The 71,588-nt window shown below is 44.1% G+C and overlaps 2 protein-coding genes and 1 pseudogene across 4 annotated transcripts; all 3 read left to right on the top strand.

Moving 5' to 3' along the window:
• Positions 1–6,569: 6,569 nt before the first annotated feature.
• Positions 6,570–8,082, top strand: LOC144366760 (E3 ubiquitin-protein ligase TRIM35-like; annotated as a pseudogene).
• Positions 8,083–36,559: 28,477 nt separating this feature from the next.
• Positions 36,560–53,512, top strand: LOC101962471 (stathmin-4-like). 3 transcript variants are annotated; one of them, XM_078015402.1, is made up of 5 exons: positions 36,560–36,790; positions 48,980–49,069; positions 50,645–50,740; positions 51,305–51,385; positions 51,801–53,512. In XM_078015402.1, exons 2-5 carry the CDS (start codon positions 49,057–49,059, stop codon positions 51,875–51,877), a joined length of 267 nt encoding a protein of 88 aa, XP_077871528.1. In that variant the 5' UTR covers positions 36,560–36,790; positions 48,980–49,056; the 3' UTR covers positions 51,878–53,512. The 3 variants fall into 3 exon arrangements, 1 of the variants encoding a protein (XP_077871528.1); XR_013423194.1 differs by lacking the exon at positions 51,305–51,385 and having other exon boundaries at positions 36,575–36,790; positions 51,804–53,512; XR_013423193.1 differs by lacking the exon at positions 51,305–51,385 and having other exon boundaries at positions 36,580–36,790.
• Positions 53,513–53,571: 59 nt separating this feature from the next.
• Positions 53,572–62,343, top strand: LOC144364971 (uncharacterized). The gene is made up of 2 exons (XM_078015392.1): positions 53,572–54,218; positions 54,420–62,343. The coding sequence occupies exon 2, from the start codon at positions 56,878–56,880 to the stop codon at positions 59,242–59,244; it is 2,367 nt and encodes a 788-aa protein (XP_077871518.1). The 5' UTR covers positions 53,572–54,218; positions 54,420–56,877; the 3' UTR covers positions 59,245–62,343.
• Positions 62,344–71,588: the final 9,245 nt, after the last annotated feature.

The raw sequence follows: 71,588 nt of genomic DNA, 5'->3' as shown, positions 1-71,588 counted from the left end.
GGGGGGCCCTAGAGCAGGGAACATGGACAAGAGGCAGAGAAGATAGAAAGACAGGCTAGTGTCAAAGCAGCAGGACATTGAGAGACCTTATGAGAAGTTGCCCTCCCTGTTAAGAAACAAGGGTCCTTCCAATGAGTGACTTTGTTATAGGTAGACAGTATGAGTTTGATAGGGCTACTATAACAAAGTGACACCAATTGGAAAATTTGGACATTAGATATTTGTTTTCCCCCATTTCTGGAGACTAGAAACATTTAACATCAGAGTGTCAGTAGGGTTGGTTTCTTTTGCAGCCTTACCTTGGCTTGCTGATGGCTATCTTATCTCTGTGTATTTACAAGGTCTTTCCTCTGCAAATGTCTGTCCTAATCTCTTTTTCATACAGCCATATTGGATTAGAGTCTGCCCTAAACACCTCATTTAAACTTCATGAGCTCCATGTCCAAATACAGTCCCATTATATGATACTGGTAGAACTTCAACACGAAGATGTGGTGGGTTGACACAGTTCGGCCCGCAACATAATCTGTGAAAGAAACATTCTTACAGAAGATGGAAGAAAGACCAAGAAGGAGTCAATGATGTCAGGGAGACCAATAGAGGCTGGCACAATGGATCCAAGGATGATCAACTGTGGACAGGGAATGAAGAGATCAAAGATTTTGTGAAGACAGCTGGTTGGCACTCAGCCGCTGGTGGTGTTGTGGGTGTGAGATGGAAGGAACCAGAGCCAACTGCATGGTACTCCAAGAGCCAGCCTGAAACTAGCCTGCACCTTGGCATACTAATAGCTCATCAATAAACAGGAAGGGATTAATGGGTGAGTTGATCTGGGCAGGGTCCAGAGTGGAAAGCAAATTTGTGTTTCACAGAATTTTAGTATTGCTTGCAACTTTGTTGCAGAACTATGTGTTCCAATTCAAAAAATCAAAAAAAAAAAATAATCATGAGCTTCAAAGGGTTTTCCCTCTGGGCTGGTTTTCACATCACTTGACTCCCGAAGTTCTGAGCACCTATGCTAAAGACACAATCTAAGAAACCAACCCAGGTAGAAATCATGGTGGTGATAGGTGAGATTAACAACTAGAAGAAACAAAAAACAGGAATTCAACAGAAGCATAGCAAAACAGTTATTTATACAGAGAAGTTTGGTATAAGGAAGATTCACCTTGGACTCTACCAAGGACATTCAGTTACTAAACTTTCCTCTCTCCTCCCAGAACAAGAAAAGTCAATGACTTGGAGCTCCAGGCAGCTGAGAAGATTGAATGAGATGACAGCTCCACAGTGTCATCTTCCTGGACGTTACCTCCACACCAAGAGTAGACATAACTGCCCAACAAGTGTCAGCTATGGCAATGGCACTAATAGCATCTGTTATATATTGCATTTGGGGTGCCTCGTCTAAGAGTCATAAGGGCCAGAGGGATGTAGCTACCCTTATTATAATAAGCAGTTCTTCCCTTTTTTACCTGACAGCAGAATCCCAGCTGTGTTCAGGGATTGGAAGGCCTGTGTTTCCAGAGGCTGGCATCCCTCTCAAGTACCAGCATGGATCTTGATTAGTCTGACAGTCACTTGTGACTGATTTAGTCTTGTGTGATGGTTAATTTTATGCATCAACTTAAATAGGTCAAGGGGTGTCCAGATGTTTGGTTAATCATCATTTCTGGGTATGTCTTCAAGGGTGTTTCTGGGTAAGGTTAGCATCTGAATCTGTAGATTGAATGAAGCAGATAGCCCTTCCCAATGCACATGGGCCTCTTGCAATCTGCTGATGCCTAGCTAGAACAACAGGTTGAACAAGAGAGAGTATGTTTTTAAGCTGGGATAGTGGTCTTCCCTGCATAGAAATCACTTGCACTAGAAATCACACTATTATCTCTCCTAGATCATAGGCCTTAGAACTGCAGATCTTGGGACATCTCAGCCTCCATAATTGTGTGAGCCAATTCTTTGTGATATATATCCTGACTAATCCAGCTTAGGAAGAGATGCAATCGTGCATAAATACAAGGGGAGAAAATCCACTGTGGAACATCAGGGAAATCATCCCTTGATCTTAAAAGGGGATTGATGATGTTGTCATCTGCCTGGTATGCCTGGAATTGTAGCAGCCACCTATATAGGCTGTAGCCAGCCTAAAAGGATAAATCAAATCACCCACCCAGCACCACAGAAAGGGGAGACAGAATGGATTTGGACCTAGATGATTTTGTTAAACTGATGAATTAGCAATCCTAGTACTGCCTCAGGACTTCTCATAAGGTAATAATGAATGACCTCATCCTGAACAGTTCCTTGTTTGCTTGTCTGATACTTGCATCCCAAAGCATCCTAACTGCTAGAAATACTGGCTCACATGAAAATCCTGGGCTTCTCTTTGTCTGGTGTATTTCTTACTGTTTTCTTCACCCAGACTTGGGGTAGAGTTTTGGGGTCCTGTGCAGGGCCCTGTGAACTTTACACACCAGAGCATGTCACATAGTCCTGAAGCATCTTCCTTTTGGACACATGCTTTAGGGACAATCTTCTGTGCATGTGGCATGGAAAGCTACTGCCTTTTTAAATGATTATCATTGCTGTTCTAATTTGTGCTGTGTTGTGTTTCCACTAAAGCCTTCCAGAGAAAATTCCAAGGAACCAGCCAAAATCACCTTGTCACTCTGACTCACTCTCTTCAGGTGACCAAGAGTAAAGTTTGCTCTTTATAATACAAAACTCTCCACACAGCGTTGCTTCCACCCACCATTTATTTTTGAACATGTGATGAGTGACCTCCACTGAGCATGCTTATGACTGTGCCTGTCCTACAGGTGATGACGGGTTGTCCCACATAAATATGTATGACCTCCCCAGTCAAGAGTCTCTTGCTTCCTCTGATGGGCAGTAAGCCTACCTTCACTCTGGTCTCCTGGTTGTGCTTTCAGCCTTATGCTCATCAGAAGGGAACCTCATGCATTTGGTTATAGAAGAACTTTGGCAAATAAGAGCAACCTCCTGGGAGCCAGACACATATTTCATGCTGACTCCTTTGTGAGTGGGACCTTATGCTCTGGAGGGACTGCTGCTCCTCCCTGGACTCTATCCAATGTTGTCAGCCTCCTGGTACTCATGTTTCTAAACCCCAGTCCAAAATTCCAACTGTGGGCTCATCGGCTTTCTCCAATTTTTTTTTTTTAATGTTTGCCAGGCTTCTTTTTCTGGTATGAGTCAGAGTGTGTTTCCCACTGATAAGCAAACAAGTCAGCCTCCTGCCCCACAACCCAGAGCCATCTGCCATTTTTCCCAGGTTCAGTCTCCCACTGTGGGCTTGAAATTGTAGCAATCCTCACAGTGCTTTACGTTGCCTCACAAGGTTCTTCAGAGTGTACAAGCATTTTCACACGTGCCATCTATTTTAATCCTTGCAATGATGTATGAGGTAAGAAGAGCACATGATTATTCCTATTTCACAGAAGAAGAAACACATTCAGAGGGGAGGACTGAGGGGGGCAAGGTCCAACAGCAGGGAGCTCGCATGCATAGGAAGCAAGTCCAGAATTAGCAGAAGCATCTCCTCTTTTAATCCGGCTTCATTCCACACACATTTAGCCTGTGCTCCCCTGTGCTCGGCACTTCAGGGCTTTCCTGGGACAATTGTGAGGATGAGGACTCATGTTCATGACACACAGGGTTCCTGGGTGGAGTCATCTCTCACATTGTGTCTGCTGTGTGGGGTTGGTGTGGCTCTGGGAAATTGCTATGTTCCATTCTTTCTTCCACTAGGAAGACTCTCCTAGGATTTTTTTTTTCTGTATTGGTAATGAAGAGTAAAAAGCAGATGATGTTTGGTGCTTATGAAGCCATCAATGCCCTTGCTAAGCAGAGAGCAGGGTCCAGCAGGGACTAGAGAGGACAGTCACACAGGAAGGGACAGGGATGCACACTGGAGAAGCCCAGCCTTCCTTGGAGAGCTGAATAGAAGATTCAACAGAGTATTAGCTACATTTACCAAATGTGTATTGTATCAATTAGTTGTTGATAACAAAATGCCCCAAATCTAGCACCTTAACAACACACCATTTGCGAGTTGTTAGGCGTGTGGTACTCTGATGGGCCAGGCCCGGTGTTCTCCCTTTGGATGGTTCAGGAGCCTGCAGTCCGCTGGCAGGGTGGCTGGGGAAGGGCAGTCTTGGCTGGCCTGGGCTGGGACAGTTCGGCTCCAGTGCACATGGTCTCTCACCTGCAACAAGCTCTCCTGGTCCTGGCCCCATGGTGAAGTGGGGGAGCATGAGTGACAGACATCTGCTGGTCTCTGCAGGCCCAGGCCCAGGCCTGCTGCACCACACACCTGCTGTGCTCTTAGAGCCTGTGCAAGTCACAAGCCAGGCCACACCCAGGATCAAGGAAACCAGATACCACTTTCTGATAAGCAGAGCTGCCGATTCTTGAAGGGAAAGAAGGAAGGGTAGAGAATGGCTACCCATTGCCTGTGTGGAATTTTGAGCCCTGAGAGAAAACTGTGTGTAAGATTGCCCTGGTCTGATTGTGAGAAATAACTATAGGTCCTCCTACAGCCTGTTAGTATGCACTGAGTAGGACCTCTAGAAGCTGGCCTTGAACTTTTGATCCTATCTCAGCCTCCCAAGTCACTGGGATGACAGGCACACACCACCACACCCAACTAATGTACCAGTTATATGTACATGTTTTCATTTCTCTTGGATGTTGCTAGCTTTTTTGGTAACTCTGACACTTTGAAGAGCTGCCAGATTCTTTTGCAAGGCAAATGCACTGTTTTATATTGTCATCAGTGGTGAATAATGATTCTACTTTCTCTACATCCTTTCCATCTTTCTCTCTCTCTCTCTCTCTCTCTCTCTATATATATATATATATATATATATATATATATATATTTAAGTAGCCATCCCATTGAGTTTGAAGTCGTATCTCATTATTTTGATTTGCATTTCATGATGGCTAACAATATTTAGCATCTTTTCATGTGCTTATTGGTCATTTGTAGATCTTTGGAAAAGTATCAATTCTACTGTTTTATCCATTTTTAATTAGGTTGTTTCTTTGTCAGTTGTAAAAATTCTTTCTGTTCTAGGCACAAGTTCTTTCTCAGTTTTAGCTCTATATTTAGGCCTTTGATGTATTTTATGTCAGTTTTTAAAATATGGCATCAAGTTAGGGTCCACCTTTAACAATTTAGTGTGTACTTTAATAATTTTTACAATTTGTTGGAAAGACCATTCCTCTCTTAAATGATTTTGCTGTCCTCATAGATAATTGGCTGGCAGTGAATGTGAGGGTTTACTTCTGGACTTTCAGTTCTGTTCCTTCCATTGATCTCCCTGTCTGCCCACATGTTAGTCCTGCACTCTCTTGACTATTGTTGCTCTGTAATAAGCTGTGAAATTGGGGAGTGTGAGTCCTCCAACTTTACTCTTCTTTTTAAAGATTATTTGGCTCTTTGGGGTTCCTTGAATTTCCATATGAAATTTAGAATTAGTTTCTACAAAGAAAGTACCTGGGATTTTGAAAGGAATTCTGCTGAATACCTAGATCAGCTTGGGGAGAATGGACATCTTAACAATATTAAGTCTTCTGATCCATGAACATGGGGTGCATGGCTCCTCTTGAGGTCAGAAACTTACCATGCTTTCTCCGTGTCTGTGTCTCTGTCTTTTCTTTCAGAAACACAAGCACCGAAAGCGCCAGTAATTTGACAAGTCTGGTGGAGGGGAGGGGAAGAGCAGGCAGAAACACCAAAGGTGCAAAATCCAGTGGCTCCAGGGCCAGGCAGGTTATGCAGCCAGCTGGTGGGATCCACAGAGAGTGGTGGGGACTGCCAGATGGAGAGACCTTTCTTTGAGGCTCTCCAATTCTGACTGGCATGGAGCGTCTCCAGCCACTTTGAGGAGTGGGAGAGCAGCATGCATCTGCTCATGCTTCTCAGTGGCCATCTAACATTTAGACATCTTTCTTGACCAGCCTCCTCCCTCTGAGAGCTCAGGACAGGCCCTTGTCCTGCACACTCCTGTGCCTTGATGGCTTTGGGTTCTCTGGGATGAATAATTAAGAATTATGTCCCTGTCTGAGCCGTCCAAAGATAAAAGAGTGGGCTTTGGGAATTAGGGGAAGTAGTGAGTTTCTTGTCACCAGAGGTGCTCAAGCAAAGGACTGTGACCTCTTGGTTTTGTTGGAGTAGAGCACTGTTAAGGTCCCTTCCAATATGTTACACATGCCAGAAGCAGATGTGTAAGTGTGATTTCTGTCCATAAGGATGGCATCCGTGTTGGAGAACCTCCTATTTCTATTTTTCCCAGCTGGGGCAGGATGAGCCGTCCTACTGAATCCTGAAGGGTGTGGCAGCTCAGTCGGTTCCTGTACCAATCAGGTTTGTCTTGGGGAAGGCGGCCAGGAAACCTAGGCCTAAGGCAAGGGAGCAAGTCCTGTTGCCCATTTCCAGTGAACCCAGTTCAGCCCAGGTGCTTTGCCCCAACTGCACCCACCATGCCCAGTCCTCCTTTTACAGGCTTTTCTTCATGGTGGAGCTGGAGCCCATCTAGACCAGCATGCTCATCAACCCCTGCTGGTACCTGGATTCCCTGCAGTACCGTGTGTGGAAGAAGATGATAAGTTCCATCAAATCTGGTAAGGGGTTCTGGGAAGTGCTCGCGCCCAGGGAAGGTACTTCATGCTAGCACAGAGCTGCCAAGCTCCACTCTGTCAGGCTCTACCTATTCTCTCCACTGACCTCCCAGCAGGCCCTTGACCCTGGTCATCTCCCTCCTGCCTGATGGCTGCAGCCCCTCCTGGCAGACCACCTTCCTATACAGGCCCTGACCCTCTGTCCTCTTCAGAAAGAGAAATATTTCCTCTGTTCAGAAATGTAATGTGTTTAATGAAAGGCTTTCTTCATCCAAGGTCACCAAAGGACCACACATGGGGTGCTTTAAATGACAGAAACCCATTCTCTCATGGTTGTGAAGGCTAGAAGCTCATGCTCAGTTGACAGCAGGGCTGTGGTCCTCTGAAACCTGTGGCAGGGTCCCTCTGTGTCTCTTCTAGCTTCTGGTGTTGGCTGGCAGGCCTGGCTGCCCTTGGCCTGCAGCTGCAGCACCTCACCCTCTGCCCTCTGCCACATGGCTTTTCCCCTCATGTGTTGTCTCCATTTCCCTTTTTATAAGGGCACAGTCAAGGTGGGTTCAAGTTCCACCCTGCTCCAGTCTGACTTCGTCTTAACTGTACTTATAGTAATAAATAGAGTTAAGTATTTATTACTATAACTGTATTTATAGTAATGCCCATTTCCAAATAAAGGCACATTCTGGGCCACTGGGTGGGGGCTAGGATTTTCACATATATTTTGGCCTTTACATTTGAACCCATGATTTCCATCAACCCATGGCAACTAGAACTGAGGTGGTCATTTTGGGGCCCTGGGGACATCACCTGGTGTGACAGGTGGGAGAGTATCAGGTTTGCTAACTGTCCCCCTTCTGCCCTCAGTGCCCTTCAGCTTCTATCCCAACATTGCAGCAGGCTGGCTCTCGGTGTCTGATGACCTCACCAGCGTCACCAACCATGGCTAGCGCCTACAGATGGAAAACCAGAGTGCTTCTCCTCAGCACCCTGCCTGCTGGGATCCTTCACCTTCTCTCAAGGATCTCATGCTTGGGAGGTGGCCCTGGGTGACCTGCAGAGCTGGCGGGTGGGTGTGGTGGGGTGCAGCCAGATACAGGTGCAGAAGGCCACTCTCACAGCTGCCACCATGACACATGCTCTGGCTTCTGGTACATGTGCCACACGCAGGGTGTGAAGGGGGACCACTGTGTGACCTCAGACCCGGCCACCTTGCCCCTGGTCCTGACCATCCCGCGCTGCCTACGTGTGGAGCTGGAGTGCGAAGAGGGTGAGCTGTCCTTCTATGATGCTGAACATAACTGCCACCTATATACCTTCCATGCACGCTTCTGGGAGGTGCGGCCCTACTTTTACCTTGGGGGTGTGCGGGGTGATGGGCCTCCTGAGCCCTTGAGCATCTGCCCCTTGCGCATCACTATAAAGGAAGAACTGGACATCTGAACTGACCCAGGCCTGCTGGATGCTGTGCCGTGGGCCTGCTTTATTTCTACCTCTTCCTGAAGCCCATCCCTGGCCATGGCACCTCTGCCCACTACCTTGTGAGGTGCCAGCATTCTCTGCCATTCTGTCTTGCCTTTTTCTGTGACTCTAGGCCCTATGCCTCTTCTTTATTTTTGGTCCCTTCTCTGTTCAGTTAAAAGCCATCCAGGAAATATCTCACTGGGTCCAGGCTCTACCCAGAGTGTGAATTTTTAAGTCCTCATTTGAGAATTTCTGGAGAAAATGTTTATTTCTAGAACAGGCCTGTTTTTAAATGTAGATTTTATTATTTTCCAGGTATGGTTAAACCAATTAATCAGGAGATGACTGCTACTGGAAAGAGTCTGTCACTCATTTCCCAGCCATGCCACATGGAGCCACACAGGGAAGCACTAGGGTCAGTCAAGATACAAAGGGAAAGAGGGGAAAGTGCTGGCAAAGCCTTTGTTGTGGTTTTTTGGGGAAGGAATGGGTGGGGCAGCGTAGACCAGGTGGACGCTTGCCAGTCTTGAGTAGTTGCAGTGGGTTCTGGCATGTGAGGACTGCTCCTCGTTTCTTGTACCTGCCTTAGGATGATTAGGACAGGAGATGTTGACTTGGCAGAGAGCCTGCTATAGGAATTGGTGTGATTCCATGGTCTAGGTTGACTGGACTCACGAGACAGGCAGCCTTCAGGCCTATTGGCTGCCTAGGCATTGACTAGCTTAAGAGCTGCAGTCACTCCAGTGCCAGAACATCAGGAATTCAGCAAAGAAGCAAACAGTTAGTGCAGGGCTCAGCTTAGCTACTACTTTATCTTACTAATTTAAAACTTGCACAGATCTTCCTGGGGGTCCTGTAAGGTAGGATGCAAAGCTGCCCATCTGTAACCATCAACTCCAGTTTATCTGGTTGAGCATCAAGAGCTAATCTCCTGAACTAAGAGCTCCAGAGCACTTAACAAACTTAAAATCATGCTGTGCACCTGTTCCCTCACTGGGACTCACTTTCCTCATCTGTACAATAGACAGTGGGACTAGAAGACCATGTCCTTCTATAATTCTGTGCGGTGTGTTCTTCTGGTAAAAGTATGAGAAGGGAAGGAAAGAGGTGCCCCCTCCAATTACGAAGAAAGGAAGGGTGTGATCTGAGGGAGGCTGTTCCGAAGACAGGTGCTGTGCAGTGGGAAGGAAAGCAGTGTCCCTCGTCCTCACTGCCATGTGTCACTGACCTCAGCCAGCTTGCTCCCTGTTGGGTTCCATCCTGTTTCTCCTCTCCACTGTAAACCTCCACCTTTCCTTTCTCATGCCTGCAAATGCTTTCTAATTTCCAGCTCACTGTGTGTGTCCTGGGAACTGGCAACATGAAAGGAGATACTGTCCCGTGGGTACCATGTTATAGTTAGGGGCACATTCCAGCCTGGATTCCCCACTTTATAACAGCTGATGTTCTAAACAGAAATTAGGAGTCCTAGTTATAAGTGTGTTGTGCACATTGGTTATTTAACTAGTGGGGAGGGACCAAGTGTGACATGCCACTGGGGCCAGCTTGGCAGTTGGCAAATGAGCTCACATGTGTCAGATTCTCAGCCCCCACCACCCCCACCCCCCAAAAAAGGGCTCTAGGCACTTTGGGAACCAAGCAGTTGTGAGTGTGTGTGCTCTGCTGGGGTTTAACCTGTTAAGTACAGATTCTGTATGATCAGCCTGACTTGTTGGTTAGAATAAATGTTTAAAACTATTTTCACCCAAGCTGTAACGAGTTTTTTTGTTTTGTTTGTTTTAAGATATAGGATATTTTGGATAGCCCAGACCTTCTTTTCAAATAAATAAAAATGATGTGCTTTTTCTTTTGACATTATTTCTTTCAGTGTTCTTGTAAGCCAGAGTTTTTCCATGTTGTAGTGTGTATTCTTATTGTAATATTCCATTGTATGAAATGATGTACTGTGTTTTATTGTTCGCCAGTTGATGGGTATTTGGCCTGTTTCCACATTTTGTTGGTTTTGAGTAGTGCTTCTGGGAACATCTGTGTACAGATTTTTGTGTGGACCTGTCTCTCTTTCTCTTTGGGTCCACCCAGGCATAGACATGCTCTGTCTTATGGTGACTCTTCTAAACCTTTTGAGAAACCACCAAGCTGCTTTTCAATGCAGCCGTACCCCTTTGACTCCCACCAGAAGTGTGTGTGGATTCTGGGTGCACAGCAACCTTGTCAGCACTGTGATCTGTGTTCTGACTTAGCCCTCCTGTGATGGTGAAGTGGTAAGGCTTTGGCTTTGATGTGCATTTCCTTGATGCTCATACCGAATAGCTTTTTCATGTGCTTATTGGCCATTTATATATCTGTTTGGGGGAACTGTCTTGAGCCTTTCCCCATTTTACCTGGGTTGTCTTTATTGTTAAGTTTAAGGGTTCTCTATGTATTCTAGAGACTAGTCCCTTTGTCATATATAGAACTTATAAACTTTCCTCTTCATTCTAGGTGTGTCCATTCACTTTCTTGGTGACATCCTTTGAAACCCCCAGTTTTTTAATTTGGATAATGTCTAGTCTGGTATTTTTTTTTTCGGTTGCTTACAGATCTTAGGAATCCTCCTTTTGACACTGCCCTTAAGACCATCTAGCCTTGATTCTGGATATGCTCAGGGTAAGGTGGTTATCCTGTTGGCAGCGAGCCCCTCTCCAAGGGTCTTCCTTGAATACTCTCCCACCTGTGCCTCTTTCTTCCCATTCCAGCGTCCACCCTGGAGGCACCAGCCCACTGTACACTGCCTGTCTTATTCTCCTTTTGAATCCATCTATGTGCTGCCACCAGATGCACCATCTTTGGTCTCCAGTGGCCACCCAGAGTGGCCCCCACTCCTGACATGCTCATGTGCATTTCTGCAATGCAGCTTTCCGAGCTCAATGTGGCTGGACTCTGTTCTACTGGGTGTCCTGGCTCCATCTCACATGTCTCCAGGCACACCTGGCTGTTACACACACTGCCTGGTACTCACAGGGCCATTTGTATCACAGTGACCTGCTTTTGGTTACTTGGACTGTTCTGGTTATATTTGCTGCACCACCTGTGTGCACACTCCTTACCTGCCTGGGCTTATGTCCTCAACTGCAGATCTTCTCTAACCCCTAACTGTGTGCCCTTTAGATGGGAGCCTGGGAAGCAGACTTGTGAGTGCCAAGGCAAATAGGAGGAGAGTCCTCCCTGGCTCCTTGAACTTGCACATTGGCACCAGTGATCACTTGGTCATAACTCAGTGTGTAATAGCCATTTTCTTCCTTTCTTTTTGCTTCTGAAGGGTGAAGTTTTGGCAGAATGAGATTATTGTTGGTTAACTATCAAAATGGCAGTCTGGTGAGCCCCATGGTTATTAATGGTGCCAGGCTGGAGTGTTCCCAACACCTTAGAAAGATATTAACAGAACTCGGCCCAGTAGGCTTCTGCCTCCGTTGTTGTAGATCCTTCTCAGGGTTCCTGAGGCTGCTATTGCATGTTGCCCCTCCTTTGGAAGGCACCTGCCTGTCTTCTCTGCTTGAGTGCATTTTCACCTTTGCTGTCCTAGGTCCAGGGATGTCCTGGGCCACAGTGGGCGGTTCTTGTGTGGATGCATCATGTCAATGATGGGTCATAAATACAAAGTAGGGGCAAGATAATAATGGGGCTGAAAAATTCTGACTAGCATCTTTCTGTGCCATCTCTGTGTTTAGATATATACAGTGTAACGGTGGCCGTCAGTGCCACTGCAGTAGCATGCACACAGTTTTGCAGCCTTGGAGCAGGGGGCTGTACTACACAGCCCAGGTGTGTAGTAGACTATGCCGTCGAGGTTTGGTAAGCATACTCAGTGTTCACAGTGACAAAGTTGCTGAAGAGTGCACGTCACAGAACATATCTCTGTCACTAATCAACATGCGACCTTTTGGAGGTATGAACTGCAGGTCAGGCAAGCTGTCCTCAACCACACCACAAAACTACCAGCAGCATTTGGTAAGGCACAAGGGTCAGGATCCTGGACCCAGATTCCAACTCTGTGATGGAGTAGTTATCTGAGGTTTTTGGACATCTGTTGCAAGTAGAAAGAGGATGTTAGTACCTGCCTCAGGCTTCTCAGGGATCCAGTGAGGCAGACTTTGGAAAAATGCTGAGTATTCCACCGTAAACCTAGTATAGGCTTATTACTGTTGGCTAATTCTTCAGCAAATGGGATGTTCTGCATGTTGAAATTCTGATTCACAGTCACGATGAATTCCAAAAAAAAGTGAGAAGCTGAGATTTGGAAGTTATGTTGGGAACTCTTACTTTCCTTCAGATTTTTGACAAGAGTATGTCTATACAACTTAACATTTGTGAAAAAGATTCAATAACGTGGAAAAGTGGTTGTAGTATCCAAGAAAAATAGGTTTCAGAGTTAAACATACAGACCTGGAATGCTCTTTAAAAAAAAAGGCAAGCAGTAATTTGCCTTTAATTCGTGTGTGTGTGTGTGTGTGTGTGTGTGCATGGTGTGTGCTCTCGTACATGTGTGCTTGTGTACATTTGATAATCTGTTTACATGGCAATAAACCCAAAGGTACAAAATGTACTAGAACAATCTCACACCTCTGCACATTCAGCTCTCCTAGTAGGCAGTCCCTCCTATCAGTGTTTTTTCTCTTTACAGAGAGATTTTGTGTATGGCACATAGCCTATAAGAGTATTCTGCCCCTCCCTGCCCAGCACACTATAATTAAAATGCAGATTGCCCCATACTCTATCTCTAAGCAACCCAGCCACGAGGAGAAAACTTCAAGCATGTTATTAAAATATTTTTCTTTCCTCAAGGGGGGGGTTTGTCTGGGATGTTTTCATGCACTCAGTTCGATTGGTGGATTTTACTTTAGGTTTTTGTTTAAATATTGCATTATAATTGGTGTTTAAAACCAAGAAGAGAAAAGCTAAATGGAAACCTTAAACCTAATACTTCAACATAAATTTTTTAAAATCTCTATCCTCCCAAATATGTCCATTGGTTAAGAGGCTGGATATGGGATTGGACGCCCAGAGTTTAAACTGACCACCACTGTGACCCTGGGGAGAGACAACCCCTCTACCTCTTGGTGTCATGATGTGGAAAAGACCTAATAGTTCCTGTCTCTTAAGGTGGTTATAGACTTTAAGGGAGCAAGTGTATAAACTCTGGAAGTTGGGCAAACACTAGTAGCCAGGTTCTCTATCGTTACTCCTGGCCCTGCTCCTTACATAGCTGCGAAGCTTTGGTAGAGCATTGAACTTCTGTAAACAGGGCAACTTGTACACTTGCATGATTTTCCTCAGGTCAACCCATGTCATTGGCAAGAGCTGTGTGTCCCACAGAAGAGAAGACAGCTGCTTACCAGTATTCAAAAATCTGGGTGTGGTACCAGAGGCTTTGCCTCATGTTTTCAGCCTGGAAAAAAAGAGTCATAATGTTTTAGGCATAGCAGAAAATTCTAGAGAGGAACAGATCTTTATTACTCATCGTATCATACACAATGAAATTGTGTTGTCAAGTTTCAAAATGGTTCATGTAGCTGTATGCATGAGATTAAATATGATGCCAAATACTGACTCATGCCCAGAGAAGGTGATCTTAATGATAGTGATTTGGATTGGACAAGACAATCATTAGTGATGAGAGAAGCTGAGCTTATTAATATCTCCCTTCAGGTTTTAAGAAAGAAGAGAACTTTGTACCCTGGCCTGTCCCACCTACTCCTTCCAACAGTAACCAGAGGGTGGGAAGACAGGTCAGTAAGGACTGAGTCTGATGGCAAGGGAAACCTTCCTGCTCTGGGGTGTTTGTCCTTGTTTGTGGTTGTTGCTCTGGTGGGTTTCCTTTGCCAGGGAGCAGGCTGAGGAGGATAGGAGATTTGGTTTCTATGGATACTGGCTGGCTGGGATTTGCATAATGTAGTGCAGAGAACAGACAGTCTGGGAACACTGTAGACCAGGGAGGAACACAGAGGCACGTGGAAATGAGTTAGAGAGCCAGGGTAGCCAGGCTCCATTCAGTCTTCTTCTAGGGAAGGGAGTCTGTCCCTCCCTGCTCCCTGAACAGCAGCAGCATGGAGCCTGAGGATGGAGGGAGGCATGACACACCCTGGGCTCAACCAATCCAGGGATTTTCTGCTTCCTCCCCTAAACTCCACTACTGGCAAAGGCTGCTCTTCCATTACCACCTGCTGTGCGGACCTCCAGTTTACTCAGAAGGCATTCCAAGTATGTTCTATTTTAATCCTTGCTTCCAGCCAACCACCATTTGAGACAGGTGCAGGAAGCTTATCAAAGCCCCATGAGTGATCTCTCATAAAGCCAGACCTTAAATACATCTCCTGGAGTTAATATCCCCAGATCCCAGCACACCTTCTAGGCTGTATGCCAGTAAATGTGACCTAACTGGGATAATTCAGTTTGAGGGTCTGAGGGAGTGTGGGATAAAGAGGAGAGATGCTATTGGAAATACTGAAGGAGGGTGGGATTGCCAGGCTGTGTCATGGACAGAGTGCTCTAGGTGATGAAAGTTGGAAGTCTGGTGGCTGTCAGGCTTCTGGTTTGAGTGACTGGTGGTGGCTACTGAGGTAGGGACTAGAGGAAAGCAGGTAAGTTTGTGTTGTCCTTGTGGAACTTTCAGGTGGAAGCCTGGAGAAGGCCATTGGTCACAAGAGCACTGTAACTCAGGGTCTGGATGTGAGGGAAAAGGGTCAGGAGCCATTGGTACGTGGTCTTGTTGAGGTCACAGGAGTCTGGGCTCTCACATGGGAAGTTAAATAAGGAGATGGACAAAAACCTAGGGAGCAATTACCCTTTAAGAAGTATGCCAAGGGTTTGGTTAGAGAAATAAATTGAAGGCAGTGCTGGAACCCAAAGAAAGTGATGTGATAAGGAAAACAAAATGACAGTAATGACAAAAACCATGTTGAAGGTAGAAGGGAGTGAGCTGCTGGAGAGCCACATGAGACAGAGCTGGGAGATACTTCACTGACTCCACTGTAAGGTGGTGTGTGTGGTGGACGGCCCTGGGGCAGCTTTTCCCAATTCCAATGAAGACAGATGAAAACCCTTGTCCCCCACAAAAGTGGTAGATTTCCAACATATTGGCAGAAATTGGGAGGAATCCCCTAACTATAAAGCCATGGGAGATGGAGTTTTAGCGCCCACCGGGAAACAGACCCATGCCCACTTCTGCATCCTGAGGAGTGGGTGCTACTGAGGTTCTGACATTAGATTTTGGGATTCCAGCAAGGTGGTGGTTTTTGTGTTGCAGAATTGAATCTATAGGTTAGTCTTTGGAGTCTTCCCTATGGTTCTCAGAGGGCCTGGTCTCAGCAGTGGGAATGAACAGGAAAGGACATCGACACTAGGTGACAGAGAAGCTTGCTGAGATTTATGTCTGTTGAGTGTAAACAAAGGAAGCAACCCCTCAGGTTGAAAGTGAATTTGGGAAACAAAAATTTAGGTTGTGGAAGCCAGCCATTCTGCTCACTAGAAAGTGACCTCCTGGTGGTTGAGGTTAGGGTCACGGCATCATTTTAATTGGGGGAGTTTCCGTATGTGTCTTAACTCTACTGATCCCATGCTATCTTTTTTAAAATTATGTTTTCACTTTATCTGATACATAAAAGTTGTACCTATTTCTGGGGTGCCAGGTGATGTTCAATAGATGCATACATTGTATTATTTCAAATCAAGGTAAGAATCTCTCTCTTCAAACATTTATCATTTCTTTGTGGGGAAAACATTCAAACTCCTTTCTTCTAGCTTTTTGAAATGGACATTATACATCATTGTTATCTATGGCCACCCTACTACACATGGCACAGCAAAGCTTCTTGCTCCTGTCTAAATGTGACTTAGTCTCCCTTGGCCAGCCTCTCCCCATCCCCTGCCCCCACTCTCCACAGCCTCTGATAACCACCTTTCTACTCTCCACTTGTATGAGATCAACTTTTTGTCTGAACTGCTTTTTTAAGTGGTCAGGGATACTGTTTCCTTCTGTTTGTCTTGCTGTACCCATTCAGTTACTGCAAGCCCCAAAAAACGGTGGTCAGAGGAGAGAGAACCAACAATCACATCTTGTATCCTGGGAGGTATAATTCCTTCAAAGCAGTAGAACAAAGATAGGAAGAACCCTTACCAGTATGCATGCAGGTCTGTAGCTTACAGCTGGCTATTTAAGTTTTATTTATTTATTTTTTTAGTTTTAGGTGGGTACAACATCTTTATTTTATTTTTATGTGGTGCTAAGAATTGAACCCAGTGCCTCACACATGCTAGGTGAGCACTCTACCACTGAGCCACAACCCAGCTCCTTAAGTTTTATTCTCATCAGTCTGCTTTTCATAGTTGTGAGAGCTGTAGACACAGAAGATCCCACCTCCAGACAGATCACACTACTTGATGCTGAGCGGAGCTGGGAAGGTACTGAGCATCCACCTGCCCTCAGCCCTATGCATATCCTCATCCGATGGGTCCTACTGATGGCCAGTGGGTTTATCTTTTGGTAAACCAAACTCATTTTTATTCTTTTGCAAATAACTAAATTTTTGTTGTGTTGTTTGTGCCATCCTGGTTAGGAAAGTTTACTTTGTAAATTTATTTTTAAGATAGAAGGGAGTGAGCTGCTGAACATTCCAGACCCAAATCATAGAAAGGAAGTAAGAAATTCACTTACTTCACTTTTACAAAGTAAAAAAGAACTTTGTGCTATCCCTGAAGGCTGGTGGAGAGAGCACCTAAAGAACTGTAACAAGCCAGAAACTGGGAAAAAAACGTGGAGGCAAATTCAGGCAGAATTGCCAGAAGTTGGGAGAGGGGCTTTTCTTTCCTTTTTAAGAAAGAAAAAAGATGGAAGGCAGAAAATAAAAATCAATTTCAAAAATCCGAACAGTGTGGAACTAAAATAATGGGTACAATTAGATTCAAATTCATGGGACATATTTCAAATTACAGGATACAAAGTAAATTCTAACATCCAGGATGGCACAAACAAAAAACAAAAATTTAGTTATTTGCAAAAGAATAAAAATGAGTTTGGTTTACCAAAAAATAAATAAATGGGGAAGAAGGCATAGAATCTTGAGCAAAGATTGTGAATCATTGGAATTTTATACCTAGACGAGTTTTGTGAAGACAAAAAGAAAAAAAAAAGATTTCAAATATGTAAAGGTTCACAAAATAAAAATGCCAATGAACTGTACTTGGAATAATTTAACTTTGTCAAAAAATATTTCTTGGGAGAAATGATGTATACTGTTAAGTATAATTTAATAACAATGATCTGATTAGATAACTTCAGGTCATATTAACCAGACCCTGAATATTTGGAGGCAAGGAAATTATAGAGTTTCTAAATTACTTCACAAAGAGGAAAAATATTTTGTTTTATTCTGTACTCTGATGCTGAAACAAGTATTCACTGAACATTTATTTTAAGGGAATATTAAAATACTGAGAGACTTTTAAAATAGCACAGTTTATTCTAAAACAGGAAAAATATAAAAGAAAAAAGAGTACATGCATTAAGACTGACTTCAAGTAAATAAAGAACCACAAAATAAAGTCATTGCTGCTATGCCAACAAATAAACAATTTAAAAATGTTCTTATTTAAAAACTAAGGTTCTCAAATTAGAGTTTTAAGACAAATTATAATCAAGTGTTTACAAAAATACTTCAAACTAAATGACCAAATGAACCACAGTAGCAAGAAATTTGGTTCTGAACTATACAGAGCCAAATACAAAGAAAACAGGATTGACAATAATTTCAGATAGGAATTCAAAGTGGGATATAAAAGGATTTTCTTATTTAAAAAAATACCAAAACATTTATTTTAATATATATTAAATATATATTTTATATAAAATATAAATATTTGTATGAAATATATTTATTTTATATATTTATTTTTATGTATTTGTATACATATTTGTATATAAATATGTATTTATATGATGTGAATCATTGGAATTTTATATATATATATATAATTAGAAATATATATATATATATATATATATATATATATATTTATAATTGTCACATATGCACTGCAAACTTGCTGGTGTAATTATTGCCAAGAAACTGAAGAGATCCATTTGAAAACATTAGAACTACCAAAAAAACTGGTAAAGTGAAGTCTAAATCATGTTTATTTATAAATTAATACTTTTTTTTCTGAGCCCAATTTTTTATTTGGTCTCTTCTTACATTTGAAATACTCTTTGATGACACATTTGTCCTCCCAACAAGCCCCACAGGCTGGTGACCAGGCCTTCAGCATATGGTGGACATTCACAATCCAATCCAGAACAAGGCATAACTCTACCTATAATTTTGTTTCTATAATTAGGTTAAGTGACTTTCAATTTAATTTGGAGTAACAAGAAAAGAAAGCTATCCAAAATATTTTAGGTAAAATGACAATTTCACTAAACTTGTATTTAAGAAGATAATTTATACACTGGCACAAGAAAAATGCCCAAAGAGCCTTCCTTGTTCGTGACAAACCTAAAATAGGAGTGGAAAATAACCCAAATAACCACCAGTAGGGGAAGACTTAAGTGAATTATTACATATGACGGAACACTATGAAGCCACTTTAAGAAAACAAAAATTTAAGACATGAAGAAATGTTTTCTAGACTAAAGCCAAACATAAAACTAGCCGGTGCAATTCCACTTTGTACAATCTATCATATTTTTGAAGGGAGGGAGTAGTCAATATTGTTTTCCATGGATGTTTGGGGAAAGTTTGCTTGTACACCAGTTTTGTTTTCCTCTTCTTCCTCCTGGCCCCCCAACTTCTTCCTTAGTCTTGTAAAGGAGAAAGCAAAGCTTCACACTGGCAGCCAGAAAAAGGTAACCTGAAGAAAATGTTAGTCACATTCAGCAAGGAGGTGCCTTTTGGTGCCCTGCCACAGGATTTTGTTTTGACAACTGTGAGGCCAAGAGGGGAAACCTGAACACAAAAGCCAGGGACAGAACCGCTGGGCTGCATCCCAATAGAGGATGCCAAGCACCAGGCAACAAAAGACAGCAGTAACCTTCACTGATTAGGAGCCAGGGTTTTGTCAGCAGGAGCCAGGGTCACCCGCTGGAAAACAAGCAACAAGCAACAGCTGTGGCCTGAAAGCAACTGGTGAAGCTGCAACAGAGGGGCTGGGAGAGGACCGGAGGCCTAGACAGGAGCCAGGTGGAGTCTGTGCGCACAACCCACATGCCCAAGCCCCAAAGGTCCAGGTAAGCGGGACGCTGGAGCACCTAGCACAGGGGGACTCCCTTCTCCAGAGCCAAGCCACAGTGCCTCCCCATACCGAGGCATCTGGGACTTCCTAGGTAGCAACGCCACGATTGGCTGCTGCCACTGGCATGATATCACCATCAGCCAATCTAAAGTCAGAGCTCCGCTTAAGCTAAGGAGGTAATAAGGGGTTAATTAACTCTTCCTAAACCCTGGAAGCCAGAAAAAAAAAGATGTCCCTCCTTTCCGACTTCTCTTTCCCTAGATAGAGAAGTGAGGAGTTAGAGATGGAACTAAAGCAAATAAGAACAAATGGTGCCAAGGTGTTGTAGATATAGGTATAGACATGGAGACTCACACTCACACTTGGTGGGTAAATGTAATGGATGTCCATTTAAAAATTTGTAAAAAGGTTGATACAGAATTCCACTTTATAGGGTAGTATTTTAAAACCTTTTGATGCAGTTTCTTCCTATATTTTTCAACTTAAAAGCGTAAGATTTTTAGGTAAACTCGATCACATTTTATTTCTTGTAGCCTTCTTTATTCATTTACTATTAGAATTTTCCTTTGACATTTAATCGTCTTCAACTGTAGGAGGCTTGGGGTCTCATGCCTGCAATCTCAGTGGCTGGGGAGGGTGAGGTAGGACGATGGCAAGTTCAAAGGCATTCTTGGAAATTAAAGGAGACCCTGTCTCAAAAATAAAAGAATGAGAAGGGCTAGGGATGTAGATCAGTGGTAGGGCACCTCTGGATTCAATCCTCAGTACCAGAGGGAAGGAAGACTTCAAGTATTTAGTGGCTGCAGAATTTTCAACCAAATGGAGAGTTCCTAAGTGCATCATTATCCAGCATATAAATACATGTCCTCAGTTTTACTGGCAAATAATTGTAGAGGGAATACCATATATTTTTTAAATGCCCAGGGCACTATCATAAACAAAGCAGTAATGAATGCAATTGTATTGTAAGAACTCCTGTCCAATCAATTCCTTAGGGAAACTCTTATGTCAAAGATGAAAATACACATCACCCGGGGCTGGGATGTGGCTCACTAGGAAGATGCTTGACTAGTATGAGTAAAGCCCTGGGTTAGATCCAAGACACTGCAAACAAAATAAAGCAAACAACAGCAACAACAACAAAAAAACAACATTGCCCAATTGCCCTTCAGAAATATGGTAGACTGTCTCTTAGAACATTCAGTTCTTCATACCCTAGGGGACTCATTTTCCATCTTTGATGATCTAGTACAGGATGGTAGCCATGAATCTATTTTTTCTCATTTCCTGCATTACTGGGATTTTGATTGTGTTTTCATGTACCCAATGGCCTCTTTTATTTCCTTCTGGATTGGTTCTTTACCCATTTTTAACAAAATCAGGGCAATTATCTTTTTCTAATCCATTTGTAAGACCTATGTTTTTAGCCCAGAAGCATTCTGGACTCTTTCCTTGATGCACATACTGTTTTCTTCTACTATGCATCTTATCCTCAGGATTTTGCTCCAGTCTTCTGTTACTTTTGCTCCTGTTTCCTCTTTGCTGTGGCACAATTTATGTGGCATGTTCTTTGGACATTTAAAGAACCAGAGCCGTCACTAGTGGTAATTCTTTGATCACTTTTAAAGCATTATGCATAATTTCTAGTCAATCCAATTCAATTAGTCAATTTTTTATTAAAATGTTTAATTTTAATTATTTTAAGTTAAATGATTAAAGTTTTAATCAAAAGTTTATCAAAAATTTCTTCATTAAATTTTTAAAAAATTAGTAATAGTCACTTGGGTACAAATGCAATATTCAAAAGGAGGATAGTGAAAAGCATTTCTCCTCTGTTTCCATCCACTTATTTCCTCTTCCCATGAGCAACCCCAAGTGCTGGTTTATTGTGGACCTTTCTAGAGATATCCTAAAAAATAAACACATTCCTTTAAAAAAATCCACAAAATAATCACAGGTTACAAATACTTTCATTTTGCTTTTTAAAAACATGATACATACTGGAGAGCATGTCTTATTTAGCACATATAGAGTTAATTCACTCTTTTGAAGAGCTGTATGATGTCCCACTTTATGGAACTTATTACTTGGTCACTTGATTTTTCAAAGGAAATCAGGATTACTTCTAATATTTAGTATTACAAATAATGCTATGATAACTAAAATTACACGTATCAATCAAATATGTTAGTGGTTTCTTTTTTTAAGCAAGTTTAGCCTATTTATAAGAAATAGCCTGACAGATAAGCTTGGTGACTTAATTTTATGCCAACTTTGTGAGTTCTGCTTTTATTACTTGAAATTTTTTTAGATTTTATTGTATGTCTGTTTGCTTTGTTCCTGAGCATGTAGTTGTCTCTTCTGAGGATTCAGAAGATTGTACTTTTTGCTTTAGTGGTTATCTTTAGTTAACTCTAGTCAAATTATTTTTTTCATTGAAGTCAAAGAATACAGTCTATAATGTCTCATATTTGTAATTGTTGATGCTTTGTGGTTTTGTATATAACCAAATTTCAAAAAGTGTCCTATACCCCATGTAGTGGGTTTTTGAGTTTTTGTTTGTTTGTTTTGGTGGGGTATTCATAAATTCTTTGATGCTCCTCCTTGGAAGGAAGGGATCCATTGAATGTGATTAAGGAGGTTCAAGGTGTGATCAGGAACAGTTTTCTTTTTTCTGTTCTCCTGGCTCCCAGCCCAGTGAAGTCATTCTTTGTATGAGGACAGGCTGTGGTAATCTGACTTCTGCAGCCATGAACTCATTACTTAAAGACCTGTAGCTCCCTTGAGTCCATGGAGTTTGTGTCCAGCAGCATCCCTTAGAATCTGAGAGCATCATTAGAGTCCTTAGAGGCTCAGTAAGCCAGGGTGATGTCATGCCCAATGTGAGCTGCATCCTTCTGCCTCAAGGACAGCACTCTTTGTGCCTGTGTCTGGTGAACTCTCTCTAGGCAGGGAGAGTGTGCCCTCAGGCTGGGAAGGCCAGGTGGTTGGTGGCTTTGGTTCATTTCACTTTCCAGACCAGCTCTGGTCTGAGGTGGTGAGTTATCACTATGGTATTAGGCCCTTCTGGTCCAAGAGAGTGAACTGAGCCCAGTTCAGTGAGGACACTATAAAAAATGACAACCAAGTAATAAACTAACTAACTCTCACTCTCTCTCTCTCTCTCTCTCTCTCTCTCTCTCTCACACACACACACACACACACACACACACATATACAGCTTGTCTTCTGTATCCGTGGATTCCACATCCCTAGACTTAACCAACTATGAATCAAAATATTTGAAAAAGAAATTCCAGAAAGTTCCAAAAAACAAAGCTTGAATTTTCCCATGGGCTGGATACTACAATGAATCCATACAAATGAAATGCTATGTAGGCATTGATTAGGTATTACAAGTAATGTAAAAATGATTTAAAATATATGGAAAATGGGCGTAGGTTATAGCAAATTACACACCATCTGTATCAGGAGCTTGAGAATTGTGAATTTTGGTATCTGTACAGGTCCTGGAGCTGATCCTCTATGGATGCTGAGGGATGGCTGGAAATAGCACTACAATGGGAAAGATAATTGACAATCTCTTTTCCTAGTTCTGGTGCACTCTGAAGTCAGTTTTCACAATATAAACCAGAAGCAGAGGCTCATTTTCCATAGATTTCCTTATACCCTCCCTCAGAGTCTGTGGACCTTAAATTATAATGGATTGGGACCAAGAGCTAATTTGGGGAGTGGTTGTGCAAAATTAGAAACCCATCACCATGAAGCAGTACATGTGCTTCTGTTGCCTTGGAGTGAATTCTTCCTCAGCTCTGTCTTCTGGAGTCCTCATCTTCTTTGTTTCCCTCTTCTTGGGATGCTTCCTTCAAGCTGGGCTCAGAGCTGATTCTTCTGGGCTGATTCCCAATGACTGCCCTTGGGTTTCTACTGAAATGTACCAGAGTCCAAGGAGAGAAGGGTCAGAGGTAGGTACCCTCATCCTTCTGCCTTCTGCTTCCTAGGCTCCTTGAGAGCTGCTGTAACAACCTGGAAAGGGGCCTTAGAGATGACCCAGCTCAATGCCCTCTCAACCCACTTGCTCTATTCCAGAGAACACCTAAGACATCCTGCATATCTATCAGGGTTTTTAGCCCCCTGTTCCTCCTGACCTGCGGGAGAGATTGGGAGAGCACGCCCCAATCAGGAGGAACAAAGAAAGGTAAAGGTCGACTGGCCACCCACACCCAGCCCTCCCTCGCAGGAGAACAATCAGACGCGCCAGGGAGAACAGTCAAAGCAGGATCTCGTTTAATGAGAAAACACACATAGCTAATATAATGTACAGGAGCCAATCAGGGTAAAGGTCAGCAGGGTGGGGAGAATTTACATCTATACCTATCCTACAGGCCGTAATTAGAGACACCAGCTGTCCATGAGGGCAGAAGGGTTCTGAGCCTATCCTAGAGGTGGTCCGATTCTTCATCACAACCCATGGCAATGCCTTCTGGCTAATTGCTAGGTGCTCTCTTAGCCACATGTGGCCCCAGGACTAGGAAATGGGTAGCAGCCAGCAAGTTAAGTTTCCTGTCTTCTGATGCAACATGCCCCATGTTACATCATGCCCTACACATATCAAGTTCTGTAGCCATATTTTTTATTTAAAATCTTTTTCATTAGTTATGCATGACAGTGGAATGTATTTTGACATATCATATGTACATGGAGTATAACTTCCCATTCTTGTGGTTGTACATGATGAGGAGTCACACTGATTGTGTATTCATGTATGCACACATAAAAGTGATGTCAAATTCATTCTACTATCTTTCCTATTTCCATCCCCCTCCCTTTCCTTTATTCCTGTTTTTCTAATCCATAGTACTTCTATTGTCCCCCACCCCCTACTGTGTGTTAGCATCCTCATATCAGAGAGATCATTTGGCCTTTGGTGTTTTGGGATTGGCTTGTTTCACCTAGTATGATAGTCTCCAGTTCCATCCATTTACCAAAAAATGTCATAATTTCATTCTTCTTTATGGTGGTGTAATATTCCATTGTGTATATATGCCAAATTTTCTTTATCCATTCATCTGTTGAAGGGCACTTCAGTTTGTTCCATAGCTTAACTGATGTGAATTGAGCTTCTATGAATATTGATGTAACCATGTCACTATATGCTGATTTTAAGTCCTTAGGGTATATATTGAGGAGTAGGATAACTGGGTCAAACGGTGGTTCCATTCCAAGTTTTCTGAGGAATTTCCATATGCTTTCCAGAGTGGTTGCAGCAATTTATGAGTGTATGTTTTCCCCCATATCCTCACCAACATTTATTGTTGCTTGTATTCTTGTCAAATTTATTGTTGCTTGTATTCTTGTCAAATTGCCAATTTGACTGGAGTGAGATGAAATCTCAGTGTAGTTTTAATTTGCATTTCTCTAATTGCTAGAGATGTTGAACATTTTTTCAGATTTTTGTTAACCTATCATATTTCTTCTGTGAAGTGTCTGTTCACTTCCTTTGCCCATTTGTTGATTGGGTTATGTTTTTTGTGTATGCGTGAATGTATTTAAAATTATTTATATATCCTGGAGATTAATGCTCTGAGTTGAAGGTGGCAAAAATATCTCCCATTCTTTAGGTTCTCTCTTCACATTCTTGATTGTTTCCTTTGCTGTGTATAAGCTTTTTAGTTTGATAACATCCCATTTATTGATTTTTTTTAAAATTTTACTTCTTGTGCTTTAGGAATCTTTTTGAGGAATTGAGTTCCTTAGCCAACATGATGAAGAGTGGGGCCTACATTTTCTTCTAGTAGGTACAGAGTCTCTGGTCTAATACCTAGGTCCTTGATCCACTTTGAGTTTCGTTTTGTGCAGGTTGAGAGGTAGGGGTTTAATTCCATTTTGCTACATATGGATTTCCAGTTTTTCTAGCACCATTTGTGAAGTGGCTATCTTTTCTCCAATATATATCTAAGGTTCCTTTGTCTAGTGTGAGATAACTGTATTTATGTAGGTTTGTCTTTGTATCTTCTACTATAACCATATTGAGACCAGGTTGAGGTATCAATGGCCAGTTTACTCCCGTTTTTTTCATTCTGTCCTTAATTCCAGTTTATGAGCCCCTACCAGACACTGAGATTCATGAAGAGAGGATGTTCGGTTACAAAGCCACAGTCCTTACCCTCAAAGACCTCATTTTCAAATGAGAGAGACAAATAAATAAAATACACAGTGAAAGTACAGTGTCAACATTGTGTTCAAGCCCTGAGAGGAGGAGTGGGGTGGGGTGGGGTGCTATAAGGAGGAGGCACAGAAATGTAGAAGAGAAGGAGAAGGCAATAACATATGTCCTCTCTGAGTTTTACACTCCTTGAAGGCTGGTGCACAACCCCAGTTTCCTTTCACAGCATCCACCTACACAGAATAACACTCCTGTGTCTACTGACCACTTCTGCCACATGGCAGTGTGACCTTGGCCAAGTTGGTTAATGTTCCTGAGACTCAGTGTCCTCATCTTTAGGATGGTGATAGTCATTCTCACCAGGTTGGTTTGCCGTAAAAATTAAATATGGTGATCTATGTCAAGAACTTAGCAGAGGACCTGATTTGTGTAGGAGTCATTATGTCCGAGCTCTTAGTGGTGTCATTTCAGGATGAGATTCTAAGAAAATAAGTCCAACAACTTTCCTATTTTAAAGAAAGGAGCAGGACCCTGAAGGATAGTGTGGAAGGGAAGAAACAAGTGGAGAAACTAAAGGGGAGAGCAGAGGTCAGAGGGAGTGTTTCTTGAAGGAGCCTTGTTGGTGTGCTGTGGATCCATGTTACTCCCAAGCCACCAACCCCAACTTCTTCCCACCTTGAGCATGAACAGCCTTGGAGAATGAAGGACTTGTTTCTCTTCAGCTCCATGACTAATTAACTACATGGAACACCTATGGCGCGATTTCAGGAGCTGGGAGGTTACAGTGGACTGGTGTGACCAAGTCTTGAAGAATCACACCAGAGGGCTGGTGTTTGACTGGCAGTGCCCATGTCAGAGTCTAGGAAGGCCACCGCAAATGGGTTGTACCTTGCTGGGTTGCACCTGTAAGCTCTGTTAGAGCAACATGGATGCTAGTATCCCCACGGGAATCAGAAGTGGCCTGTGAGTCATGATACTTAGATTCTGCCCTGGGGGGCTGCCCCAAGAGGAGAGGAACCTCACATAAAGAAGCTGAGGTGTACCCCCACCCCAACTCACAGGGACTGCTAGAGATCCTGGCAATTAGCTAGAGGAGATGTACTCACCCCTGTGATTTAGATTTTTTTTTTGGTCACTCTGACCAGATGACTTGGCAAGAACAACATAGAGGAAGAGGAAAAGTTTACTTGGGCTGAAGATTTCAGAGGTTCCTTTCATGGTTGCTGACTCCATTGTTCTGTGACCAAGTGGGGCAGAACATCATTGCAAAAGGGTGCTGTGGAGGGAAGCACCTCAGAGGGGAGAGAGAAAGACGTGGGAGGGTGGAGATCTGCTCTCCAGGGATAAAATGTAAACCTCAAAGGCATGTCCTCATTGACCTGCTTCCTCTGTCCCTCCCCACCTGCCTACAGTTACCTGTTCATCCCTGTCAGGGGACTCATGCACTGTTTACGTCAAGGCCTTAGGACCCCATCATTTTACCTCTGAACTTTCTGGTGTTATCTTACACACGAGCTTTGAGGGGACACCACACATCTAAACCGTAACACCCCCCTCCACCCTGCAACGGACCTGCAAGGGAAGAAAGGTCAGGACATGGGGGAGGACTCTTTGCTCCAAGAAAAATAGTACCTTTAGACACATGCAAGGCCCAGAGGGTGACAAAGAGTGACAAATTCATTCCCACGAGTGAATCCTTAGATGACCAATACTTTACCGCTCACCCCCTACACTGCCCCCATCCTGGTACAGAGAGTAGGAGCAGCAGAGGCCAAGGCAAAGGGCAGAGAGGGAAGTGCCCCAACCCCAAATGCTCCTGGGTCATAGTGGTTGGGACTGGTAACTTCAAAGCTGCAAATCTGGTGGGATGTGTGGGTTGTTGAGCCCCAGTTGATTGGTGCCCTATTATTTGAGCACAACCCCCAGGCACAAAGGTGAGCCCCCATTGCAGTCTGCCCTGTCGACCTCCAGGCCAGGCCCAGACTGGTCTCGGGGCTTGAATCGCCTCCTTCCCCACCACTGAGAAAGACCCTGCCCCTTAGTCTACCTGCAAGCCTTGTCCACATGGTCTGCTTTGGAGAGTCTTTCATTTTTTTTTCTTAATTGAGATATTATTGGCAAATAAAATCATATATATTTAAAGTGTAATATGTGAATTGCTATACAAGTCCATTGTCCAATGAGTTCCAAAATCAAGTTAATTATCATGTCCATCACCTGATGTGCATACCCCAATCCCCCAACACTTAACATCTACTTTCTCATGCTAAGTGTTTTAAATATTAACTATAATCACTGTGCTGTATCACAGACCCTCAGAGCTCATGCATCTTATAACTGACCAAACATCCCATACCCACCTGCAGCCCCAGGCCACCATGTGGAGTCTTGTGCCCTGGCTCTGCTGCTGTCCTCAATGGATAGAGGGAAGGCACAGTCTTCCGTTTCAGGATGATGGTGCCCACAGTGCTCCTGGGGCAGCATTTCTTTTCTCATCATAGATCTAGGTCTAGATACAGACACTAGATATTGCATTACTGCACAGCGTTTTGTTGTTTTCAAATTAGTTTTATTGAGATATATTCCACCACCACCAACAACAAAAATATTCATTTTAAATTGGAGTTTTGACAAATACAGAAACCCATGTAGTCACTATCACAGTCAAGATGTGGCATATTTCCATTTCCCCCAAATCCCTTCCTGTTCCACCCTCACCAAAGCTCAACCCTGACCTAGCCCCAAGCAACCCCAAGCAGCTCCTGATGGCTTTTCCATCCCTTCCAATGGGATTTATCACTTCCAAAAGAGCCTCACAGAAGTGGATCACACGTGCAAATTCCACGTTAATCAAGAACAATCTGTCCAGATAGTAAAACACTGATATTTTTCTAGAAAATCACCTGAAAACGTGAGCTTCTTTCCTCCTAATGAGAAAACTGATAACCATTCTCTCTGGAAAGCACAATATGAAGCACAGACTTTTTGACCATATTCCAGTGACCTCCAAATCTACCAGCCTCCTCCCTCGTCACACTTCCTTTAATTTACCTGTTTCTATTTTTCCTCTAATGCCCTACTTATTTGGCTGGAGTACAAGAATGCCACTTGTGTTCTGCTTATGATCATTTCTAATTTTCTTGCATTTTTGTTATGAACTGATTTTTCATGGGCAAATATATTTTCAAGATTACTGTGCTTAAATTCACCTATCAACTAAACTGAATTTGGATCCATTGAACAGAAAGGGTCATATCCTAAACTACACCAGAAGATGAGTGAAAGTCACAGTGGCTTTTGTTAACTTTGTGTGTGTGTGTGTGTGTGTGCGTGCGTGAGAGTGTGTGTGTGTGTGTGTGTGTGTGTTTCTATCCTTCTCTTTTTGAAGCCTGCTTTCATGATCTTCCAATTCTCCGAAGTCCTTAAAACTTTATAAGAGAGGATTCCAAGTTGGCCCTTTCCCCATGTCTTCTGTGTGCTTCTGAGTAGGGCAGGAAGGGAATGAGTCAGGATGACCCTAGTACTGATTCCAGCACCTTGATTTTAGCACCCTGTGCATAGAGAAATGTGTAAACAGGCAGAATTGACTGGCTGGGGAGGTGGCCACCTCATGTCCCAGGGCCTGACCCTCTACTGAAGAGTCACTTGTGGGCTGTCTGCTCTGCATTCTTGGAATGTTCATCCCTTGGAATTTTTGTGTGGGGATAGAGGCAACTCTAGAACTACAAATGAGGGCACAGGTACTGCAAACATTCTTCCCATTTCCAGTTTTCTCAGTCCAACCTAATTTAAGTGTTCTGTAGTGACCTTGTGTTCAAAAACATTTAGATGATATGCACAACATTCCTGTCTCATTGGTGGTTGCTAATCCTGAGGCAGTGCACCTACTGGCCCTCCACTACCCACTTGGCCTCACCCAGAGCAGGACTCCCATTCCATCCAGATTTGCACTAGGATACCAACCCACTGGCCCAAATCCCAGGCACCACACACATCTGTCCTGAGCTGAGCCAGAGAGATTCTGGGGCTCAGATAAAGAGAAGACTGGTCTCTCTTTCCAAGCCAGGAAACACAGAATGGTCAGGGCTGGGGAGTCATTCTTTAATGAGGTAGGAGGAAAAATAGCCTTTTAGATACAGAAAGAAAGTGTGTGGGGAGCATGAGTACTGGAGACAGAGCTCGAGACTTCCAGGTTCTGTTAGCTTTCAATTCCTGGCTCCAACCCAGCTCTCCTTTGTGTTTTGGTTTCTATGTGATATTTCTTTAAACTTGAATAAATTTTCTGATTTTGCTCATGGTAATTTGGAGTAGTTTCCTGTTCATTTATAGCCAAATGAACTTGGAATAAGGTGCAACCAGGAAATGAAGCTTCACATGACCACATAGCTGACCCATTTCAGGGGTGGGGACACTTGGATTCCATGATGCTTGAACAGAAAGCTGGCCATCAAAGTGACCTGCAGACTGAAACCACTAGGTAAATGATGGGTGGTTTTTGGAACTTGGAGAAATTTTCTAATGAGATTGAGGCATTAGGGGCTCAGAAGGTCAGGTTGAAGGATGTCAGGTTGTGCTGCGATGCCCTGGGGCTTCAGCAAGGTGCGCAGGGAAGTGTCAAATCTGAGACTGTTGCTGCAAGTGGATATCAACAATCAGGTCAGTTATGCAACCCTGATCCTGAAGGCCTCTCTGCTCATGGTATAGGATCGGAGACCACAGAGAGTCCATCCTAGAAGGTAATCACACAACCAACTGAGCTGCAGCTGTTACACTCTTCAGCAACCTACATCCAGAACTAAATTTGGCACACCTATTATGAAACAGGGGAAGCTCACAGAGCCAACCAGGCAGAGGCAGAATTTCTTTGCTGGTGTCCTCCACATCCAAAGGCATAATTCATTAGGCAGAAAACTTGGGCACAGTCTTCCAGCCTCCTTCTAAGAACTGAAGCCCACAGGCACAGCCTAGTTCTGGCTGTCCTGCTTAGCAAGTTGTTTGGAGACGGCTTTGAGCAAACGCAGAATCCCAAAATTAAATCAACAGGCTGCCAGTTAAGATTTTACAGGTTTTTGTTGCCAAGAAAACCGTAGCCTGGACAACAGGGTCTTTAGATGGACACAACTGCACTGCCAGGCATCTTGGGCCTTCAGAAGAGGACAGGCCCAATCCTGGAGACTGCCAGCTCCCTGCAGAAGGCTTCAGGAAACCACAGCCAGTTAATTCTGACCCAAAGTTGCCCCAGAGTGGCTGTGAAGGACCCTGGAAAAGGGCAATATCTTTATGGACAGAAGATGGACTGGTACCACTGGCTAGCCAAGGGACCCGCTCCAGGTGCCAGCAGTGGTCAACATGCAGATGGCCATGAGCTTTGTCAGGTGTCCTGCCGGAGCTAATTTGCACCTCATGCTGGTGACCAATGCGTGACTGTGGGCCTGGAGCTGCCCCTTGTTTTTAAGTGGGAAAGCAATATGGCTGTGTCCAGCCTTCCTCCCAGGGTTCCCATCAGGTGGGACTCCAGGGTGGATGGTTATCATTTCCTCTACAGGCTGAATGAGTTTCTCCTGGAGGAGAAAGGGGCCTTGCCTGTGACCCAAGAGCCTCACCTCTGTGTGCAACAGGAGCTGAGGGGGAGCAGGTGTCGGCAGGTAGAAATGCACATGGGCTCCCCCTGCCGTGGACGTTGGTATGGAAACCTGGCCCACACAGGGCTAGAAGATTTTATTTTTCTGGGAATTTTGAATCGGATATAGGAGACAGCAAATGGATTTCTCTGTGTGGCCTGACTACAAAGGTGCCAGTGCCTCTACTTAGCAGTGGCAGCCATGGGCACAAACAGCAGAAAGGGGGTCTGCAGAGAAGAAGCAGGCGTCTCTGCAAAGCAGGCCGGGGTGGGCTGGGGAGGCAAGAGAGATGCAGAGCTGCTTCGTGATTGCTTATCTGACTCATTTCTGGGATGGATCCATCATTGGGTTCCATGAAATAGTCTCCACTCCTTTTTTTTACTTTTTTGGTAACTGTCTGTATTGAAGTAATCATAGATTCAGAAGGATTTGCAAAGATAGTAGAGAGAGGCCCCATGTTCCCTACTTTCAGTTTCCCCTAGGGTTGCAATTTAGGTAACTATAGTACCACGTCAGGACCAGGAGCCCACAGTGGTAGAGTGTGTCCTGGGCCATTTCATGCCCCTCATAGATTTGTGTAGACACTGCCACCCTCAAGATGCAAAACTGCTCCATCACCGGAGGATTCCTTTCTCTGATACCTCTTTAGTCACCCTCCACCCCCATTCCTGAGCCCTGATAATTACCAATCTGTTTCTCACCTCTGTCATTCAAGTCACTGCATCAGGAGTCTATTCCTTTTTAACACCCAACAGTAAGTATGCGTGGTGTGGATATACCGGTTTGTGTAGCTGTTCACCTCTTGAGGGCCTTCTTGACTATTTCCTGTTTGGGACTATTATGAATAAAACTGCTCTAATATTTGTACACAGATTTATGTGTGAATATGAGTTTTCATTTCCCCGGGAACAATGCTGAGGAGAGCAATTGCCTGGCCCCTGGTGTTGTAGTTTGGATCTGGGATGTCCTCTAAAGCTTCCTGTGTGGAAGGCTTGGTTCCCAGCTGGTGGCATTATTAGAAGGTAGTGGAAATGTTGGGAGGTGGGGCCTAACTGGAAGAGGCAGGTCACCGGGGGCTGCTCTTGAAGTGTATATTTTGTCCCTGGACCTTACCGCTCATCCCCACTCTGTTTGCTTCCCAGCTGCTGTGGGGAAGTAAGCAGCTCTGCTCCACCCTGGCCCTGCACCATGATGATCCACTTCACCATATGCCCAGAGACAATGAGGCCAGCCAACTATGGATTGAACCTTTTGAAACCATGAGCCAAAGTAAACCTTTCATTCTTTTAAGTTATCTCAGGTATTTTGTCGCTGCAATGAAAAGCTGACAAACACATCTGGTAAGTGTGTGTTAAATCTTTTAAGAAACTGCCAAACTGTTTTCTGGAGTACCATTTTTCATTCCTTCCAGCAACATCTCACTAATCTAGTTTCTCTGCATGCTCAGTAGCATTTGGTGTTGCAACTACTTGTATTTTACTTTTTTAATAAGTGTGTCGTGATTGCTCACAGAGACTTACACTTGTATTTCCCTTATGGCTAGTATTGTTGAATACCTTCTCATGTGTGTATATGCTATTTGTATATTCTCATTGATAAAACATCTCTTCATATCCACTGTCCATTTTCTAATAGGATTGTTTATTTTTAAATGTTTTACTGTTAAATTTTAATATAAACTTTTCTTATAAAAACAAGTTTGAAATGGGCCTCTGCCACTTGCACAACTGAGACTTATGGGTTGTCTGTGTTGCACTTAATGACAATCACGATAATGGCTGACATTTATTAAGCCTGTACTTGTGCCAGACACTGTTCTCTAGTGACATCCAGGTCTTAGCTTACTTGATAAATGTTTTGTTTTTCTAAACAGAGTATATTTTGTTATAAACATTAACTGCCAATACAATTTAGTTTACAAATCTAATCATTGGCATAAACAAACAGCACAGACAATACACGATGCTTAAATTCTAATTGACTGCATTTATTTGTGTCTCAATTTACTAAGAGAAATGCAAGCCACTGCTCTGAGTCAGTTAAATAAGCATTTACATTTTAAAAAGTGATGTCATGCATGCAAGTTTTTCATTAGTGTTAAGTAAATTCCTGACAATTGTCAGTTCAACTAATTCCACTTAAATCTCCCAAACCTTTGTCTCCTCCTAAAGTAAAAGCAGAAAATAAACACCCATTTATGTTTTTACAAATCACATTGGTGCAAGTAATACGGACACATATGTGTTGATCACGGCTTCTGAAGTGAGGCAAGCACCCCATTTTCTGAGGTTTAGAAAGAGGTCAGAGGCTCTGTGAACGTCCCCAGGGAGACTATCTAATTGGTCTTCAGTAGAACTACCTGGGTCAAAGGCAGGGGTCCCTTTGGGGACAGAGGTGCTCCTTGTGCCCCAGTGGCTGCAAGTGTGTGATTACAGGGTGATCAGGTCATTGGGCAGCGGCTGCCCTTGGATTCTTAGTTAGAGATAAATGAATCGGGTCCCCACGGTGCAGCCTGGCAGTGTGTGGAGATTCAGGGTCTTAATGCTGTTGCCATAGTGCAGCCTGAGCTGTGAGGAGCTGTGAGAGTCTGCACAGAGGCAGGGGTATGGATCTGCATGTCGTGGGGGGCCACGCACCTTGACTGAGGTCCAGAGGCAGCACCTAGGGAACCAAACCCCACCCACCCACCCCACCCAACACTGACCATTAAACACCTACCTGCCCCACCCAACAATGACTCAGCAGGTACAGAGACAGTCTCTGGTCTTGTCTTCTTTAGCAAGACTCCTGGGAACTTTGAGCACCAAGCTGAGACTAGCTCAGCCCCTGCCCAGCCTCTCCTCCATCTTCTCCCTGGTCTCAGTGCCACCCTTCCAAGCTTCCTAGCTTTGACCTCGCTGATTCCTTTGGTCTCTCCCCACCCCTTCTCCTTTGGACTAGATGTCTGTCCCGTTTCCTACTAACTGTGCGCTTTTCTTTTCATCACTGCTGCAGGTGACTTTGCCTCACCCCAGGAAGCCCCGGGACTCTCCCACTGGGAAGATGTCCAGGCAGTAGCTCTGCCCAACCCTCACTCCCTCTCTTTCCAATATTATTTTCCCTTCTCTGCCCCAACATTCAAATTGAGGCCTTACCACTGAACAGGTGAGGTTGTTTGCAGAGTGTCTATTTGTTATAAATGGGGTAGATGCTCCCTGTACAGATTTTGTGTATGTGTGTGTGTGTGTGTGTGTGTTGCCCACAACAACCTAGCACTCAAACAGCAGCCAGATAGAAATGGAGCAGCCCTCTCCACTTCTCCTCTTTCCCCTTTGGTCTCTGCTCTCAGGTAGTGATGTCCTGCTCCCCCTCAACCCCACTGTCCCCACCCCACCCTCCTTCCCAGTGAACATGGGGGACTCCACCAGGTGCTTCCCTCCCTTGGCAGCAGAGGATCCCTTATTGGCTGTCATCACCATGGCAACCCCCTGTCTCCACTCCCCCTCCCTCACTTTTCAGAGCCAGCAGATCTGTGGAGTTCAACTCCTCAGGGCCGGGATGTAAGGCGGGTGGAGAAGGAGAGAGGGATCCTGACAGCCAGGGCATCCGTACATTTGAGGTTTGCTTGGATTCCAGATCCTAGCTTGGCATGCAGTGCGGCCTCTATTGCCTCCATGCACTGAAGGAAATGCTTCTGCTATCCTCAGGCACTTCAGTTCCCTCTGACATGGGCCATCTTGGCCTGAGGGTCCTGGGTGGTGGCCTGGGACACTCATGGAGAGTGTGTTGTTCAAAGGCACTCACTGGATGTGAAGCAGAATGATGTCTCTCCTGCTGTCCCTGCAGCCCTGTGGGGGGAGTTCAGGAGAGGACAGCTGCATAAGCTGCAAACCCCAAAGTCAGGTAGGGCTGTTGGTCATTCTGACACCCCCAGGCACCCTGACAAGCATCCTTGAGTCCTGATGAGGAGTCATCTTGGGAGATATATGTCCATGTGAGCCCCCCTGCAGAAGCTCGCAGGGCCTGGGCCCCAGCTGTGGGAAGCAGGCCGGGGTCTCCACAGAGCAAACATTCCACTCATCCTCTACATTCAGCAGGCCACCTTCAGATCCTTGACAATGCTGTTTTAGTTAGTAAAAGGATTTCAAAGCATGGGCTGAGTTCAAGGTAACCTTTAATCATTATGTGTAGTCTCAGTGACCAGAGGTGTGGTGGTCGAGGGTGAGGATGATGACATTGATGGGAGGTGATGTCATTTTGAAACATACTGCACAGAGATGATCCTCAAAGTCATCAAGTCATGTGCAAGAATCCCAAAACAAAAGGACAAATACTACATGATGTTGCTTATATGATATACTTAGAATCAGGCAAATTAATAGAGTTGGAAAGTTGATTAGAGGTTAGGGAGAAAAGGACGGTTTTAATGGTTACAGATGAATGTTGTCGAGATGAAAAACTTCAGGAGATGGTTGGTGACAGTCACACAACGCTGATTGTATAGAGTGCCACTGAATGGGATACTTAACGTTGTCAGTGGGCTGGGATGTGGCTCAGTGGTACAGGGCTTGCCTAGCATGTGCAGGGCCCTGGGTTTGATTCCCCACACTGGAAAGGGGAAAACTTACATTTTGAATGTTTTGCCACCATTAAAAGTGAGTCCTTCCCAAGAAAACTGAGTGAGGAAGGTTGGGTAGTAGAAAGTGAGGATGGTCACATGGAGGTGCCCCCAGGAGGAGTCCTGCTCTGCAGGGCACCTCAATCCTCCTGCTGCACCTGCCCTCTCCTGTCTACAGGCTGACAGTGAGCAGCTAAGCCCTGCATCAGGGGCTCCCTGGGTTCCCTGAGGGCACAGAAGGCACTATAGATGACCCATCCTCTCCCCCCAGGATCCCACCACATTTATGAACCTCCAGGGTAAAAATTAGTCTGGGATCCTACCTGTGGCTCCCTCTGGTAGACCCAGGCTGGTCATGTGGGCTGTGAGGACTCACTGGTCCTGAGCAAATACCACAACACAGATGTGGCTGACACCTCCTGAGGGCCGCCAGGGGAAACCCTGCTCTCCTGGGACCCCTGCATGAAGCCCTTGTCAGCTCCAGGCCTGGGATTCCTGCAGCCCCTTCCCACCTTGTGAGTCACTGTCCTAACCCACCAGCCTTCTCACAGAGCTGGAAACAGGCATAGAGCCTTTTGGGAAGCTATTTTTAGGGTTCATCTGTTCTATCTTCTTGCTTCTCTAGATTCCATATTCTCTCACCCCCAGATTTGAAGGAGCTAAATATTCTCAAAAATCATTCATGGTTCCCCCAATGTGCAGGCTGTGCCTCACCATCACCTTCTCCCTACCACTCCCTCCCTTCCCTCTCGCCACCCTCACTCTTTGCCTCCCCAGCTCCATGGGCAGTGAGGAAAGCAGCTCTTTGTCTGAAATCATCTCCCACTCCCTGGCCTGCTAAGAGTTACTTGCTCAGGCAATCCCGGTTCCACCCGAGGAGACTGTCCAATTGCCATGCAACCTACTGCTGGCAATCAGAGAGCTCGGAGGTGATGTCATGGTGAGAGAGGAGCAGTGGTGCTGATGTTGAGAGAAGCCCAGGGTACCACTAATTGAGGGAGTGAGGAGAGAGTAGCTCGCTTGCTTCGAACTGGGCTGCAGGTAAGAAGACATGAGATGCAAAGGGTCAGAGGTTTTCAAACAAAAGAAAGAAACAAAATAGCAGCCACCAAGAGGAGAGGTGGAGGGTCTGGGCCCTTTGTGTTGCCTTTGGTTTCATTCAGTCATTTAAACTTTGTCAAGCCTTGGGGAAAGCACGGCCAGGCAGGAGATGGTACTTGGTGAGGGGCGAGGGGCCAGGGTGGGACCCTCACTTTTTTTCCAGAGCTCAGGAGAGAGGAAGTGTGGAAGGAGGTCCCTGGTGAGTTATTTTTGCATTAAAATGTTTTGTTGCTGAGGGAGAAAGGGTTGGCTTGGAACCTGGTTTCCCCTGGAACTGCTTCTGACCTGAAGACTCCTTTCAAGCCTGAAGCTGCCCTGTGTTTGACAGTTTCAGCTTTCCTGGTCTTTCTTTCCCATTTTCTTTTTTTTTCCCTCTGGAGGCAACTTTTTTTATTAAAGTATAATTGGCAAAAAAAGTATATTTTTTTTATATCTGTATACATTATGGTATGATTAATTTAAGCTCATTAACGTATCCTTTAACTTGTATACTTAGAATTTTTTGTTGTGAGAACATGAAGTACTCTGTTAGCAGTTTTCAAGTATACAATATCATATTAACTACAGGCTGAACAATAGATCTCTTTAACTTATTTATCCTGTCCAACTGAATTTTCACCCTTTGACAAACATATCTCTGGCAACCACCATTCTACCCTGTGCTTCTACAAGTTAGATTTTTCAGATTCCACATGTCAGTGAAATCCTGAAGCATTTTTCTTTCTGTGCCTGGCTTATTTCACCTGACATAAGGATGTGTTCTGTAGATATATCTGTATGGTTGCAAAAGACAGGATTTCCTTTTTTTTCCTAGTCAGAGTAGAATTCCATTCTCTTTGTGTATGTGCATGTGTTGGGGGGGGGTCTTTTTCAATTCATCCATTGATGGGTACTTACATTGGCTCCATATTTGGGGTATTTTGAAAATGTTGCAGTTAACATGGAATTGTAGATATGTATGTTTGATATAATGATTTCATTTTTTTTGGATATTTACCCAGAAGTAGAATTGCTTGTTCATATGGTCCTTCTATTTTTAATTTTTTTGAGAGAATTCCACACTGTTTTCCATAATGGAAATTTCTACCAACAGTGAACAGGTTTCTTCATATGTCCATCAATCCTTATTGCTATAGCTTGGATCTTGAATATCCCATGTGTTGAAGGTATAGGTCTCAGCCTGAGGTGCTACTGGGAGATGGTTTTCTTTCCCATTTTCATCCTTCTCCTTTGTCTCTCCATCACCTTACTTTCTCCTCTTGGTCCTAAGGATTCAATGAGAGCATCCCCTCTGCCTCACCCCGCCCCACCGTGAGGTCAGCTTGATCCTACCTGGTGGGCCCAGTGGGAATGGATAAAAAAAAAATGTGGTATTTATACACAATGGAGTATTACTCTGCATTAAAAAAATGACAAAATCAGAATTTGGAGGGAAATGGATGGCAATAGAACAGATTATGCTAAGTGAAGCTAGCCAATCCCTAAAAAACAAATGCCAAATGTCTTCTTTGATATAAGGAGAGTAACTAAGAACAGAGTAGGGACGAAGAGCATGAGAAGAAGATTAAACAGGGATGAGAGGTGGGAGGGAAAGGGAGAGAGAAGGGAAATTGCATGGAAATGGAAGGAGACTCTCAGGGTTATACAAAATTACATACAAGAGGAAGTGAGGGGAAAGGGAAAAATAATACAAGGGAGAGAAATGAATTACAGTAGAGGGGGTAGAGAGAGAAGAGGGGAGGGGAGGGGAGGGGGGCATAGTAGAGGATAGGAAAGACAGCAAAAAAAAAAAAAAAACTCTGAGGCTGCAGGAGCACAGGCCTGCCACGCCCTGGTCCTCCCTCTTCACTCTGATCCCCACCCTTCCAGGAGTTTAGGCATTTTCCTTTTCTCATACCTGGGACCCGGGACCTGGAACTTTGATGTCCAGTGGCTGGCTCTGTCTCATGTGGTGGTGCTGACTTTGTTTTATTTCTCCCAGGAAGATGTGATCAGGTATGGAGGAGCCTTATTGTCCTGAAGCTGGGCAGGTCTTCAGGATATCATAGGCGGGTAGGTCAGACATGTTCAGGGTGCCCTTGTCTGAATACCCCAGGCAGGAATGCCCCTGTGTCTCAGAGACAAGAGAACACTAATGGGGTTTGCTGGAAGTGGCCTGCTGGAGCCCTGGGGGGTGAGAAGATCGAAGGGAATGTGGGAGAATCTGTTTCCATGGAAGCTGAGGCCCATTCTAGGGGTTGGAGAGCTCTCCCATGGGTGGGTGCCAGGGGGAATGAGATCATATATCAGATGAGAAAATGATCAAAGTGCTGGAGTGGAAGGAAGGCAGAAGGGGCAGTTCTGATCTGTGGCTCCACAGAAGTGAACCAGAGCCTCCCAGAGCCCTGTTCTCTCCTGTAGCTCACTGAGCCCCTGCCTTGCTGTTAGGAACAGTGCTTCTAGCCCTCTCCGAGGCTGCCTAGTTCCTGCCAGCTTGTCCCAGACCTCTTTTTATGTCCAGCTCCGCCCAGCCACACCTGCAGCTTTGGAGTGAGCAAGGATCTTTAACTGCTAGATGGGTTCACCACAGAGCATGCTTCCTTGTGGGAAGTGAGTTTCCCTCACTGAAGCCATTCAAGAAGAAGGGGGATGACCACCAGCAGAGAGGCATTAGAGGAGACTTCTGTGTTGCACTGGAGATAGGTTTAGTGTTCCTCACTAAGACCTGTTTAGTAGATTATGAAATGAATTTTGTGGATTATAAGCAGTATTTCTTGTAATAATATGAGATAAGGTAGAATTGAAAAAATTAGAACACAGCCAATATAATGGGTAAATTAGGTTTTCTGTGCCTTTTTACTTAGTAATGTATTTTCAGTTATGTGTGTATTTGTGAGTATGTGTCTATATCAGGATGTACACTGTATATTGTACACTATATGTGCTCATTGGCAGATACAAAATGAAAGCCTGAAAGTTACAGTTCATTCCAAGTGTTATTTTAAATGGGAGACTGTTTCTTTCGTGAGATACTGTGTTCTAGAGGTTTGGTCTAGCATGTTCCCCCAGAGTCCAGTGTTTAGTAGACATACAGTAGTCCCCTCTTATCCATGGTTCTATTTTTCTCTTTTTCAGTTACTTGTGGGCAACTAAGTCCAAAAATATTAAGTGGGAAATTCCAGAAATAAGCCATTTGCAAGTTTTAAATTACTTTTATCAGTATATAATGATAAATACTCTATTTTATTACTAGCTATTGTTGTTTATCTCTTGCTGTGACTTATTTATAAATGAAGTCTTATCATAGGTATGCATGTAGAGGAGAAAGCAGTATATCCTAGATTCCAGGCACCTGTGGGATATCTTGGAATGTGTCTCCATGGGTGAGTAGGACTCCAGGTTATACTGTTGGTGGATGGGTAGGGGTGTTCCTCACATTTTTGCTTGGATGAGTGGTTCATATCTAGATTCCATCTTGGCTCCATGAAAGGGATCTGAGCACCAGGTGAGACTGGTCACCTTCCCTCCTTTGACCAGGCAGTTTAAACCACGTGCCTTCTCTAGGAGGAAAGAGGGTTGATTGACAGTATTTAAAACAGAGCAACACAGATTGACAAATGGGGATATAATAAGATAGTGGAACAGGAAAGGACACAGGGCAAAGAAAACAGGACAGGTGAGGAAGGGAGGGGTCAGAGTCCACCTTCAATTGACACGCATAAAGAACAGGAATGTTCAGATCTGTTTTTCTTGATTTTACATATAGGATTTCAAATTATCAAGATCATAATCAAAGAAAAGACTAATTTTTCCAGAACACTTAAGATCCTGCATTCTATGTCCCTTTTACAGTTTTATATTATTTCCTGCTTACCCAAGGACTTTCATTTGGAGACAGAATTCCTAGAAAGTTTGAAGTCATGGATGGAAAGAAATGAATTTTTTTTTTTTGGAAGAGGCATAGAAATTTGGGTGGAATTTGTAATGAGGAAAAATGCATTTTTTTAATATTGCTTATTAGAGGACCGAACTCTTTGTTATCTTGAGAAATGAACATGCATCATGCATTACCTGGTTTGCTTATTAAATTAGCATTTGCTATATTTAGAAATGTAACAGTGTGGTTTCCTACACTGTTGGTTGCTTTTTCTGTTTTTTTCTGTTTTTGTTTGAGAATGAGCAAAAACCTCCCCCCCCATCCAAATAATCACCCTTCCCATTTATAGTCCCAATAGGAAGGTAGGAGGATTCAGATACATGTACCCCACACATCTTACTCTCCCACCTGCCCCCACTCACATGTACATACCTACCTTTCTCCCCCACCAAAGCCCAAAGCTTTTTGCTCCTTTCTGTTAGAGCTGTGTGCCCTGCCTGCTTTGGGTCCTGCTGTCAGAGATGAGAGGCAGAAGAATAAGACAGATCAAAAGGGGAGGGAGCCTGCAGTGGCTGGCCTGGTTTATGACAGACACTGGCAAATCTAGAGTTCATAGAACAAGCTGGAGAATGTGAATCTGGGGGAAGGAGGACAGGAAGTGTGCTGGGAGTCGCTGGGTCTCTGGACGGGGGTCTGTGCCTGAAATCCAGACCAGAAAAGGGAGCAAAGTGTAAAGTGCAGAGTGCATATGTGAGAACAAGCGGACAGACAGCACCCAAAGCTAACTGCTCCCTGCACATGCAAGGGACTGTTGACCCAGGGTCAGGGCTGCCTGCCACTTTCATTCGGCATCTCAGACACAGCTGTCTCAAGAAGCATACCATGAGGGCTTTCTGGAGAAAATTATTCCAAGAAGTACTGTAGATAGTAAAAAATGATCAAATTTAAAAACTTGAATACGAAAAGGACATATAATGGTTATGAACAACCAGAACAATAGCGTTTAGAGCCATCTAATTATAGTAAATGTATTAACAAAGCTGAATGCAAATGTCAAGTATCTTAGGCTAGGGATATGTTGAGTAAGGTGATCATGTAGTCTTTCTTACTACTCTGCATAGTTCATACAGTAGGTTTTCAAAAAAATATTTGTTGAGTGAATAACATTAAAAAAAGAAATTGATAATGATAATCCAAAACTGAAAAATCCAGATCATTTTGATAGAACCAGGTTTGTAGAGAGTGGAAGCAAATTTTGTAAAATCTCTTATCTCATGCAAAGAAAATCAGTGGACACTATTTTATACTTAACTTATACTTAACTTGTATACGTATAGTTGTAAGTGATATCCATTTAAAGTTAAAATTAAAGTAATGCAAAAAATAAGCTCTGGAGAAGAATGAAAGAACAAAGAAATAAAAATGATGTTACAAAAGATAAGGGGTCTCTTTCAGTATAGTTAAATTTGGGTTGGAATTAGAACTCTGATCCTTGGGCTTCAGACAGGCACTAGATTTCCTAGACCCTTTGTCTCTTCATCTGAGAAGAGATGGGAAATAAAAATCTAGAGATTCCCTTGACTCCTTCAATCTGTGGGACTGCAGAATGGGCAAAGAACTTGACCCTCTGGGGATGTTGACAAGTTCTCTTGCTTTTTCTGTCCAGATGTGAAAGGGACTCCATTTATTATGCTTGATAGGTTAGGTGTAGGCTATCAAATGGGGACTGTCTGAGGCCATAGCTAAAACCAAGGACAGCTTAATGGTAAGAATTTAAAGCATGAGGTCACCCAGGATAGGTAGGCAATTTGGAGATAGTCAACTTCAACCATGTGCCATGGGCATCTCTTCTTGCTCCCATGTAGGGGCAGGGCTGGGTTTGAGAACAGTATGGGGCTTTGTCAGGAACAGCATGAAATTTGATGTAAAAAGAATCTGGTTCAAATTATGCCTATCCCTTCCTCCTTGTCCCACTTCAGGGAAACAAAATTGCTAAACTGACCATCTGGAAAATGGGTCTAATCATATTCATTTCATAGGTTTCAGGGAAAGTGAATGGTAAAATGTATACACATGGATTACAATAATGCAAACATAATAGACACAGGAAAAAACAAGAAAATGCTGAGAGTGTAAACTCACTAGAGTGCAAATACTTATTTTCTTTTCTCTGTCAATAGATTTTTCTGACATTCAGGGCTAGTATGTTTGCAATTGAAGCAGTTTGTGTAAGATGCATAAGCACACATGCACCGAGAAGCTCCTGGTCAACCATGGTGCACTGTCAAACATCCATGTCATTGTCAGGAGTGAAATTACAGAGCTTGCTTCAGATGCTAGTGCCTGATACTGCTCCTGACTCTGGGACCCCACCCAGAGCCTGACTCACAAACCCAGTTCTCTGCCTATCCTGAATAAAATTTCACACCCTGAACTTGACTTCTGCCATGCTGAATCTCTTGTATGTATTGAATAGGAGATTAAAAAATAGCCTGGGAAGTCCCATCACTGTGGATTATGTGGGGTTGTCTAATGGCTTCCTCTAGGCATAGCCATTAGAACCTTGAGAGCCTCCTCAGACCTAGGCCTCCAGAGTTCTGCTGTCACCAGCAGGTCATTCCTAGAAGCACAATTGTGCTGCATTCTGAAGCTCTCGACCATTTGCCGTCTCCTCTTGAAGCCCTGAAAAGCAAACCTAAGAGGAGCTTTGAAACTACCAGTCCCCAAAGCCAGTGAATCGCACACCATTCTGTCTGCCAGCCCCCTCTATGACTCACTCATCCATAAATGGTCTTTACTCTAATCCCCCTTTCTTACTTGATGACATGGTCCACAGTATTGCAGGGGACCCTGCTGAAAACCTACAGAGCATCTGTAGAACTCCCTAAGATTCCCCTCCTGGGGTTATTCTAGGACTTAACAGAGGACTTGGCATGGAATTCAATATTTATAAATAGTGTGGAAAGACTGAAAACCACATTCATGAAAAAATAATTTAACTCCTTTTGATTTAAAACTCAAATAAGACACATGCTGCCCATCAGAGCCCCTGGTCAGCATGAAATAAGCTAGATTACTGTTCTAAGATGGTACAATTCCAGTCCAATGTAAAGACATGTGACACTGGTCACATAACGCAGCTAATACCAGGTGAATACAGAACTTGACCTGGACTCCTAAGAGGCCAGTCCAGTGCACAGCTGGAAGAAGCCCTTCCCACTCTGCCTGTGGCTGGAGGACCTGGCTCAGCCCTCATGGTTCCCCCACTGTGAAGCTGCCATACCAATTCTGTGACAGAGTTCCTATATTTGGCCTCCAACATCCTTGCCAAGGAGAGCTCTATTCAAACCATTTGGGCATCCATTAGCTGCTTATCCCTCAAAAATAGTCCGCGTGGGCCTGGGCACATCCTGAGAGTCCAATTTGGGCATTTCTTAGAGTAACAAGAACAGTGCGACTCACTGTGCCACGTGGGCAGTCAGAGCATCTGGGAGGCAGTGTGCATGCTGGGGGGTGGCGGCACCAGGTGGTGCCTGAGCACCCAGCACTCTTTCCTGCCTGCTTCGTTACTAACCGACTTGTAGAAAGCCGGGGAGCATGGTCCTGCTGATGCTCTCTGTGGCGTCCTGTCTGCATGCTCACCTTCTCTTTGGATGCTGCTCTGCTGGCCTCAGAGTGGGCTGTTCCTCTCATCCAGCCTGGTGTTTGAAGGGGTGAAGGGGCCAGTGTGAAGGAGAAAGGTGCCAACATTGGAGTCCAGATGCTTGGGCTCCTGACCTTTCTCTGCCAGCAACTTGGTATGTGACCTCAGGACCTCTGTCCCCAGGAGGAAGTCACTAGCATTTCTGATTGGATATTTTTCCTGCATGGAATTGTTGTGTGCAATGCAGGACATTTAGCCTACCTGGGCCTGATGTATCTCATCATGTGCTCATCAGAAAGTCTCTCCTGTTCCCCAGAATTGAGACAGCTCCTCCGGGAGAGTTCCCTGTTCTGTGATCATGCATCTGTTTAGTGATTTCCTCACCTCTGACTTTGTGGTGTTCAAGGGAAATTGTGGGTACTGATATTTTCACTTTAGGCATCTTCTCCTCTCCACCATCCCACCATGAGATCCCTCTCATCAACATCTTCCCTGATTCTAGGGCTTCCCCAGCAGCCAAGCCCTCCCCCATTCAAAACTTACCCCTCTGTGTCTGAGGCCTCCTGGCTGACTCTCTGCTTGGTGGGATGATCCCTCACCAATTTATGTACTGGAGCTTGAGCTGGGGGAAGTGTATGGATGAGTCTGTAGTTGGGAAAGCAGTGCTGGGTGGGACACAAATGACAGCCCAGCTGGGTCCCCAGCCTGCCTGGACAAAATACTGCCAGCCTTCCCCTCCTAATCTTTTCCCCAAGCTCACACTGCTGCTGAATCTCCTTGTGCTTGTACTTGAACCTGCACACAGAGAAGGTTTCCTGATGGAACACACACAGACTTAAATCCCAACTCTGCTTCTTACTGTCTGTGTGACTTGGTGTCCTTTACCCAACTGTGCAGAGCTGCCATTTCCTCATTATCAAAAATAAATTGAGATATGCCTTTGCTTTTCCTTGTACAAAGTAGATGCTGAAGAAATGGCAGCCGTTGTTATTGCTGTCCCCATAAGCCTCACCACTGCCCTCTCCTCTCATTCAAAGGACACCAAAGCCTTTCTAACTGAATACAAGGTACAGACTCCTTCACTGGTGTGGAGGCCTCTGTGATTTTCCTGTCCCATTCTAGCGTTCAGTCCCAATGTACCCTGCATCAACCCAGTGGGTCCCCTCTGTTCTGAATAAACCCAGTCCACCACTCATCTCACTGTCAAGATGCAAAGTCATTTCACCATTCTAGGCATTTCACCTAAATGGCATAATGGCCCCTCGTCACCTGGGGTAAGGCCGCACTGGCATCTGGGCCAGCTGAAGCTGAAGTCCTCTCCTACCTGCTGTGCTGATGCATGCCCAGGCCCACAGGGGTCACTTGACTGACCAATAGTGTTCCTACAAAGTGAATGGGAGCATGTGCTAGGCTGTGTTTTGCTGTGGCATGACATGGCATGACTGTTGAACCGCCTGTGCAAGATGACACTTAGGTCACACCAGCAGGCCGAGTGCTGGGGAGGCTGCTGTCCTCGCTCCACTTACCACTGATGCTAGAGGCTAACTAGGGTGCAACCAGGCTCCTCTCAGGCTGGGTGCTTCTTGGCACTGCTGTGCTCTCCAGAGGTCTTGCCTACCCTCTTCCCCTGTATATTCTGGTCCTTCCTCAGAGCATCCCGTGCAGAGCAGATCTTTCAGATCTTGGCTGCAATAGAAATGGTGTAGCACTTAGCATGAGGGTTTTTAAGGGTCCCATGTACCCTGAGGTTCTTGTACACAGATCCTCTTGAGAAACAAATCAGACCATGTACAAATGCTGGTTGCTGAGATACGGTGGAAGAATCATGACTTTGGCTCATGGTTTTGTTATTTACTGAGGGTACTGGTTTCCTAGGGCTGGAGTACCTTACCATAAAACAGTGGTGAGGATTTCAAACTCAAGGTGCCAGCAGGCTATACTTGCTCCAGGGTTGCAGAAAAATCCTTCCCTGCCTCTTCCAGCTTTTGATCACCCTGGGCATTCGTTGGCTTGAGGTTTCTTCACTCCAATCTCTGCCTCCATTTTTGTATGGCTTATCTGTGTGTCACTCATAGGGACTTGCCATTGAACTTAAGGCCCACTTGTGTAATCAGAGATGATCTCATTTTGGAATCTTTAATGACATCCGAGAAAATCTTTTTTTTTCCTAATAAGACCACATTCACAGTCATTAGGATTAAGATGTGGATGAATCTTACTCAACTCACTCTACTGAATGGAAATATCACTTGGCCTCTCTGACCCTCAGTTTCTTCATTCATAAAATGTATAGTATTGCTACTTCACAACACAGTTATGGAAACTAAAGTAAAAGAGTGTTTACATTGCAAATATTCTATGAGTACCATTTTTATCATGCAGATTCTGATCCCATGGTCATCACCAATTCCTTGACCATGCACACTGCTGCTCACCTCTGTGACATCTCCTGTTCCCTCCTTGGTCTTCCTCCTCTGGCTCCTGACATTCTCTATGTTCCCCAAACTCCTAGCACAGTAGCTTCCATGTAGAATGTTCTTAAATACATGGCAATTTTAAAATTAATCCATAGCCCTAGGCCATGGCTTGAGTTCTCAGGACCATGGAGGAAGCAATAGTGAGAAACTAGTTTCTCCCCTGGCCACTAGGGAGGAACTTAAAAGTCACAAGATGGGGATGCTCGACTTAGCTCTGCCACCTCAGAGCTGTGTGACCTTAGTCTAGCATCTTAACTTCTTTGAGCCCCAGGTTCCTCATCTGAAAAATGAAGCTGATGATGTCTCTCTTGTGGGCCTAGCTCTGGCTCAGTGAAGGTCAGCTGGGATGCTGTGGGTGTGAAGTGCTCCCTGAGCACAGCCTCATCCTCATTCTGGCTTGGGCCAAGGGCTACATCATTTGACTCCAAGTACTTGCCCCTGCTCAGCTCCCCTTCTTTTTTCAGGTGGGCTTCTCTGCCTCCTCTTCTATTTCTGATCCATCACCCAGGTTAAGGTCCAAGGCCGCTGCCTCTTCTGGCAAGAGCTTCCTCACTCAGCCTGTTGCCTTTAGATAGCCCGGCCCTGAGCAGATTGTGCAGGCTGCAGACTCATGACTGGGGACTTCACATCCAGGCACGAGGCCTGCCTCCCTGCTCGGGTCCCGCTGGCACCATCAGGACCAGCCTGATACCAGAGAAAGAAGATCCATTGTGTGACTCAGGAGAGGCCTGGCAGGGGCCTCTGGACCCAGCACAATGAGGAGAAAGGAGACCGAGACTGTGTGGGCAGCTAGATCTAGGTCAAGTCTGTGCGCTCTCTAGTCACACAGACCCTCTGAACCTCATTCTCCTCACTTGTGAATGGAGACGACACTCCTTGCAGGGCTGAGGGGAAGACCACCCTGACACAGAGGGAAGGACCCTGACATTCATGACTCATTCTGTGTGCTGGTGCAGGGCGGAGGCTTTTCTCATCTAATTGGTACATCTCTGTGCAGAAGGTCAGAAAAGCAAGGTTTGGACATGTGACATGACTAGCCAAGAGTTGACATCTGCAATCACACTTCACTGGTCTAGCTCTTACCCCAGAGCTGGCCCCGCTACTCACACGAGCTCGGACCCTGGCTCCTAGTGGGAAGGCACCATGGCTCTTGGAGGAAAGGGGCTCCAGTTTGGCCTCAGTGTCACTTAGCCACGTGTGGATGTGAGAAGGCAGCCTGCTGGCTCATACCACCTTCCACTGGCAGAGTGACCAGTGGTCAAAGATGGAGCAGCCTGGGTGATAAGCACTCTCCAGAGCCAGCCCTTCCTGTCTTCAGTGAGCTCCAGGCAGTGCCTTCGCTGCTCCTCCTACCTCCTAACCAGTGCAAGGGAGCCCTGAGGACACTGAGCTTTTTCACCCTGACCCTGGCCTGAACAGTTCCCTGGCAGAATGACCTTTTCACCAGATTCTGACCTGTCTCTTATGCTCTGACAAGGGTCCCTCCCTGGATCCCCTGGCCTCATGCTGGGTAGGGAGCCCATCTCTGGCTCCCACAAAGCCCTAATGTGTCCATTTGTGTCTCTGAATCAACCAGGTGTGATGACATTGGGCCTTGATCCTTCTCTTTCTGTGGTCCAGGGTTGTTTTTAGTGGGGTCATGGAGGGCCTGGGCCAGTGGTTCTTGGAGGGCAGGCAAGAGAAAGGCCATCTTGAAAAAGTTTTAACATCTCTGTCCAACTCTTTCTCACCCCATGTCAGAGCTGGCTGGAGACAGGTGGGGTGTGGAGACAGAAGTTCAGAGGGGTGGTTATTTTTTAAAATACCTCTAGGCAATTCCTACTGGAGACTGGCCTCTCACTAGCATCCTTGCCTTGGGAAGGCCACTGAGTTGCCCAGGGAGACAGAGGAACACCCCTTGTTCATAGGGGTTTGGGAAACTCAAGTTCACATTCAGGCCTCGAGACAAGGAAGCCAACAGCAACATTGGCATTAGTGCCTGAACTTGACCCAGTTAAGTAGAAGGGTGTGAGTATTTGGGGTAGTGAGAGCTGGTGGAAAGAGGACCTAGGGGTGAGGGCAAGTGCAGTACCCCAAGGTTCCTCTGCAGTTGTATAGAGACCCTAATAAGGCTGATAATCTATCAGTGGTAAACTATTTCTTTTTTGTTTCAGAGTTTGACAATGTCCTGAACTGGTGAGAGACACCTTCTGTGACTTTCAGTCAGATCAGCCATCAGATCCCAGCAAACATGACCCTCTCAGGTAGGTCCCCACGTGGCATGTAAGCATGGGCTATTTCTGTGCACATAATGATTTATGGACGCACAGAGACATGTCTACTTGCAGGGCCAAGTAGAACCTGACCCCAAAGTTAAGCAGAAAAGGAGACACACATAATATGAAAACAGGCTTTCAATTTCTGAAAAGTAATGCAGGCCAACATCATCATCTAAACTTGGCTGTCAAATAACCCACAACCACACTAGTGGGAAACTAATAATGTATTGCTCAGCTGTGCCATCTCCCAAATTAGTGATTTTTAATTTTTTTTTTTTTGTGTGTGTAGTATTGAAGATTGAACTCAGGGTGCTGTGTCACTGCTACATATCTAGCCCCTTTTTAATATTCTAGTTTGAGGCAAGGTCTCACAAATTTGCCAAGGATGGCCTTGAACTTGTGATTTTCTGGCCCTAGCTTCTGAAGTCGCTGGAATTACTGAACATGCACCAGTACACCTGGCCCCAAAGTAATGATTTTGAAAGTGAATAAAAATAAGTGCAATTAGAGTTTTTTGGCCACCCTCTCTCCCCCCAGTAACAATTTCTTCTTGTGCAAACATTCTGCCTCTGTGCTTTTAGCAGGTCTAACAATAGGCCTGGGAAGAGAGCACAGGGGTAGAGCATGGAGATGTCTCCCATGAAGAGGAAGGGCTTTTATTCTCGTCCCAGCCTTTGTCCCACCATGGTGGCTCCTGACCATCTCAGTCCCCAGGTGGTGGGTGGGACTATAACTGAAGTTTTTCTTCCTTTTGCTCATTGGTGTATTTTTTCTTTTAAAGTTTTTTAAATGCCCATGCAGTATTTCTGCAGTCACTAATGTTTTCAATTATGAAAGAGCACAATTGGCTCTGTGCTGGGCAGGTTACTGCTGAGAAGGCCTGAGAATGCTGAGCACAAAAGCATGTCCACTATCTCCAGGGAAGTGGGGAGGGATGGACAGGGGTCACCACTGTGGCCTGGGCGGCTCTGAACTATGACCTCCAAACACAGAGGGAGTTGTTGGTGGTTGAGATACACTCTTGCCTCATGGACACCAGTCATGCTGGCTTTGGCCATTGTCCTAGGAAGGTCAGGAAGAGCAGCCCCACTTAGCACCCAGTGTGGAGCAGAGAGACAGTGAAGACTCCCTGTCCTGTCTTCTTTTCCACCCTTTGTGTGGCACTACCCAGTGTTTCTGGTAGAATGGAACATGGATTTAATACATCCCAATGCCAAAGAAATGACCCATTCAGGGTGGGCATGGGGAGACAGAAAGCTGGGTCCCAGAGTCAAGCTGGGGGCTGGTGGTGGTGCTTGAGATCTATACCTGAGGATGCCTGGCATTTGGTGCTAGGAGGGGAGAAATACTGGAGGACAGATAGGGCCACTGGGTGCTCTGGAAGGGGACAAATGAGGGGCTGAATCACACACCACAATCCTAAGGAGGTGGTTCCAGATGTGAGAGGTGCAGGTGGCTTGGGTGCATTTCTGGAGCTAAAAATTCCAGGCCAGCTCATGTAGATGTGGGTCTCTGAGGCCAGCCAGGGTCCCCAACTTTACCTTCCTGATGTTTCCACAGCCTACAAGGAGAAGATGGAGGAGCTCCCACTAGTGTCCCTGTTCTTCTCCTGCTTCCTGGCTGACCTTCTGAATAAGTCATCTTACATATATAAAGGTCAGTGAGGATTCAGTTGGGGAAGAAAGGAGTAGAGGCTCCCTCCTGTGCATGGGGGTGCAGTCCCCAGCCCCCATTTCATGAAACTCTCCTTTCCGTGCACATGCTCCTACCCAGAGTGCCAGGGTCCAAGCTGCAGGGGTCTAGCCTGAGGCGCTAGATGGCAGCTGGGCTCTGAATCAGGCCCTCTCTAGAGCACTCCCTCTTAGCTTCACCTTTGTTCATTTCTTGAACAAAAAACACCAAGGGGAACCAGGCAGAGAGTCTACCCTCAGGAACAAACCAGAAGGGAAGAGGGGACACGGGGTGGTTGAGGGGTCTCCTAGGGAAGGAGGAGATGCTCCAAGAGTCTGGAGGTGGGAAGAGGGCTTCCTGCCTGGGCTGTGGTGGCTGTACTGCTCGGGGCCAGTGTCAGAGATGGTTCCTAGACACTGGATGCCCAGGTTCTCCTGCTGGATGTGGGGGACAGGTCACCTCCTATTTCCTGTTGAGAGAAGGGGTGTGGTTGGCCTGGCAGTAGGTGACGGTGGGTTTGGATGACCTGGGATTGTCTTTTCTGTTTAGGCTTGTGTGGGAAACCGTGTAGGAGGAAAGGTCAAATCCAGATGAAAGACAGTGCTGAATGGACAGAAAGAAGAGAACAGGGTAGGAGCAGTCAGTGTCCACAGGCCACACAGTCTGGGTAGCAGGACGAGGAGGGGCCTGGGTGGGCAGTGGGTAAGATGCATCACTGTCTGACACCAGCAAGGACAATGGGTGAAAGAGCTAATCCTCAAAGGAGGCTGGTGGTAGAGGCAGAAGCCAAGGCAAGTGCTGTTGCTGTGGCTGATGTCAGATATCACATGTCCCCAGGGCCGTAATTGAGGAGCCTGGGGCCTTACTGTGTCTATGGACCTTGGGCCCTATCAGCTCTCTGACCTTAGGTATCAGTGCTCAGGACAGAACCAGGCCCATGGCCACTGGTTTGTCACAGGGACTCAGCTCTCCTGGTCCATGTGCATGTTTTAGGGGGGCCCAGCTATTCTTCAGCAGGTAAGCAGTCTTAGCTCTCATCATGCAGCAGACACAATGGACCTGAACTGGTGTGTCATCTTGGACATGGAAGTCATTGAACTGAACAAATGCACCTTGGGCTAGTCCTTCAAAGTCATCCTGAAGCCACTTTCCTTTGATGGGATGCCCGAGTTCAATGCCTATTTTCACTGGCAGCAAGACCCATCACTGGAAGAGATCCAGAAGACACTAGAAGTGGCCAAGGAACGAAGGAAGATAAGTGCTTCCCTTTCTTTTTTTTTTGCTCCCTCTTAGCATGGGCAGGAGGGAGCTGGAGAAGATGGTTTCTTCAGGGATCTGTACGTTGTGCAGGCCCTGGCTCTGGTCAGCAAGTGTCAGCCCCTCACTCTGATGCTATCCTTTGAGGGGCACCAAGACCTCTACAAAGTACCCTGTGGGCGGGAAGCAATCTGGGTCTGATTTCAGGCTTCCCCAATTAATAAGGGATGACTCGAGACAAACTCTTGAAAAAATAAAAATAAAAATCTACAGTCACAATAGGAGGGGGCATGGGCTCAGAGGCCAAGTCCAAAACAAATAATTGAGGCTGGTCTGGTGATAGAGAGTTTGAAAGACTATTTGCAAACACTTCTGTCTCATTATACTACTGCCTCACAAGTCCATGGTGGTAAGCAGAACAGGCATTATCCTTGATGTAGATGAGCAAACCAGTCAGAGAGTCAGCTGATTGTGCTGGATGACATAGCTAACATGGGCAGAGTTGGGACTAGAAACCAGTGCTTCAGCTCTGTGTCCAGGTGGCTCTTTGGTTGCCTTTGTTAGAGAGAACAGCCCACCATTGTGTCACTAGGCTTTTATCACTGAGAGGGCCTTTGGAGACCAGGAAAGGGAGGCTGGAAACCCAGGGCCCAGGAGCTCACCTGAGAAGCAATTGGAAAGGTTCACAATGGGGAACATGAGCTGTGGAGGTAGGGTAGACTCCAGGCAGCAAGGTGCCAGCATAGACATTTGAGAGGGCATCTTTCTCTGGGACCTTGATCCTACTCACGTTTATTCACTGAAGGAGACAGCAGGTTGGGTGGGAAAACCTTCTGGGCCAGTCTTTGGATCACCAGTGGTCTACACCAGAATTATTTGGTGCAAAGTTTAAAACTACACATACTTGGACCCTGCCACACACCTACTACCATGGCTTTCTAGGGTTGGTCTCTGGGGACCATAGAGGTTCCCAGGTGATGCTGACACATGGTGGAATTTGAGAACAACTGCTTGATCTACACTGCTCTCTGCCTCCAACCCATGGGAAGTTCCAGGTCCTCTCTAGGGACAGAGCTCTAGATTAAGGTCTAGCTTGGGAGCCTGGGTTGCCTCAATGGGTCTACTTCAAGTCAATTCTGCCATTTGAACGTGATTATACCAGGGACTGGAAGGCGGGTCATTTACCCAGCACCTGCCAAATGCAAGGTGCCATTGTGGGAAATACAAACTAGAAGACACGAGGATCTAGAAGTTTGCACAGTGAGCAGTAGCATGAGGCAGGCAGGATGCATCACTGCAGGTGGACACTGCCTTCAGAGAGCTCAGGAGGTGCCAGAGCCACCCTCCAGGCCCGGCCCTGATCAGAGAACGTGTCCCACCTTGAGGAGTCGGCTGAGGCCATGTAGCTGGCCATGTAGCTGGCCATGCAGCTGGCGGGCCGCAGAGGGCGGGGCCTGCCTCTGGGCTGAATTACAAATGAAGGATCTCTTACTGTAAGAAAGCAGGTGAAGGAGGCAGAGGGGGGTGGGCAATAAGCAATAAGGGGGATGGACCAGGAATTCAGGCAGATGGTGCAGACTACTGACTTGTAGGCGGGGCTTGCAGTGGTCCTGCTCTCCTAGGGGCTCCTCCCGCACAAGCTACCCCAGCAGCTCCCTATAGTAAGTCAAGCCAAGCTGCCAGTCCAGCTGTCACAGTAGCCAGATGAGGGGAAAGAGGCTGGGGGCCCTGAGGGAGGCTGGGACCCATCTGTCCCTGGGCTCACTCACCTGCCACCTTCTGCCACTCCCAGGACACCTTGGCCGACACTACTCCCCTGTTCCTGATAGCCATGCTGTGCTGCCCTTCTCTCACCCCTCTGCCTTCCTTTAGGCCCGGGCAGCCTGTGTTGTTGAGAGCCACAGCCAAAGGGGCCCCAGCAAACTTCCAGCTGCCGGCTGATGATCCAGCTGCCAGCAAACTTCCAGTTGCCAGCTGATGATTGGCTCACAGTGGCCCCAGCAACATCTAGCTGATTGGCTCCTCTGCGGTGATGTTCATTGGGCTGTTTCCCTGCCCTTCAGACTGCCAGCTGATGATTGGCTCACAGCAGCCCCAGCAACATCTAGCTGATTGGCTCCTCCACGGAGCTGCTCATTGGGGGACTTCTTTGGCTCCACCCACGCGACCCAGCCAATTGGCCTCAAGAGCAGGAGGATTGTGGGAGGTTGGGAGGTTGTGTGGGAGGAGAGGCTTGTGGAAGCCGGTGGTGGCAGTTGGGCTCTGAGGGTTTTTCCCTGGAGCTGTTTTGTTTGGCGTTTGTAGTTCTAAAAATAAAGTTAGTTTCTTTTTGACAAGTGGCTCCTAATTTGTGCCAAGCCAGACTTCGGCACTGTGTGACCTGTCCTGTCCCTCCCTTTCTTCCCAGGACAAGCATGCGGAAGAGGTGTGGAAAAACAAGGAGCTGAAGGAAGAGGCCTCCAGGTAAAGCCCAGAGGCCAAAGAAGTTTCCAGGAAAGCTGTACAATCCCGCAGCTCTGGTTCCAGCAACCTCCCCCGCCGACTGCTCTCCCAGCGCTGGGTTTGGGGAGGGTGGGGGGCTCAGGGGCGATTCCTCTCCTTTTGGTGTTTGTACATGTAAAGAATTGACCAGTGAAGCCATCCTGTTTGTTTCTGGGGAACAATTATGGGGTGGGAGAGGGGAAAGAAGGAGAGTTTGGAAAGGAGAAGAAGTCATGGACATTGCGATACTACCCACTGCAGACTCAGGTGACCAAGGCCTCCGATTTTCACGGTTCTGCCTGGAAGAGCAGCCTCCAGGCACCCTGTTGAGGGAAGATGAGAACAAGGGGCAGTGGAAGTTCAGGGTGAATGATGGACAGAGTCCTGAGGAGCCGTGGCTGCAGGTCCCACAGGATAAGAAGCCCAGCCAGAGCAGTGCAAGGCAGACATGTCACTCTGCCTAGCAGCAGGAGAAATGAGGGGTGTGTGTGTGTGTGTGTGTGTGTGTGTGTGTTAACCACCATCTTTTGATCATCATGACCAATGAAATGTTTACTACAAATCTCCGGTTCTTTTTTTCCTGAATTTGTTTTTTGGGTGACTGGTGGAAAGTTCTAGAAATTTATCCGCCTCCCATCTGATAGCAGGTGCCTCTTAATTTTGCCATCCATGTATCTGAGGTGCTGCTGGGAGAGGTTGGTTAAATTATGCTGGCCTTTGGAATAATTGAAAGGTTTGCTTTTCCCTTGTTTTAAACCCTCCCTGTGGGTTGTTCCTGCCCTGTCCCTCCCTTTCTTCCCAGGACAATCAAGTGGATTGAGTGTAATGAATTGATAAGAAAAGAAACCCAATCTTCCTTACTATGGACTAAAATTCTAATATGGTCCCCAGGATTCATTGTAAGAAAGAAGTTGCCTTAATGTGTTAGGCTGCTATAAGAAAATACCTTATTCTGGGTCATTTATAAAGGAAAAAGATTTATTGCTCACACTTCTAGAGTCTGGGAGGTCCAAGATCATCTGGTCAAAGGTGCTCTCCACTCAGTCCTCATATGGCAAAAGGGTAAAATGAGGGTAAAGCCCTCATGAGCTCATCACCTCCTGAAGGTCCTACCTCTTAACACTATTGCATGGGGGGTAGGTTTCAACATAGGAATTTGGGGGGAACCTCAATAGTCAGACCCTGGCAGAAGCCCTTCTCACCCTGGGAGCTTTGGGATTCTCAGTGAATCAAACTGTGATCAAGAAAATAAAATGTTTGCTAGTGGAAGGCAGAAACAGCCATTCAGTATCAGAACTCATGTTCTGCAGGTCCAGTACCGTGGCTGGAAACAGAAGCCCCTCCCAGTCCTCCCCTGCAAACAGGAGCAGGAGGGCAGTCTGCCTGTCCAGGGGCCCGGGGAATTGCTACACCCTGCCCTGCACACTGTGGAGTTTTGTACAGCTTTGCAAATAAACTCTTTGATATTGCCTTTTGTTTTTCCACCAGTGGTATTGCAATTTAGCCTTGTTTTAGGAAAGGATAACTGGAGGATCAACACTGATGGTGGTGATGAAGAAGAAGGAGGCGGTGGCAGCTAATGCTTTGAACATTCTTACTAGATGCCTGGAAATTTTCTGAACTTATATATTACCTCACCTAATTCTCACACCAGCTGGAGGAGAAACTTATTCTTATTATCCTATTATATAGGAAAAGAAATTGAGGTATAGAAAGCATAACTCTTGCCAAATTCACAAAGATAGTTAAGTGGGAGAACAGGGACTTGAATTTGGCAGCTTGCTCCCAGGGTCTGTATTTTTAGCCACTTCACTGTGCTGCTTCTTTTTAAAAAACTTTTTATTTGTTCATTATAATAATACAGAACGTTGGAATTTGTTGAGAGCCACAGCCAAAGGGGCCCCAGCAAACTTCCAGCTGCCAGCAAGCTTCAGACTGCCCCAGCAACATCTAGCTGATTGGCTCCTCTGCGGTGATGTTCATTGGGCTGTTTCCCTGCCCTTCAGACTGCCAGCTGATGATTGGCTCACAGCTGCCCCAGCAACATCTAGCTGATTGGCTCCTCCACGGAGCTGCTCATTGGGTGACTTCTTTGGCTCTGCCCACGCAACCCAGCCAATCAGCCTCAAGAGGAGGAGGATTGTGGGAGGTTGGGAGGCTGGTGTGGGAGAGAGAGGCTTGTGGAAGCCGGTGGTGGCAGTTGGGCTCTGAGGGTTTTTCCCTGGAGCTGTTTTGTTTGGCGTTTGTAGTTCTAAAAATAAAGTTAGTTTCTTTTTGACAAGTGGCTCCTGATTTGTGCCAAGCCAGACTTCGGCATTTGGTGGCCCGTACGGGGAGCAACTGAGGGTAAGTAAACTGCTCGCCCCTGAGGGCAGGGCGAGAGGATGGGTAGCCATTCTAAGTCTCCTCTTTTGTTTTGCTTCGTTTTTGTTTTAACTTTCCTGTCCCTGGAGATGAGTAAGAGGGAAGAAAAACCACTCACATCTGAGGAAAAACTATTTGCGTCTGAGGAACAGATAGGGAGAAAGGACGGATGCATATGTCAGGAGGATAGAAAGGCTGTTATAATGATTTTGTGTGGTTCCATCTTTATTGGATTCTGTCTCGGTTTGGTTTGGTGTTATCTTGCTGGGTTGTATTATAGTAGAAATACGGGATCAGCAATTAGTAAAAAACAAACCGAAAGAGTGTTAAGTAAATTGTTAGAGGAAGGAAGCTTCCCAGTAAAATCAAGAGCAGTCAGGGCATACGTTGATGTAATACAAGAATATAGCCCATGGCTTTTTAAGGAGGAGTTGTTAGATATATCACAATGGAACCATCATGGTGAAGATTTAAAAAGAATAGAAAAGAACAACCCAGGGACTCTGCCAGTTGGCACATTGACATTGTGGACGTACATATCTGATTTGCTTAGTCCAAAGCCTTCAGTTCAGACAGAGGTAGAGGAAGAAGAAGACATATTGATTCAAGTAGAAGAGGAAGTCTCTCAAGTTAGTCAGACAGAGGAAAAGATTCAAGTAAAAGCTCGAGCTAGTCAGAAAGAGGAAAAGATTCAAGTAAAAGAGAAGGTCTTTCGAGATAGTGAGACAGAGGAAGAAAGTTTAGAGCAGAAAAATCTATCAGGGGAAAAGTTAAAACAGGAGACTGCTAATAAGACCCTTTTATTAGAGAGCATAAGTGTCCAACCAACAGCACCGCCTCTACAGGAGACTGCTACTAATAGCATTCTATCACCAGAGGGCGTAAGTGTTCAACCAACAGCGCCACCTCTACTAGAGACTGCTACTAACAGCACTCTATCACCAGAGGGCATAAGTGTCCAGTCAACAGCACCACCTCCATATGCTAAGAGACTCCCAACCCCCGCAGTTGATAGTTGGGATCCTGAGACAGGATCTCAAGTATGCCCTGTATTTGAGGTAGGAGGGCAGCGAACTTACCAGGGTTTAAATTTCAAATCAGTGAAGGAGCTAAAAGAGGCTGTAACAACCTATGGTCCTCAAGCACCCTTCACTGTAAGCTTGGTCGAATCCATTACCAACTTAAGCATGACGCCAGCAGATTGGGCTAGTTTGTGTAAAGCTGTGCTAAATGGAGGACAATACCTGTTATGGAAGGTTGCCAATGAGGAATTTTGCAAGGAGACGGCTAGTCGAAATGCAGCAGCTGGTTATCCTCAGAGAAATCTAGATATGTTGTTAGGAAAGGGACCTTATGAGGATCGGCAGCAACAACTTGCATATGATCCTGGTGTATATTTACAAATTGCTGTAGATGCAGTTAGGGCATGGAAGACTTTACAAGAACCTGGAGGTTTACAAGGTCAATTATCTAAGATAATACAAGGAGCTAATGAACCTTACGCTGAATTTGTAGATAGGCTTATTCAAACAGCTACCAGAGTTTTTGGGAATACAGAACAAGCAATGCCATTAATAAAACAACTGGCTTATGACCAAGCGAATCGTTGGTGTAGAGATATCATTAGACCATGGAAACAGGAAGATTTAAACACATATATTAAATTATGTAGAGACATTAATGAACAAGGGCAAATTGTGGCAGCTGCAGTAAAACAAGCTTTAGATGCCAGAGACATTAATGAACAAGGGCAAATTGTGGCAGCTGCAGTAAAACAGGCTTTAGATGCCAGAGACATTAATGAACAAGGGCAAATTGTGGCAGCTGCAGTAAAACAGGTTTTAGATGCCAGAGACATTAATGAACAAGGGCAAATTGTGGCAGCTGCAGTAAAACAGGCTTTAGATGCCAGGCCAAGAACATGCTACAATTGTCAACAAACAGGACATTTTAAAAGGAATTGCCCCATAGGAGGAGGGTTTAACAAAACTAGGTATCAAACAAGTAGAATACCGGGTATTTGCCCACGATGCCGTAGAGGGAGACATTGGGCTAATGAATGCCGTTCTCAAACCACCATAGAGGGTACTCCATTATATTGGGCTAATGAATACCGTCCTCAAACCACCATAGAGGGTACTCCATTATCAAAAAACGAACAAGGACAAGGTGTTTATCCACAATATCGTGGACAAAGGCATCGGGCTCCGTTGCCAAAAAATGGACAGGGGGCCCCAATGCTCCGGGGCCCCAAACCACAAATATACGGAGCACTGGAGGAACCCAGCAACCCCATCAAGGTAGTGCCCAGCACATCAGATCCCTCATCAGACAAACCAGAGGGAGCGCAGGGTTGGACATCTGCGCCTCCACCAAATCAGTACTAACTCCAGAGATGGGAGTTCAAATCATTCCCACAGGGGTAAAAGGACCTCTTCCCAAAGGAACAGTAGGCTTATTATTGGGACGCAGCTCTTCTACTCTAAAAGGACTTTTGATAAGTCCTGGAGTAATTGATTCCAATTATGAAGGTGAAATAAAAATTATAGCCAGTTCTCCAAAGGGTATATCAGTAATTTCACCAGGAGATAGAATAGCACAGTTACTAATAATACCAAGCCTACATGATAAATTTTCCAGTCATGTTGTAGAAAGAGGTTCCAAGGGATTAGGCTCCACAGGTGTAGATTGGGCTATGCTTTCTTTAAATTTAGATTCTCGACCCATGCTAAAACTAAATATTCAAGGACATGAATTTAATGGGCTACTGGATACAGGTGCAGATCTTAGCATCATCTCTCGTCAAGAATGGCCAAAACATTGGCCATTACAACAAGCCACTCAATCGCTTCGAGGCCTAGGAGTGGCGACTAATCCCCATAGAAGTGCAATGCTATTAGATTGGAAGGATCCTGAAGGATGTGAAGGAACTATACAGCCATATGTATTGGATCATCTTCCCGTAAATTTATGGGGACGAGATGTCTTAGATCAATTAGGTTTGACATTAACAAATAATATCAATCAAAATGCACCCACTATTATGGCTAGACAAGGTTTTAGGAAAGGAAAAAGATTAGAAAGACAAGAACAATGTATAGCAGCACCAATACAAATAGATCAAGGAACAGACAGACATGGGTTGGATTTTCACAAAGGGCCACTGAGACAATAAAAATTACATGGAAATCAGAAAGGCCAGTATGGGTTCCTCAGTGGCCCTTGACTAAAGAAAAGACACAAGTAGCCCATGATCTGGTCAAACAACAATTAGCGGAAGGACATATACAACCTTCTGTATCTCCCCATAATACTCCATATATGGAAATATGCATTTGGATAGAATTGATATAAGTTTGCCTTTATTATTTATTGTACTACCAACAAAAAATATTCCTACAGGAGTATTTTGGCAAGAAGGTCCATTATTATGGATACATTTATCTTATTCTCCTAACACTATTCTTACTAGGTATCCTGAGGCTGTAGGACAATTAATACTCAAAGGAATAAAAACAGCAAAGGCAGTGTTTGGAATTTCTCCCCATAAAATTATTACTCCATATACTATGAATCAAATTGATGAATTAGCTAATGAGTTAAATACTTGGGCAATAATAATGTGCAAATCTAATGTTTCATTTGATAACCACTTACCATCTAATCCTTTATTGTCTTTTTGGTCATTGCATCCTGTAATTTTTCCAAAAATGACAAGAAAAACACCTATCATGAATGCTCCAAATATATTCACTGATGGGTCAAATAATGGTACAGCAGCAATAGTTACACCTGATCAAACTTTTACATTTTTAGTACCCAAACAATCAGCTCAAAAGGTAGAGCTTAATGCAGTATTACAAACTTTTGTGATGTTTAAAGATTCTGTATTTAATTTATTTTCTGATAGCCAGTATATAGTTAATGCTATAGTATCCCTTGAAGATGCTGGTAGAATTTCCCCTTCTTCTACTGTTTTCTCTTTGTTTTCCACTATACAAAGTTTAATCTGGGACAGAAAAGATCCATTCTTTATAGGACATATCAGGGCACATACAGGATTGCCTGGAGCCCTTAGTTTGGGCAATGATTTAGCAGATAAAACTACACGTGACATACATATTTTCTCTACACTAGAAGAAGCTATAAATTTTCATGAAAGATTCCATGTCAATGCTAATACTTTACAAAAGCGTTTTAAAATAACTAAGGAACAAGCTAGACAAATAATAAAACAATGTCAAAATTGTGTGACCTTTTTACCACAAGTTAATCTTGGAGTCAATCCTAGAGGATTGATGCCTAACCATATTTGGCAGATGGACGTCACACACTTGCCAGAATTTGGAAAATTAAAATATTTGCATGTTACAGTTGATACTTCTTCTGGATTTTTGATGGGCTCCCTTCATGCCGGCGAAAAAACTAAAGATGTTATAGCTCATTGCTTACAAAATTTTGCCACTGTGGGCATTCCAAAACAGTTAAAAACAGATAATGCCCCTGGTTATACGTCTACTTCTTTTAAACAATTTTGCTCATCATTTGGCATTACTCATATAACAGGAATCCCATACAATCCACAGGGTCAAGGCATAGTTGAAAGAGCTCATCAAACTATTAAAATGTACTTATTAAAGCAAAAAGATGGAATTGGGAAGGGGTATATATTCCCCAAAGATAAACTTAAAATAACCCTTTTTACTCTAAACTTTTTAAATTTGGATTCATCAGGACTTAGTGCTGCAGAAAGGCATATGTGTCCAAAAAATGTACATAAGCCCAAGGTACTTTGGAAAGATATTCTAACAGGACAATGGAAAGGTCCTGACCCAGTAATTGTCTGGAATCGGGGGTCTGTTTGTGTGTTTCCACAGGAAGAACAGCAGCCGATTTGGATTCCAGAGAGATTAACCAAGGTTCTGACCCAGAACAGCAGCCGATTTGGATTTCAGAGAGATTAACTAAAATCCTGACCCAGTGATTGTCTGGAGTCGGGGGTCTGTTTTTGTGTTTCCACAGGGAGAACAGCAGCTGATTTGGATTCCAGAGAGATTAACTAAAGCGATTTCTACAGACCAAAAAGAAGATGATTTAGCTCAAATCCATAATAGCTGATATCCAAAACTCCAATTTGGCTATCCTTACATCTGCGACAGAACCAGGATGCTTTTTTCAATATCTATTTTATTATTGCCCTTTCCCATATCATGAAGTTCTATTTTATTTTTTTGAGCTCATACAGACCTAGGTTAATGTTTTGCTGATCAGTTCTATTTTTTTTTGACTATAGAGTTTTTAAACATTGCAATAGAGATTTTACCTGTAAAAAGTTATAAGGCCTTTACTATTATGTTATGTGTTGTATGTATTATATTATGTGTGCACACTTGTGTTTTGTGTTATATGTTTGAATGTACGTATGTCCAATGTACGTATTTCCATATATCATATATGATGAGCGCTCATGAAAAGATGGATCCAAATATTTTTTTTTTTATTCACGTGATTTAAATGGTTTAATTTAAATTGGGTAAATAACTGTTAAGAATTGTTTTAATATGTAAACAAAAAAGGAGGTTAACAGATCTGTTTGTTTACTCTCACCTTTTGTTTTCATTATATTTAATAATTCTCTTCACTATAATGTAAATTGTTAAGAAAATTGTTTTCTTTTAGTGCCTTCTGAAATGTTACCTAATTTTTTCTTTAGCCATTATTGCCAGAATTTCTATCTTCAGATGAAGATAATATAAATTGTTAAGAAAATTGTTTTCTTTTAGTGTCTTCTGGAATGTTACCTAATTTTTTCTTTAGCCATTATTGCCAGAATTTCTATCTTCATCCCAGTGCCGATGAAGATAATATAAATTGTTAAGAAAATTGTTTTCTTTTAGTGTCTTCTGGAATGTTACCTAATTTTTTCTTTAGTCATTATTGCCAGAATTCCTATCTTCATCCCTGTGCCGGTGAAGACAAAGATAAAACTAATCTACAGTTTCTGCAATAGCCATCACTGAACTGCTTACAGGACTTGCACTGAACTGCTTACAGAACTATGTGTCACTTATATGCATTGTGAACTATCTGTTGGTGCAGCGACTTGTGGTAGTGTTGGGGTATTTTTGCTGATGATATCATCGGTGGTACAATTTTCCCAAAAGGAGCCGTCAATTGACTTGGTATATCTTCCTCCCTTCTGCTTGTCATGATCATTCAGCTAAAATGTGAGGGTCAACAGAGGTGAGGCAAAGAACCTCACCCCCCCCCCCCCGCTGAGACCTCTCCACAGGTGTGGCTGTATACTGGACCGGTAGTCAATGACTGGTAAGATCCAATTACAATGGTACCAACCTAAGACAGGAGGCTGACGCCCTGAGGTCAGCTCATCCGAAGACGGGTAAGGACCATATGTATTGGACAACCTAAGGCAGGCACGGTCCATAAGCCACATGCTTGTTGTTTAAACAGAGAGGGGGAGATGTTGAGAGCCACAGCCAAAGGGGCCCCAGCAAACTTCCAGCTGCCAGCAAGCTTCAGACTGCCCCAGCAACATCTAGCTGATTGGCTCCTCTGCGGTGATGTTCATTGGGCTGTTTCCCTGCCCTTCAGACTGCCAGCTGATGATTGGCTCACAGCTGCCCCAGCAACATCTAGCTGATTGGCTCCTCCACGGAGCTGCTCATTGGGTGACTTCTTTGGCTCTGCCCACGCAACCCAGCCAATCAGCCTCAAGAGGAGGAGGATTGTGGGAGGTTGGGAGGCTGGTGTGGGAGAGAGAGGCTTGTGGAAGCCGGTGGTGGCAGTTGGGCTCTGAGGGTTTTTCCCTGGAGCTGTTTTGTTTGGCGTTTGTAGTTCTAAAAATAAAGTTAGTTTCTTTTTGACAAGTGGCTCCTGATTTGTGCCAAGCCAGACTTCGGCAGAATTCATTCTCATATTCATACATGCACACAATATAACACTATAATTTGGCCAACATCCTTACCCTTTCCCTTCCTATCTCCCCCCTTCCTCTACTCTACTGGCCTCCTTCTATTTTCTGTGCTGCATCTTGACACTTCCAAACTAGGCTGTGAGTCCTAGATCAGTGTTTCTGAAGCTGTGAAATATGACTCATTGAATTGTGAGCTCAGCTTTATTAGCCCTACCCAATCTTCCTTCCTTCAGAATAGAACAGAAAACTAAACATTAAAATGAATTCCAGGTAATAAGTACTTTATCCACAGAAATTGTATCTCAATTTTAGATTTTGTGTATGTATTTCTAGCATGCTGCATAAAACATACACATATATATGCACATATATATGCATATATAAATATATATTTTTAAATTTGGGGTGGCAATCAGACCCTTTTGAATGAGCATGGAGACAGGATGTCCACTAAGCCCCAGCACCTGACCCTGAAATTTCAAATTATGTGCTCTGCATGGCGCACCTTCAAAGCATTAAGAAACAAATCCTGCCTTAAAAGTGTTTACAAATGGGGCAGGAAGCTAAGTGGCAAGGCCATGGTTTTTAAATTTCCAATTTACATCAAAATCTCTCTGAGAGCTTGATAAAGTGCGGATTTCTTTGCTAAGTTTGTAAATGAAAATAATTGACTAGGCTTATTGAAATAGGGTCTTTTGAGGATTCCATTTGCCCTGGAACCTACAATTTAGCAATCAATTTCCATTTTTTTTCCTTTTAAAAATGGTTTAGTAAGATTAAATCTTATTTTAAATTTTTTTCTGGTAATTGGCAGGATTTATACTAAGTTGGTATTCACCAAGATGGGCAAACTCATTGTTGACAGCTTTTACCTGTCCTCATCTGCCAGTGTCCCTCTGTTTGGCTGCATATGGGGCCCTTCCAGCTGCACAGCCCCTTCCCTGGGATTCTCTGGGCCTCCCCACAGTCCACGAACTGAAGAGTTTTGGCACTGCAGGGGGCCTCTGAAGACTGTCACTTAAGCCTGACAGCTGCCATCTATTCTTATTGGTTGCTAAGTACAGTATTTATTTATTTTTAATTAACAGATAAAATTATATGATTCTTCATGAACAATGTGATGGTCACAGTTTGAACTGTTCTGAACAACAGAAAACTAAGCCATAGGCAATGCATCCAAGGGTAAGAGGATGACAGGTCTCTGTCAACTGGAGTGGGAGAAGCCTTCCTGGAGAAGAGGGAGCCTGGGAGCACAAAGACACTTCCAATAGGCAGAGCGGAAGAGGCGGGCTGGGGCACAGTGGGTGCTGTGCTGGGCACTGGGGCAGGAGCTGACCCCCTAGAAGGGAACCCATCCATCATCAGTCAGCAAGAGTGTGTGCAAGAAGGGTGCCTGGGGTCCCCATTATGATGCAGCAGAAGGAGGAACTGGGGCTGAGAAAGGGAGGACTGAAGCAGAGGTGTGTTTTAAATCCTGCTGCCCTAAATCAATGACCTTTGATGGAGCTATAGCACTCCTGACAGGGGAAGGTTGGAAATGTGGGAGCAATTTTGGTTAGGACAGCAGAAGGTGCAGGTGGAGGCCTGGGATTCCATGTGAGCACCAGACAGTGTCTCCAGTCTCCCTTGACCTCACATTGTAACCTCTTCAGGATGATCCAAGCCCAAGACTTACAGGACCTAGCTTAGTTCTGCATAAGAACAGTGCCCAACCCTAGCCTTTCTAGCTCTGCTAATCCTGGGTTTTTCCCCTGATGGGGTAATGGCCTTGAGTGTAGATTGAGGAGTGGGATAGCTGGGTTAAATTGTGGTTCCATTCCAAGTTTTCCAAGGAATCTCCATACTGCTTTCCAAATTAGTTGCTCCAATCTGCAGTCCCACTAGCAATGTATGAGTGTGCCTTTTCCCTGCTTCCTCACAAACACTTATTTTGTTTGTATTCTTTTTTTTCAACTGCTCCCAGCTGTTGCTTCATAAAGGAGAAGGAATTTTAAACTAGGCAGTTGAAGAAACACTAACATCTCAAACTAACCCATTTTATATCCTTTTTTGAAAATTTTCTGAACATGAAAACTTTGCTTTAAAACATTTTATTATTTTATTGATTTTTAAAAAATAAATGACAGTGGAATGCATTACAATTCATATTACACACATAGAGCACAATTTTTATATCTTTGGTTGTATATGAAGTGTATTCACACCAATTTGTGTCTTCATACATGTACTTTGGATAATGATGTCCATCATACTCCACCATCATTGCTAACCCTCTGCCCTCTCCCTTCCTCTCCCACCCCTTTCCCCTATCTAGAGTTCTTCTATTCCTCCCATGCTCTCCCTCCCTATTCCACTATGAGTCAGTCACCTTATATCAGAGAAAACATTCAGCATTTGTTTCTTTGGGATTAGCTATGTTGTTTGTATTCTTGATAACTGTCATTCTGACTGAGATAAAATGGATGGTGTCAAAGAATATCATGCTAAGTGAAGTAAGCCAATCCCCCCAAACCTGAATGTTCTCTCTGATAAGTGGATGCTGATCCATAATGGAGGGGGGCTTGGGAAAAATGGAGGAGCTTTGATTGGACAAAGGTTAGGAAAGTGAGGGAAGGGAAGAAAAGATGGTGAAATGAGATGGACATCATTACCCTAGATACATGTGTGAATGCACATAATGTGCAATGCTACGTCTTGTACAACCAGAGAAATGAAAAGTTGTGCTGCAATATCACAGCAGAATGCATTACAACTTATATTATACATATATAACACAATTTTTCATATCTTTTGTTGTATACAAAGTATATTCACACCATTCATGTTTTCATACATGTATTTAGGGTAATGATGACCATAACATTCCACCATCTTTTTTAACCCCGTGCCCTCTCTCTTTGCCTACCACCTCTTTGCCTATCTAGACTTCCTCTAATCCTCCCATGCTTCCCTCCCCAAACCACCATGAATCAGCCTCATTATATCAGAGAAAACATTCAGCATTTTTTTTTATTTTAGGGGAGGATTGGCTAACTTCACTTAGCATTACATTCTCCAACTCCATCCATTTGCAAATGTCATGATGTTATTCTCTTTTAATGCTGAGTAATATTCCATTGTGTATATATACCACATTTTCTTTATCCATTCATCTACTGATAGGCATCTAGGTTGGTTCCACAGTTTAGCTATTGTGAATTGTGCTGCTATAATCATTAATTATGATTAATGTGGCTGTGTCCCTGTAGTATGCTGTTTTTAAGTCCTTTGGGTATAAACCAAGGAGTGGGATAGCTGGGTCAAATGGGTTCCATTACCAGTTTTCCAAGGCATCTCCATACTGCTTCCAAATTAGCTGCACCAATTTGCAATCCCACCAGCAATGTATGAGTGTGCCTTTTTTCCCACATCCTCACCAACACTTACTGTTGTTTGTCTTCATAATAACTGCCATTCTGACAGTTATTATGAGATGAAATCTTGAGTAATTTTGATTTACATTTCTCTGAATGGTAGAGATGATGAGCATTTTTTCATATATTTGTTGATTGATTGTATATCTCCTTCTGAAAGATGTCTGTTCCATTCCTTGGCCCATTTATTGGTGGGGCTTTTTTTTGGGGGGGGGGCATTTGGCTTTTTGAGTTCTTTATATACCCTAGAGACTACAGCTCCATTTGATGTGCAAGTGGTAAAAATTTTCTCCCATTCTATAGGCTCTCTATTCACCTCAAAGATTGTTTCATTTGCTGAAAAGAAGCTCTTTAGTTTGAATCAATCCCATTTATTGATTCTTAATTTTTAAAAAAATCTCGAAGGAAGAAACAAGGATTGTTTCTGTTGGAGATCAGTATCTTTCCTGCTTCCCTTCTCATCCTATGGGTGAGGTCACTTGTTGTTAGGTGGTATCTCTGCCCTTAGGATGGCAAAGGTAACCAGGGAGGAAGGATTGGTCCTGGGTAGAGGGTACCTGGAAGTGGAGTATGGGACCTCTCAGTCCCCAAAGGGAGATTGCACCTCAAGGATCTCATTTTGGGCATTCTTGTGTGATGTGAGTGCCTGGTCTTATCTCTTTATCTCATCTGAAGACCTTCTAGTTCCTGGTCTCTGTGTTCGCCTGTAAGCTGTATCACACTCACCATCTCCCTTACTGCTTTATAATAAGAGTCCTTTGTCTATGGGGCTCTTATATGCTGCATACCTGCCATGCTAAGAGCTGTTTTTCGTTGGGCAGTCACTGTGCCAGTTTAGAGACTGCTGGAGAGATGGGGGCGTTAATAACTGGTACCTGACAAGCCTGAGTTCCAATGTGGGAGTTGCCCCCACTAAAGGTGGTGATGAAGGTGACCCAAGATGGAGGCGATTGCTTTTAGTGATGAGGTGTCAGTTGGGTGGGGAGAACCTGGCGATGGCATTGAATGATGAGTTCAGAGACTAGCTCCGCCATCCTGAGGGCAGAGATACCAGCATGTGGCTATCAGCTGTTTTCAGAGCCTGGATGAAGTTCCCAGGTACAGGCAGGCTACCATACATATGGGACTATATTCGCTGCTGCAGAGTCCCAAGATGAATAAGACAGGGGGGCTCCAAGTTGGTATATGGGGGTCCACATGGGAGTGGAGGCCAGAGTTCCTGCATATGGGTAGCAGCCAGGTGTCCTGCAGGAGGGCTGAATCTGGGATTTGTGCTTGGGTGGGTGGCCAAAAGTTCTGGCAGGTGCTGATGCCAATGGTCCCACTCAGGCACCCATTAGTCCTGCATGAACAAGTAGTTGGGAGACCTACTCAGACACTGAGGCCTGGGGCCCTGCATGAGCAGGGTTGCCATGATTCCTGCACAGGAAATAGGAATATTGCTTGCAGAAAGCAATATTCTCAATATTTGAATCCCAGGTCACATAGTGACACAGAATGCTGCCTCCCTCTGGCCTGCCATCTTGGATTACCCCAATCTTAATTTTTAATATCTTAAACACTTTATATATATGTCTTATACATTATATATATAATTCATGTGATGTGAGTGCCTGGTCTTATCACTTTATCTCACCTGTTCTCTTTAGTCTCCATTTTTCTTTAGCAATATACCTTATTGGGAAATAATTGATTAAATTTCAGTATCCATTCTTTAACTTGTATTTGGCTAGGGTCACTTTGATCAATTTATCTTTTGATCATGATCATGGAAAATCCCATGAGAAAACTGAATGTGACTGAAAATGTGATTAAGGAAGTTTCATTGTTTTGCTAATGTCTCAATTCAGGTTCTGTACTTGCGGCTTCCTCAACCTGGATGTGGTTTTTGCAGATTTTGCCTTTGAATAACCTAAAACACTGAGGTTCCAGGCTGTTTCCCACAGAGACAACTTGGTCCTGTGGGGAGCAGTCCCAGCTGCTGGTCAGGATAAAAACTCTTCAATTTGGACAAAACGGGGACTTGGTGTTTTCTGAGTGACCTACTCCACAACAGTGGTTTACTTATATAAACAAGGTGTGGATTTCTTCTATTTTGGCACCTGTACTCAAAATAGAGTAACTTATAGCAAAGTGCTTCTAACATGGAGTAACTCAGGGTTAAACACAGCCTGAAAACTACTGTTTTATGTATCGTGGAATCACTCAGAGTGGGGCACAACCTGCTCCTCACCAGCACAAAACAAAACAAGTCAAAACAAAATAACAAAACCCAGGCCCCCAATGTGAAATTCAAAATATATGAAATCCAATACAAATCTATCAAATTTACAAGGAGGCAGGATAGAATTACATGTACTTATTAGGATATAATATCCATGTAAGCAAACATAGAAACAACCAATGGAATTGGCAGACACACATTAAACTAGTCACCAGAAACACACGTCTTGTGTTGAAGAAAGTAGAGGAAAGAAAAATGAAAGGAGACAGAAAAATATTTGAAGAAGTAAGGGCTTATATATTTATAATTTACTAGAGTGCAAAAGTATCAGATTTAAAATTTCAACAAGCTCTAAGAAGAAAAAATACAGAATAAAAATTCTGGAAGAAACATCTTGGGCAAATTCTTAAAAAACAGTGACAAACAAAATATTCAAAGAAACAATGGTGGTGTAGCTTGGTGGTAGAGTACCTGCCCAGCATGCACAAATCTCTGGGTTCAATTCCCAATACAGGAAAACAAAACAAAACAAACAAACAAAACATTACACACATAGGCTCAAAGCTAAGCATAGTACATTTCTTGTTGCAAATCGATTCTCATGTCTGAATATATACCTTCCCAAATTCGTGTGTTGAAGTTCTAAACACAAAATACTTAAAAAGCATAGAGACCTTAGAGGTAATAAAGTTAAAATAAAGCCATTAGGTTGGGTCCTACTCCATATGACTAGTCTCCTCATAGGAAGAGAATAGAACCCAGTAACACAGAGGGAATACCACACGGAGACTGGGAGATGATAACCTTTCACAAGCCAAGGAGAGATCTCAGAAGAAACTCACTCTAGTAACACCTTGATCTGGAACTTGTCATCTCCAAAACTAAGAGAAGATAAATTTCTGTGGAGCTTTGTATGGCAACCTGAAAAATTCTGTGTAATAATAGAGCAAAATCTTTAAAGGGCTGAAAAAAAAATCCTGACAATAATATCTTTCAAGAATGCAGGTGAAGACATTTCAAGGCTGGAGTTGTGGTACTAAATTCAAGGCCAACCTGGGCAACTTAGTTTGACTCTTTCTCAAAAACAAACAAAAAAAAAAAAGTGGAGAAGGGAAGGAGCTCAGTTGTAGAGCAGCCAGAATTCAATCCACAGTACTCTAAAAATTATTTTTTAGGCATCAATATCTAAGAGAATTTACTGCCAGCAGACCTAAACTAAAATAAATGATGACAAAAGTTCTTCAAGCAGAAGAAAAAATGCTATTAGATTTGTACAAAAAGCTAAAGAGAATCATAAATCATAAATATACAAATACAAATGCATAAGAATTATTTTTTCCATTTTAAGTATTAAAGCAACATTAATAAAAGTTCACTGTGGAATTTACAATGTAAAACTAAAATGAACTACAGTAAGGCACAAAGGATGGGATAGGCAACCTGTGATGTAGAACTTCTGGCTACTGTACACGCATGCATATAACTTCCTTAGATATACTGTTGTAAAGTTGCACACTATAGGTGAAGTGGTATTTTATTTTTTGAAGGTAGACTGAAACAAATTGAATATGTATGTTGCAAAACTTAGAGCAACAGCTAAAACAACAATGAGAAGGATTTCAACAGAAACCAAGAGGTACAGATAACAAGCCATTTTAACTTGAGATAAAATGGAATACTAAAAATATGCCAAACCCCAAACAAGGCAAGTGAAGAAGAGAAAAGGAATAAAGAACAAGTGTAAAAAGCAGGAAACAGGAAGCAAGCTGAAATTTAATGATGATTTTATTAAATTTAAGTAGTCTAAATACTCCAGTTAAAAGACATAGACCATCTCAGTGGGTCAGGAAGCAAGACTGAGCTATTTGATAGATTTCAAGTTACACACTTTACATATAAATAGGATGATTGTTTAAAGTAACAGGATGAACAAAGATGTATCATGTAACCACTAATGAAAAGAAAGCTTAGTGGCCACGTTCATATTAGACAAAAGATTTCAGAGCAAGAATTATTATCAAGGATAATGAAGGATTATATGTAATCATGAAGATGAATTCATCAAGACAACATAATTCTAATATATGAACAACTAATTATAGAGATTTAAAATACATGAGGCAAACCTGATAAAACTAAAAGGAGAAGTAGTTAACAAAG

The sequence above is a fragment of the Ictidomys tridecemlineatus genome, chromosome 1, assembly GCF_052094955.1.
Source record: "Ictidomys tridecemlineatus isolate mIctTri1 chromosome 1, mIctTri1.hap1, whole genome shotgun sequence".
Classification (NCBI taxonomy): domain Eukaryota; kingdom Metazoa; phylum Chordata; class Mammalia; order Rodentia; family Sciuridae; genus Ictidomys; species Ictidomys tridecemlineatus.
The sequence above is the reverse complement of the archived record's forward strand: the minus strand, read 5'-3'. Positions and strand labels throughout refer to the sequence as shown.

What these genes read in the sequence shown, in the direction of transcription:
- LOC101962471 (XM_078015402.1), top strand. An exon ending in GTCATCTTACATATATAAAG is followed by an intron (nt 50,741 to 51,304) that starts GTCAGTGAGGAT and finishes TTTTCTGTTTAG; the next exon opens with GCTTGTGTGGGAAACCGTGT. An exon ending in GACAGAAAGAAGAGAACAGG is followed by an intron (nt 51,386 to 51,800) that starts GTAGGAGCAGTC and finishes CTCATCATGCAG; the next exon opens with CAGACACAATGGACCTGAAC.
- LOC144364971 (XM_078015392.1), top strand. Translation starts at nt 56,878, where the DNA reads ATGGGTAGCCATTCTAAGTCTCCTCTTTTGTTTTGCTTCGTTTTTGTT.